This window comes from Thalia democratica, chromosome 5 (genome assembly GCF_965202585.1).
Source record: "Thalia democratica chromosome 5, ktThaDemo2.hap1.1, whole genome shotgun sequence".
In the NCBI taxonomy this organism is placed as follows: Eukaryota; Metazoa; Chordata; class Thaliacea; order Salpida; family Salpidae; genus Thalia; species Thalia democratica.
Window position 1 is genome coordinate 59,174,257 of NC_139169.1, and position 70,197 is coordinate 59,244,453.

Here is a 70,197-nt window from a genome sequence, read left to right on the forward strand (position 1 = left end):
CTAGTAAAATAACTAAATTGCAATTAAGACTTATTTTCCAGGCTTGCCTAGGAGATATCATGTGATAGTGGACAGAGTTTTTCTCCAATGCATCTAAGCAACTACTGAAAACCGCAGATGTTACACTTCGAATAGCCATTACTTACTATCCAAGATCAAATGACTGAGTATAAGTAGCTAACAAATAGGTGAAAATATTATTAACACTTAATCTTGATGCATCAGTAAGCCAGGACAGTTAAGATTTTGATGTTGATGCTACATTTAATAAATTTCCCTTATAGCTATTGTCAAGTATCCAAAGATTTATTGGCGCCAGCTGCTGCAAAATTGGTTCACGTTTTTAAACAAGCTTGACAAGTTTTCTAATCATGCTGTGCAGGCTGTATGTAAAACATCATAAAAATTAATAAAAAGGCATTACAAACAAGATCTGTAAGAACCATAAGTGCTTAACCTGAGAACAGATTTGCCTAAATGCTTATGTTGCTATGTCCAGTGTTTATTTGATTCAACTTGATTTGCTTTCAATTGATTAAAATTTGGCAAATACGCCTGAGTGTTGAGACCTTTCTCTACTGCAGAACCCTGTGCAAATGTGCAAGGAAAGAAGTGGTGATGAGGGTGCTTCCACAGTTTGTGGTAATAATTGATTATTCACAGAGACTGACTTTAAAAAACATAATTTTTCTAAGGGCGTTAAACCCAATGTCAACGTGCATTAAACAAAGGCATTGAATTGTTGTTGCAAAGTTCTACTCAACTTTCGTGAAGGCAGTGCAGATTGTGAATGTCCTGATTCTGTTGAAAATGTTACTAGGCATTTAAACAATGGGCTAATAATGGTAAATCAAGTGGGGTAGCCTTTGTCAGCTGAGAAATTTCAATGTGCCAGGAGAGCTTGAGAGTGAAAAACTCAGTAGCAGAAATTGTCACAGTGAAATTTGTACAAAGCTCTCTCAAGCTTGTTGATGATGAGCAAGATGTTTGTACTGATGAGCATAAATGCTTGCTGCTGGATCTTCAACTGCCCCTGTTGGTGATCATGACTGATGAGCTAGGAGGGATTCAGCTTGGTGTTTGGTAAACTTACATTATTTAGGATTAATTAAAATTGTGTTTTATTTTGTATCCGTTTTTCAAACCACTTGTTAATTTAAAGTTTTTCTTACCTTAAAGTGTGGTTTTATTGTGTTAAATGTTTTTTTAAACATTCTATGTTATTAGCTTATTTATTTAAATGCATAACAGTTATATAAAACACTCTCCCAAGTTTTTCTGTGATAGTTTAATACGTATTTCACTACTTTTCGTCAGAACCTAACAGTTGACCAAATTTAAAATTATGAATAGTTTTTAAACAAAAACACAAAAAGTTAAAACTAACAAAGTAATTAGCACAATAAATAATCAGTTTAAAGTAATAATTAAACTCAAATACTACTAACGGAAAAAATGGACAATCTAACTAAATAAAGACACTTTGTAATCGAATTCCTTTTGTTTGCACAATTCTGGTTTCTCTAAAAATATGGAGATATCCTCCAATTTCACAAGATCAATTACACTATTGCAATGATAGATTATTCTAAATCTAGATATGTCATATTTCTAAGCACAATCTATATTATTTATTAGATGTTCTGCAACTGAAGATATTTTTGCTGCATTTTTTGTTGCCGTTGTCTTAATTTTAGGTTCTATTTCAGTGAATTTCTCCACACAAGCAGGTATATGTTCTTTTATCCTGTTTTTAAGTGCCTTGAAGTCTGACTGATGTAGCTCTTTTCGCAAGAGCAGTTAAACTTGTACACTATAAAATTTTTGTCTTAGTCTGGCATCAGATTCTTTAACTGCACTAAAATAATACATACACTACTGGGCAATACTTACACTACCAATATTTTGTATAAAGAAATGAAAAGTAAACCTAATCAAAACCCTTACCAAAATCTGTTCTAAAAAATTACTTCACTTAGAGGTTAAGAGAATTTTAATCAAAAATGGATACCCACCAGATTTGATTTAGAGGGTTATAAAATCACATCACAGTAACCTAAATCAACCCTAAGATATACGGACCGGAGAAGTTCCCAGCAATTTTAAAACTGCCTTATGTTGGAAAAAAAATCACGTGTATTTGAGAGCAAAGTAAAAGATTTAACAAAAACATCTTACAATCAAGTGTGTCCAAGAGTTATATTTCTTTTAAAACTTTTATTAAAAGTGCAGTTGAAGGATCTGATACCAAACCAAGACAAAAGTTTTATAGTGTACAAGTTTAATTGCTCTTGTGAAAAGAGCTATATCAGTCAAACTGCGAGGCACTTAAAATCCAGGATAAAAGAACATATACCTGCTTGTGTGTCGAAATTCATTGAAAAAGAACCTAAAATTAAGACAACGGCAATAAAAAACGCAGCTAAAAGATTTTCAGTTGCAGTACATCTATTAAATAGTAGAGATTGTGCTAAGAAATATGACGTATCCAGATTTAGGATAATCCATTATTGTAATAGTGTATTTGATTTGTGAAGTTGGAGGCTATCTCCATATTTTTAGAGAAACCAGAATTGTGCAAACAAAAGGAATTCGATTACAAAGTGTCTTTATTTAGTTAGATTGTCCATTTTTTTCCGTTAGTAGTATTTGAGTTTAATTATTACTTTAAACTGATTATTTATTGCGCTAATTACTTTGTTAGTTTTAACTTTTTGTGTTTTTGTTTAAAAACTATTCATAATTTTTTGGTCAACTGTTAGGTTCTGACGAAAAGTAGCGAAATACGTATTAAACTATCACAGTAAGAATATTATAGTTTTAAGTATCTCAAAAGTAAGCCAGGCATTTTAAAACAAAGTTTACTTTGAAACTTTAAAACTTGATTTATAATTACGTAATAATATACTTTTTTAAAACTTTTTATATGCAAGAAAATTTTGAATTAATTCAGTTTTAATTGCCTACTGAAGACGAAAATTTGAAAGTACTTTAAGCAATATAACAAGTACTGATAAATTTGCAGATTTTTTTGTAAAATAAAAAAGATTTTTTAATTACAATGAAACTATCACAGAAAAACTTGGGAGAGTGTTTTATATATCTGTTATGCATCTAAATGTTTGTATAATTCAATTTTGTCTAAGTAATTATTTTTTACATTGTTTTTGCATTAAATGCGCTGTAAAATATGTAGAATTGTGTAACATGTAGCTTATTTCTGTGTATTTATTAATAAATTTGATTATGTTAAAGGTTGTTCATTGCTAATACAAAAAAAATGGTTAAGATGAAGTTGTTCTTTAATTATGATTGCAATGATAAAATAATAGATGTTTTATATTTAAAGATAAATTTATTGATAGCCTAGAATTATTATAATTTGTTTTGTCTAAATTTGGAATATGGTGCACCTTTTTTAATGATTTTGATAATTTATAACATAACTTCCTTAATAAAAAAACAATTAAACATTAAATAATTATAAGATGATCTTGAATTTTTAAATTTTTCTTGTTAATAATATATTTTGCACAAATTATAGAAGAATAGAAATCACTAAAATGTTTTCGTTATCAATGATAGTTCAATATTTAATGTTTTACTTCAAAAGTCTATTATAAGTAAATGCGAAATGGGGTGCACGACTACTTAAATTCGGACAATTGAAAGGGCCACAACTAAAAAAGTAATGTATATTTGTCAAATATGAAAAATACATATGTAGGTCCTATTAATATCTTCAAGCCATTTTTTTACTTTTGCAAAACATTGAATATTTTTCGATATATGGTTTAAATAAAGTAAAAAACATAGTTATTTTTAGTAGTTTTAAAATATCTTAAAAAGTATTTAAGATTTTGCAAAAAAGAAAAAGTGGCTTGTAGATATTAATAAGGTCTACATAATCATTTTATTTTTTGAGATATAGTCTTCTAATAATTTTTTTAAGAATTTGAGTTGTCGGAATTTGAATTGTCCGAATTTAAATTGTCATGTAACCGCAAAATGTTAGTAAATTTATACTTAAAAAGTTTGTTATTATATATTTTAGTGAGTTTTCTTCGCTAGGATCTCTATTAGCAAATGATTAACTTAAGATTTTGCATCAAAATCATGAATATTTTGAAACTATATTGTACTTTCATATTGCACTATCAGATAAAAGGACATCCATAAACAAAAGTAATGAAATCAACACTCAATGTCCACATTATTTAAACGAATTCTAATATGCTAACATTTGACAAATATGTTTACTGCTCTGAATATATGTTGTGTTGTAGCGACCTTCAAGATTTAAATGTTTTATTTCCATAATTTTTTTTAGGTTACTAGACAGATATTTTTGTATTTATATAAGTGGTAATTATACTGTATTTCTATTACAAAAAATTTCCTTTCCCATTTAATCTATTTTAACTATGTAATTTTAAATGTTTATGTTTAAAATAACACTCTAATTTATGAAATAAACCCTTTTCATTTTAAACCATTTTATACTACACATTGCTAAAAATTTTAATTTTCATCATAAAAACGTAACTTGGAAACAATATGTTACTAGTTTTTTTTTTGTATATGGTTTTCATTAATTTTGTACTTTATTTCTGCACAATGACTAAATTAACCATTATATAGTATTCAAATATAAACTACATGTACTTATTCAACTTGCTTTTTTAAAATAAATTACATTTTTTAAATTAATTTTTGAACAGTTTGTCATTTTAACGATTTTTTTATCGAGAATCACAATTTGAAAATCGTTAGGCGGTGAAACTGAGTTGCTGTAAACTTATTAATAAATTATATACAAAGAATATACAAACAACTATTCAATTTGAATTTATTTCTGTGCTAAACCTGTTTCAATCATATATTTAATTACTTTGAAACTCACCAAAAAATAGATACGATCTTTTTGGTGACCAATGGTACGTGAGCTCAACACTTGATCTTTACTTATGAAGGCTCCATGCTCGTATTGTTTTTTCTTTACTTTTGTTTTATTGTGGACCTTTAAAAAATATGTAATAGAGTACTAAATGTCAAACACACATTTAAAATATTTTTAAAATAATTTTTAAGTATTAAATTTCAGTGAGAGAAGCTAACTCTGTTTGTTAACATGAGCTATTTTTGCTGAAAGCAACCAACTTTCTTTTATTTCTTTAATATAATCCAATTAGTTTTCGATATGTACAAACTGGTTCATTAAAGTCTGTATCTTGATATAATATACCTTGAGATTAAAACTTAAAAGTGAAAAAAAAATTAAGGCACTTGATTAGTCTTTTATATTTTTTAATTAATTTGAGAAAATTTTTATATTAGTTAGAGTTTATTTGATAACTTTGATTATTATAACCACTGAACAATAAACATTTTGTTATTGTTTGGAATTTATAGCTTAATAAATTTAGGAAGAAACGACATCAACGTGATACAAAAAAGTAAAAACTTAAAATTCAAATCAAAAAAAAAAGTTAAAATATTTCTCTTTTTTGGCATTTGAATGTTTTTAAAGCATGAAAACTGATTTGAGAAAAAATACAATACTTTAAGTTTGTAGAATTATTTAACTTTATTATAGTTTTTTACATTAAATAAAAAAAAATATATATAATATTATTATTAAATATATATTATGTTAAATATATATAATATATTAACATTAGTATTATATATAATAGCTAAACAAACTAGGTTTTTGTTATAAAACACTATTGAAAAAAAAAAATTAAAAGTTACATTATGTCCAAAAAGAAAATTTATAAAAAAATTAATTTTATTTGAATTGTTTATTTTTATTATCTTAAAATAAAAATTTAGTTAGGCCTGAAGTTTTTACAAAAGATTTATAAAAATTTTTGATCAAAAAAAATTGAAGTTTTTAAAAAACCTTTAATAAATAATACAAACTACCTGAAAAAGTAAAAAGAAAAAAATCGATTAGCATGTTCCGGTTAGTTTAAGCTGATTTTAGATCAATTTAAATCAAAGTTATGTAAAATTTAGAAGAAACACCTACAAAAGTTTGTAAACCTTAACTTCTGTAGACTAACTAACTGTTAGTGTTTTTTTTTTTATTTTGCATGAAAATAAACAATTTTTAATACGGTTTTGATTTCGAAAAAAAAAAAAACAGAGTTACTATTATTTTTTATCTTTCAGCATATTATGTTAACAGGTTCAACTAAGTTTAATTTATTGCTACAACAGTTGAAGAACAGGTTAACATTGTTTATAAGATATTAACTAAGAAGAATTGTTTCAATTTTAAATTGACTAACAAACAACTTTTACAAACAACGAGTTTTTCAATAAAAAGTTAATTCAAATACAAAAATGCTAAATATGCTTCCACTAAAAACATAAACCAACAAGTTTGAAATAAAAAACCAACAGCTATTTGTTTATGTTTTTTTAAGCGTAATTTGCAGTAATTGATATGAATAAAATCTAGTTCAAAAGTTACAATATAAAATTCTTACCTTTTTCATGGTGCTGTTTTTTCCAGACAAAAGTTTTTAAACTTCTTATGTAACTATTATAATGCCTATAAGATTAAATATTTTTTGTTAATAGTCTTAATTTTGACACTTTCTTAGAATGTTTAGATACCTTAAATTCAAAACAATGATTCGCAAAGGTACTTTAAATTAATAAAACATTACTTCATCTTGAAAATAGTTTAATTGTTAGCAAAAAAATTTTGAAATCTCTATTGTCTATAAAAAGAGTCTTTCTGTGTGTGTTTCGGTAAAAACTAATGCTGTCATAAATATTTTAAATAGAATAGTTTGTAATGTTAAAAAAGCATCTTGGATTAGTTTTAATAAATAACTTATTTTTTTTTAAAAAGTGTTTTAAAAGGTTATATTTTTATATACTTGATCACACTTTATCAAACTGTATACATAGTTTATTAAACATAACAACCAATATCTGTTTAACAATTTTGATACATATTTATTTTTCATCAAATTTCAGGCTTAACTAAGAAATTTTTTTTAGGTAAAATAATATAAAGAACTAATAAAACTAGATTAAATGTTTAATTTTTTTAAAACTCCTATTTGCTGTTTCACAAAAAAAATAAAATAAATATATAAAACCAAAAATACTCTGTACAAGTAACTAAACAAAGCTCTTATTTATAAAAACTATAATAAGTCAAGTGAATAGAAAAAAAACTTTTTTGAGTTTTACTTTCTTTTTTATTCGCCAAAAGAAGTTTTGCTCGCTCTTATAATTATACTTTATTGTCTCTTCTATGAGTATATTTTTAGATACTTACAGTAGCTCTCAAGCAATAAAAAATTGTGCGGTTATTAATTAGTGAAACTAAAAAAACTGTTTTTAACATGCTCGTTAAAACACACTTAGCTACAGCCTTTATTTATACTTCAAACAGTTTTTTTTTCAAAAAAAAAAACGAACGTAGTAAATTTAAAAGAAAATTTAAGTTTAACGCAAAAATTAAGTTTTGTTTAATCATTAAAGCATTAAAGCATAAATTAACACTTCAGTAGCAGTTATTTTATGTAATTTTAAATAGTTTATTTTAAAATAAGCAAGTTCATTTATACGCGGATTTGTTATTATGCTGGTAACCAGGCTTCTTTACTAAAAAAAGTTCTGATCGAGCTGTATATTTAATGTTAAAACTATTATATTAACATAATAATAAAACTTAAGGTATACATGTATACACTTTTTATCTTGTAAAACAACTAAAACAGAAATTTTGTTCACAATTTTTTGTAAAATGATAAACAGCCTTTTTAAAAAGTAATCAAACAAAAGTTTTTAGATATAAAGCTATCAAAAGAGAAAAAAAAAGTATTCATCTCTAAGTTTCTCTTTTTTTTTTGTTTTGCTATACAATCATGTGATAGTTAACTGCTTCTTTAGTTTTTAATAGTAGAAAAACGGAGTTTTTAATGTTTTCAAACCAAATGTTGTCAATTATTTTTTGAACAATTCAACTTTTCTAAGGCTTATATTGCAAATCAGTTTTAAACTCCAATATTTTTAGCTAATTAGCACGACTGTTTTAGACAACTTTATACACAGTTTATTTACTAATTTCTGATTCTGTTTCTGCTTGAATTAGATTAGTATTAAAAAAAGTAAAAAATGCTTCGTTTTCTTAAAAGCTAGCTCAATATTTGTATAGTTGAATTTAAACTGAACTTTAATTATTTTCAGATAAACATTGAAACACTTCATATACAATAAAAACTTTGCTTGACTGTAACTATTATAGACACTATCAGTAACCTATTTTTATACTGCTTTATAAAATGCTTGCAATGCATAACATCTTTTTTAATTATACTGAAGATTGAAACAAGAATAAATATTAAAAATATACAATTTTATCAAAAATGTACTTAAGTCTATTGGAAAAGATATGGCTGTATATTAGTATTTAGTTGTTTTTGATTGTTTCATCTTCATTTGACCTCGTCTATAAGAAAACAAAAACAAGTTTCTGTTATGCTTTACCTTTATTTTCTCAGCTTTAGTCATGTGATAATTACTCTTCACCTTAATTTCTCAGTTTAAAAAACTTTTATCGTTCTAAATTGGCTTAATTTTTTGTTTTAATGCTGGATTCTTAGTTATTGCATTAATAATTAAAAAAATAATTTTGAATAACTAACAAAATCTTAAATTTCAAGCATTATTTGACAATTTTCAGGTTAGCTAAAAAGTTTAAATAGGTTTTCCTTAAAATTTTATTATTAAAAGTTTTACAACAGTTGTCTCCTAACTTATTCAAATTTTAAGTTTTACACTGTGTACTATTATGTATCGAAATTTTATAAAGTAAGTAAATTGTTTACTTGTTAAGCTAGTAGAACAGTTCGATATATTGATACATACTTATTTACACTTGTGAGCTTACGCGTTAGAAAACAGAAGCAATAATAACTGCTTTACTTTACAAAAATGTCTTTTAAACTTTTTTTTAAACTGAAACTCAAAGTCGTGAAGTTTTCGATAGCATATTACTACTTTAAAATATAAGCTTATAGCTGAATTTTTTGATGATAGTAAATAAAAAACTATTCATAATAAACTGAATCAATGATTTTTTTTTGATAAAGTTTAAGTAGTTTTTACAAAAAAGTGATTAGTTTTACACTTGAAAAACTATCTTACATTTAGAAACAAACTTTGTTTGAATTAACTTTTTGTTTACATTTATGAATCTTAGATGAAAATGAGAAGTTATTAAAAATAGCTCAGGATGTAGTTAGCATGTATAAATTTAAATCTGTTTGAAAAAATCTTTTTTTATTTATTTCTTAATAATTAAGAAATTTTCAAATCTTGAATTTAATTCAAGTTATGTCAATAGAATCTATAGTGTTAAAAAATTCCGAAAATTTAAATTACGACCATTTGAACTAGTTTTTTTTAAAGTGTGCACATGTGCACATATTTGAAAAAATGGGGACTCAGTGCACAGTATAGGTATTTGAAACACTTAATATAACTACATTAATTGAACAAAAGTTTAACTTACGAAATTTCAAATTAAGAAGTATAAAACGATAATTAAGCTACTAGTAAATAAATATATATGGTTACTATAAAGGGAGTTTTATTTTTATCAGTGTATATTAATTTAGTGTTTGATTTAGTGTCATCAAACACTGAAAAAAATTCTCATTTTGTAGTAAACAGTTTACAATAAAATAATATTCATTTCATCGGTTTTCTTTAACCTTAATCCGTGTCTTTGAAGTTAGTGACATTTCATTTATTTTAAAAGTTGATATAATTTACTTGTCAAAAGGTATAGTGTTTTTGTTTTGTCTCAAAAAATTAAATGTTTTTTTTTTACTAGTTGTTTAATTAAGATATAGTGGAGTTTTTCTTATATCGGTAAAAATAACAAAAGTATTTTAATAAAAACCGTTAAAAACAACTTTGATAAAACTAAAGGAATTAAGCTAAACTAGTAGTAAAAATCAAAATTGAAAAAGGCAATAAACTAAAATAGAAAGTATGTATAAACAAAAGTAGTCAAACATATGATAAATTTTAATTGAGAACAAATTTTACTTAAATTAAAGTGATTGGTGTAAAAAGGTAGTAGTGTATTCGTATATAATATTTTTAAAATTTAGTTAGTTTATATTTATGTATATATTTTGAGCGAAGTTTTCTATAAACTTGTTGAATACTTTAATCATAAATTGTTCAAGTTAAATAACACATACTAATCTATATTTTGATTCCTAATTAAAATTTAAAACTGATAGTGCCCAGTAATAAACGAATATTCATGATAGAAATATTCTAATTAATTGAAATTATAAAATAATCTATGTAATTTTTTGAAATGTGTTATCAAAAGCTAATACAAAAAATACTTTATTATTGAAAAAAAAATATAGAGTTACGCCACTGAAAAAAGGCTAGACACGTCCCTGTTGTGCTCGTGGAAACAAATCAGACTGCAATGTCCTATTCTATCAACTCAATCTTAATAATAGTCCAAAAAACAACCTTTATTTGCATAGCCAATTTTTTTTTTATGTTTACAAAATCTCTAATGAAAAAAGGAACCATAACTTTGTTTGACGTCAACAAACTAATAAGTTGTAAAAACAACCAAATAAAATAAAAACCATATTAATGGTAATTTTTTGCAAAACTAACGCGACAAAATTGATTATAATAGTAAAAATCTATCATTAATTACCATTTTTTCGATAAAAAAAAGCTTACCACTGTTATTTAAAACACTCAGATTAAAAAAAAAACGTTTACCGTATTTTAGATTGTTTTTTTTTTATTACTTTAAAACGTGTTTGTGATTCTTTTTTACTTTAAATAATCATTAAGCATATCTTTAAAACTGCCAGCTACATTAAACATTTTATTCTACATACTTTTCTTTTACTTACTTTCCTTTACAAACTAAATAGTTAGCAACTAAACATAAAATCATAACATTTAATGTTCTTAAGAAAAACAGGCTTAATTTTAGTTTTCTACTTTTTATAGTTAGAAATACATTACTTTGTTGAACAAAACAAAGTTTGAAGAGTTCAAATCAAGATTAAACTATCATTAGTAGACGAGCACACGTAAATTATAAATAATTATTATTTAAACAAGAGTTTTATATGAATTTAAGAACAAAAAATATTGTTAACTTCAAGAGAAACTTTATTTATTCTAATTATATTTATGTTGCAACTAAAGGGGCGACGCAGTTAGAAATTGAGTACTGCATAACTAAACAACACCTAAAAAATAAAAACAAGTAAAAACTTAAAAAAACCTAAAAAGTATTAACTTTATTCTTGAATTCTCCTTGGTTTAAAACTCTGATTTTGATTTTAGTAATTTTCTTTACAAACAAACAGAAAATTTTGAAATAAAGTATTGTTATTTAAATGTCTTACTTAAATTAAACAAATTAATAAGTATATATATTTTTTTTAATTTTGAATACGTGTTTGTTTTTTCTCTCAATATAAGTTATTACTTTTCAAATTGATACGTAGTGAACACTTCAATTTTATTTTCATGATACTAAATCGATTTCGTTGTAAATAAAGTGTTATAGTTTTATATGTAACCATTTCTTAAAATGTAAAACTTACATTTAAAACACTGTTACAAGGCTCTCAAAATTTAAAAAAATCTAAGTTTAAACTTTTGAAAGTTATAAAATATATTTTTAAAAAATCTTAGTCTCATTTTATATGAAAAGATCAGTACGTTTTGCTCATTTAGTGGATAAAAGCCAAAATATTTCGCTAGTTTTGGTATTTTACAAACTTGAAGCAAAACAAAGTTGTTGAAAAATACTTTTAAAACTAAATATTGTTTAAACTCGCGTCTTTGCTTATTTAAAATTAAACAAAGTTTAAGTTTTTATGAAATCTTTTAAACAAGTTGTTTCACACAAAAAATAAGTCGTGTATCGGAAATTTGTATTTTACCGTAGTTTATGACCATCTTTTAGGGATGGTAACATCTGTAAATTAAAGTGTGTTTATCAACTTGTGCGAATTTAATTCTTTATTATGATAATTAATATCAGTTTTATCATATGAATTTGTATTGCTTTTTTCATCAAAAAAGTAGTTTTAAAAAACCATAATATTTAAAAGTATAGTGATGTCATTCGAAAAGTTAACTTTTAAATAAAAAAAATATTTTTGAGTTCCCGTTATCTTTTTCACCAGAAAAAGTAGCTCGAATTCATAGTAAGCAGTTTACCTGTCAATTACTCAAGTAAAAGTTAAACAGTTAGTTTAAATTCAATTAAGTAAAATGGAATTCTTAAGAAAATCAAGTAAACCAAGAATGGCTGATGATGTTGCTAACGTGGTTAGAGTTATTCTATACAGTATTTTAAACAGTGTTTTCATAAAGTAGAGTACTAATAGTCCGTATCCACAAACCTAAAAAGAATAAAACCATTTTAAGCTATTAAATGTGTTTCAAATATTTGTTTTACATTTATGTTAGCCAAAATCATTAAAAAAATCAACAGCAACTTGATAGTCGTTCAAAAGCTCTAACAGTTATTCACAATCATCTCATCGCGCTACAAGTAAACTATCAACGCGACGCCGCTAGATTAGCGCAAGATTATAGTTCTATGTATTTCAGTCCTCTGCTGAAATTAAGAAGCTGCATTTTGAGTTCAGAAGAAAGTGAAAATCGCAAGTAAGTTGAGTGTAGTAAATAAACGAAAATAAATTAAATTGTGCTTTTGTTTTTATTTTAAGCAAAATGAACTTTTTGTGTTATTTTATGTTTCATTTTGTTTTTCAGTTTTCGTGGCATAAGTTTTGATGTCTGGGTCCATTGTATTGACAATACACTTGCAGTTATTATAATAATAATAAATAAACGAGTTTAAATTTTTTTAATTAAACTCGTTCAATAAAAGCTAATTGTAATTAAGTTGTTTATCTCATAATTATTAAGCTTTGTAATATAGTTTTTGTTTAAAAACTAATTTTGAACAAAAAAAATATCTGCTGACTTGTAACACAAATAAAATATAATAACATATAAACTAAAATGTAACTTTTTAAATAAAAAATAATTTATAGATCAGCCTAAACTATAATTGAATTAGTTTAGTATTTAAAGAACTTTTCAAAAACATACAAACAATAAAATTAAAAAAAAAACCTACATTTCACAGTGAACTAGTAAAAAACGCTTGTGAGTCGATTGATCATTCCAACTTACACGCGAATGAACGAGAATCTTTCAATCGACTTTCTAAATACTGCAAGAATCTTGCAATTAGTAAGTGATCTTTTCTTTATTTAATTTATATTTCAATAATGTAACTTTACTTTAAAATTAAAATTAGTTTATCAAAATAGTTTGTGAAATTTTCTTTACTAATGTATAATTATTTTAACGTTTGATCTTTGTTATGTAACTTTGATTTAACCAATCATAATTACTTTGTTTGAAATAAGTGTCTGTATGATTATGAACTAGTTTAATAGTTTTTCAATGTTTTTTATTAAGTAAGTCTAAAATTTTACTAAAAAAATGCTAATTTTTTAAAGCGATAAGTAATTTTTGTAGTGTTTCATTTAACACTTATTTTTTTAATACTTAAGTATCAAATATCTACCAAACCTGTTATATGTTATAACTGTTTTTTGCATTCAAATGTAAAAACTTTCAAAGCTAGCTTAGTTACAGATTAAATAAAAAAGACACATTTAGAAGTTTAAATTATAAAAACTTTCAAAAAACCACTTATTTCGAATAGCTTTTAAAACTTACAGTACTATAAATAAATTTGTTTTTGTTTAGAAATGTTTTTATGTTATTACTACTAAAGATTTAAAAAACAACACTTATGCTGTTTATATAAACCTTTAAACTATAATTGAACTTCTATAAATATTTTACGATGATTTTAAGGTTCGTGTGTTTAGCAGAATACTAATTATACTAAACAGTTAATTAAAAAAGTAGTATAACTACCAAAAAGTAGTTAACTTGGTAATATTGTTTCAAAAAAATAAGTTTAGCTAAACATAATTAAATGCTAACATTAGTTAGAAATTGTTAAAAGTTTGCATTAAAAAAAGTTTTTATTAACAATTGCAAAATTTAAATTAATTCATCAATTAAAAATAGCTCAAAATCAAAATAGTAGTAAAACATACTAGATTTTTATTGTATAATTTAGCTGTAGAATGTATAATAAAAAGTGAATTAAAACTAAACAAAAAATGCTAATGAAAATTATAAAACACTTAATATACAATAAAAAAGTTTTAATCTTTTTATTTGTTTATTGGATTTTTTTCTTACTAAAATAATGTTAAGTTCAAACAAACTTTAGTGTTTTACATATATAACAATTGGTGTAAAACTGCAATCAGTTTATTTAAATAAAACAACCAGCTTAAAGTTTAAACAAATTATTTTTTATTTAGAGAAATAAAATAGAAAATAGTTTTTGTACCGTACTCTGGAAAAAATTGCTAAAAACATACAAAAATTTAAGCAATACCTCAATTAACTTATCTAATCGTACCTTCTCAAAAATAAAAATTTTCTCGTTCACAGTCAACAGGCCTGAATTTGAAAATCAGCTGTCCCATGGAAACTTCTGGAAAGTTGTGTTTCAGAACTCTGATGAGATTTTGACTAACCTGATACAGAATGAGGAGCGCAACATGTTAAGTTATCTCGAAGACGTCAGTTACGAGCCAATCCGTTTTAATGAATCCTGTCAGTTTATAGAATATAGCTTAGATTTTTCCATAACTTCTTTAAGGGTTGATTTTTGATTTTTACACTAGTTAAAAGTATATCTGTTTACATATTTGTCTATGATTTAAACTTATGAACTAAATAAATCTTCAAAAAACAGTCGTACAATCTCTAAAATAGTTGTAAACACAAAATTAGAACAAATTATTAACAGGTGAAATGCACGGCTTCAGAATAATATTTACATTTTCAAGGGAAAATCCCTATTTTTCAAACAGAAAAGTCACTAAAGAATATTTTATAAATATACAATTAAAAGCAAAGACGCAATACCCTTCCAATATTCTTAGTAAGTTATAATATTTAATTTAACTGCTTGTATCTTTACAAGCTACTTGTTTAGTTGCAATACTTTTGCTGAGATAATAAAGTCAGGTTTTATTAAAAATAAATAATTTAAAACTTATAATGGTAAAATATTCTTGTTTCTGGTTTTAACTACAGTTTAAAGGTTTTAAAAAGGTATATCATTTTAATTGTCTTCTAACATTATGCTAAAAAATTAAACAACCAACACTGAAGTCTCACATTGAACAAAAAATACAACAGGAAAAGCTGGTAGCTGCAAATTGGAACGTTTTAGTACGTATAAGGGACCCCGCGTAACTAAAATAAAGGGAAGTAAAATTTATTGGGCTAACCAAGGTGAGATTAGTATCTGCAACTAAAACTTAATTAATCTAACCAGCTTGTGTTATCATGTTATATAATGTTTACTACTAACAAAAATAAAAATAAAAGTTTAAGAGAAACTGTGCAAAACAGTGTGGTATAATAAACATGTGTGTTACTGTAGTTTTAGTATTTAAATTTATAGTAAGACGTGAGTTTAAAACTTATCTAAAGAAAAACAAAAAAGTACGCAAATATTTTTTAAGTATAAAAAGTAATTACAAAATGAAAACCAGAACTGTGACTAAAAAAATATCTCAAATAATATGATAATAGCTTTTTTGTGAACATATTAGTAATTCAAAATACTAACTTTCAACAGAATACGAAAGAAAATTCGAAAACAGTGCTAATTTAAACAGCTTAATTTCATTCTTTGAGTTTAACTGGACCGATAAGGAGGGAGTTTGTAAGGACGTTAAAAGGTTAGTAAAGTTGTTGCAAGTTATTGCAAATAAAATAACTGAAAATGAATTAATCGTATCGTGTCAATTGATTAAGATATTTAAAAGTGCTATAAGTGCATTAAATATTCCAAACAAAATATATAAACTATGTTGATAATAAAAAAATATAAGTCAAGTTTTTATAAACAAAAGATAAGGCTCGAATATTAAACACTTAAATGTGTTTGATGTTTGCTTGCCTTGATTTTCTTCCTAGCTACTCGAAAAAAATCCAATTAATTTGTTTGCATCTATTTTCAGGGATTATGCAATCGGATCGAAACTGATGAACGAAATAATTCCAAATGCCTCCTTTGTGTACGCAAAAAATGTTCCAGGAAGTTAGTAAAACATTTCGATAGTAAATAACGAAAACTACCTTTAAATTTATATGGTGCTTAAATACTTTTGGTACCTCAAGGCTTAAGAAATGCTTTAAAGTAGTTTTGTTGTTATGTACTTTGTTTTAGTTATATAAAAAATAGCTAAAGACATGTTTATTTATGTTGATAATGCAAACTAACAATTATTGTTAATAGAAAGGAAATAACTTTAAAACTTATAGCGCTTCTGAACCAAGGCAACTCCTGCTTTTACCCGCTGAAGTACAACTTTAGAACTCCTAGTACTGGTAGAGCTTCAAAAACCTTGAGTGAGGAAACTAAAACTTGTTGGAGCTCTAACATAGATTACAAGTTTAGACCTCCTAAAGCAAACCAGTTGGTCCTGGTACCAAGCTTCAAAAACAACAGAGAAAATGAGCAATTATTAGAAGAAAAGGTTACCATGCCAAGATCGGGATGTACCGAGAGAAGCAATTTTGTTAAAAAAGAAGCAGAGCCGCTAAAACACAACTTGGCCAATTTTGGCAATAAAAATCATTCTGTGAAGCCTACATCGAACCTACGTCCAATATCGAACTTGTTGAAAAAAAATGTTCACGATGTTTGTTTATCTTTTAAAGTGGTTGATGTTGTTTCATTATTAATTGTTTTATTTATATTAGAAAAGAAGCCATTATCTCAGCAGTAGCAATCAACACCAAACCAGCAAAATCAGAAGCAGTCAACTGGAAGGAACCAGTAAAATATTACAGCGAAGCGAAGCTAGTGAAGCGAAGTCCTCAACGAACAACTTAGCCAACTTTGACAATAAAAAATCACCAAGAAAACGTCGAATGACTTGGTAAGCTTTGAAGCTAAGATAAATTATTGGTATGTAATAAAATCAACAAACTTTAACAACAAACTTACAGCGAACCAAGGCCTGCCAGGTCAACAAAAAGAAGGAAAAGGGGAAAAAATTGTTTGCCTTGTTTTTCAAAGAGAAGAAATGTAGTGTGAGTAGCGAACTTTTTAGCTTGCATTTGTTAATTTATGTACTAAACGTTAATTAATTATTTATATAAAACGTAAACACTTATAATTTTAACTTTATTACCTTAATCACTTAATTCAATTATTGATACAGTTTCAAAGACCTTATCACTATCAAAGAAAAAGACAACGTAAACAAAAGAAAAATAAAGTTAGTTTTTAAGAAAAAAACTGAACCAACAAATGTTATTATTTAAAGAAAGTATACTGTTTAAATTTTTCATTTTAATAAGAACTTTATTAATATTACGTGTACTGTTTCTTTTTACTACACTTTACTTACAACAAAACTAAAAGTTATTAGAAGTTAATAATATTTCATTGTAAAGTTATTAAGCTTTTACATAAACCATTTTTAACAGTATAAGCTTATTTTTAATTAAAATTTTGAATTTTTAACAGAGGACTTAGCCTAGAATTTTATGCAAAAGTACCAAAGCTTTGTAAGTTCAACAGTAATATCATTGTATATTTAAAACTAAACTTGGTAAAAAAAATATTATGTAGCAGGTGCAAATCATCTAAACAAAGCTTTGAAAGTTAAAAGAAAGCGATCTGGATTCTTTAAGGAAATCTTTATGATTTACAAGCATGGTAAGTATTTTTAACTTAGTAACTTAAGTTTTATAATTAAAAAATAGTAGTCATTTTGAAAAGTCATAAAACATAAAAGTACATATAAATCTAAAAATATCCTAAGAAGCAAGTTATTTTAAACTGTTACATTTACAAACATTAACAAAGTTTGTTTTTCGCAACCAGAGCAGCAAAGTGAAAAACTTTTCTATATTTGTACTAATATCTACATTTAATATAGTTTTTATTTCAATCTTTAAAGTCTTACATTGTTTTTTACATAACTTTATATATTTTTACTAAATACGAAATAACTAAAATTATACTATAAACAAAAAATAATAATTAAAGGTTTCAATGCAGCCTTCGGTTGGGTTTTTAGAAGAAACAAAGCTAAATGAAATATTTATAAGTGTTTTCTGTTTTGTGTGAAGATAGCCGCAAATAAAAAGATGAAATAAACATTTTGTTTTTCAAACGTTTATGCCTTACGCTGTTAATAAAAAGAACAAAAAAAATGTGTTGATTCTCTATAATTATAGCAATTTACTACCTCCTAAAGCTTAAAAGACGTTTTTATGACAAAATAAAAACTTAAGTATTTTACTTCGGTTTCAAAATTTCATAAAACTTTTAAAAAGATTAAAAATAGTTATAAGAATAATTTCTAAGTTAGAAAACAGTTTTAGTTCAAAAATAGCGCAAGTATATATTAAGATTTCGGCTTTCCATTAAACGTTTTTCTAATTGTTTAAATCTGATAAAAACAAGTATGTAATTAAAAAAGATTAGCTTGGATAATATTGTAACTTTGTAAATTAAATCGAACTTTTATAATTTTATTTTTTATATTTTGACGTTGTTATTTAGAAGGTGAAAAGAAATGTTTATAACAGCTTGTAAGTAATTGCACTGAAAAGTTTTAAAAATTGTTTTTTAAAGTTTAACAATGATTTTATTTTATTTTAAATAGTTTTAAACAAAAAAAAATAAACACTTTGTTTGTCTGCTTCAACATTTCTTAGATTAAAAAAAAACAGTATTTTTAAAAATAAACTGTTAAACAGTGAAAAATAAAGATTTGCAAACAACGTTTTGTTAAAAACAGTCTTTTTTTATAGTTTATTATTGCAAGTTTATTGTCAATATGATGGACCCAGGCATCAAAACCTAGGCCACTCAAACTGAAAGACACATAACGAAGAGATGAAAAAATAGGTATCTTAAAAAGTAATTTTGTTTAAAACAAAAACACAATTTACTTAGAAATTTATAGATTAACATAAAAAAATATTTTAACACACAAACTTATACTTATTAAGTAATTTACGCTTTGATGTAGAAGGATTTTGTAAATCTTGTCTTTTCTCGTCCTTCAAAGCAATTTCACCACTAGCACTTCCAATAATCTGTACTAATTTCTTTATACTCTCCATACTCTAGGCAAACTAGTTTCTCAGGTCCGTCAAAATAGTATCTTTCAGCACATATATAAGTTACATTGGATTTGTAGGATTTTATGTTTAAAACTAAGTTTGTTTATTATCGAAAAATGATCTAACTAAACAAAGTTAAGCTAATTTACTGTTGAAGTTTAATGTCAGGAAATGTTAAAATAGTATGAAGAAGAGTGAGTCGCTTTATTTAAAAGTACTGTCTTATCTATAACCAAACAAAAGTATTTATATTTCAAGCAAGTATAGAAACAAAAAACAATTTTTTATAAATAATATAAATGATGTCGGCTAACTTTTACATATAAAGTAGAAAACCTGCAGAGAATTGTAACACCAACCAAGATCTAATCGTGAACTATTTACAATAAGATTAGATCCTTGAAAAAGGTTTGTTTGTACAATACCTTTAAACTTAGTTGGTAATACATTTTTTTTGAATTCCTATTTTTAAAGAATATATTGGTTTGGCTGATAAACTTTGATGATATGTTTAAGATTTCAATTTTTATTATACTTCGATAGAAAATGATAGTTACACTCAGTTGTTAAAGTTAAACACAAAAATATTTGTTTAATTATAAAAGTTTACGAAAAAAAATAATAACGATTCCTTTTGAATAAGAATTTTTTCAATCTGATGATCTCTTACGTTTAAATGTAAGAGTGAAACAGTTTGTTTTTTGTAATTATCTGAAAAACAAAATCTAAATGTAAAACAAAATAAGTTGTAAATATATTGTTTCGGAATAAACATCTACTTTTTTATCGGTAAATGCAACAAATATCGGTTTTTATTAGTTATTTATCATTAAATTGTATAAAAGTTACTAAAGCACTTCTTGGTTATAGACTATTTTAGTTGTCTATCTTTAATAAAAAAAAGTTCTAGTCTGTAAAGATAAACTGATTTTTATTGAAATAGTTTCAGTTACTAATAAAACAATGTCTTAATTACGTAGATATCAGCAAAAAGTGTTTTGCATCTTGAAAAGTTTGTTTGACTGCTTTACTTATAAATGCTTAAAAAAGTTCAGTATTTTATGGTAACGGTGAAATTTTAAAAAGTTTTGTTTAAAATTAACTGTTTATTTCGATGAAAAAAAAAATTCAATTTTAAGTTTAATGCTAAAAACTTGATTTTAAAGTTATGTTTAACATTTTGACCTATCGCCTGTTAAAAGTTATGCACTCTCTATTATAAATATTATTTGAATAAACTTTTACTTTAATACTTATACAATACTACTTGAAATAATATTCAGACAAAGCATACCACAAAACTACGTCTCCTTTTATACAAAGTAAAGTTTAGATATGAATGTTATGTAAGTATTTTCTATTGGGATGGCAGGCTATGTATATATTTATAATTCTCTCGTCTATTTATTTGTCACTTTTCTCTACGACAGTGGTCTTAAAACTTTAAACAAACTTTGCACAGTGAATTACTTGAGAATAAACAGGTGCACACTTATATAACATATACATTATATAATAAACACTACTTTTTTGAGTAGTGGTCTACCGGATCCGGTTCTTTTTTTTTAATTTAAGATTCGGCTGGAATCGTATCTTACTTTTAAATTAGTATTCGAATCTATTCTTTCGAATTAAGATCCGGATCTATTTTTTAATTTAAGATCCGGATCTTAAACGTTTAAAATTTTATTTAGTTTCAAAAGAGAACAAACTTAAAAAATTTCGTTATGATATTTCCATTAATCAGTAAAAACTGTTCAATACAAATATTTTGTTAAAACAAAATACAATACTTTTGTCTAAATATTTTATTTGAAAACTAGGAAAAGGAACGTTAAAAAAAATCTACGTATACGAAATCTCAGTTTAAATGTTAAACTTCAAGCTACTTTTATGACTGAACTTGAATTTTTTGCCTTGTATCACTTAAAAGAAATTAAGTGTTACAACGCTTTAAAAAATAACGAACTTTATTTATTTTTTTCATGATAAAATTTACACTATACTTTTATTTACAAAAGTTCGAACTTTAACATGGAAAATAACTTCTTAAGCAACTGTTTACATAAATAAAAGTAAGTAATTTAGTAAATACCATTTACTCATATCAACGCTATTAAGCTACAAAGAAATTTATTCTAGTTTTTTAAGTTGTGATGAAGAAATAAAAGTTTTTCGCCGTTTTTTTGAAGCAATCGGTTTCGCTTTTGTTCGTACAACTTACCAGCTTCTGAAAATAACCTTTAGGAATGAAGAGAAGATGGTGGTGCCAAAAGATTTTTTTTTTGCAAACCTGGCAGGATGTGTGTATTTTTTATTGTTTGATTTCCACCAATACAAGACTTCAGCTTCTTCAGCAGATAAATTTTCTTCAGCCAATAAATAATAAATTTCTGTTTCAATCTCTTGATCAACTGAATTTTGTAGCTCACATTTGTGAGTGTTTGCATTTGTTTTCGATTTAAATGTAGAATAGAAGAACAAAAAGTTTTGGGAACATCATTTTTAGGTAGTTGAGCTTTAAGTTAATTAGATGGTACTAGAGGAACTTGACCACTTTGACCAGTCTCACGACAACTATGGTTTTTTACTTCTGGTTTCAGTTGCCTTACAACCTTTTGTTTGAGATTATCAGGGAAAAGTCAAGTCGATACCGTGGATCAACAGCTGTTGTGATTTAAGTCGTTATTAAGGAAGTTTTTTTTGTATGCTATTACTAGAACATAGTATAATACCTTTTCGAAAGCCTACTTTATATTTTTTGCCAAGGTTGTAAAACTATTAACTTTTAAATCTTAAAACTACCCAGAGTTAAAAAAAAATAGTTAGCACTAGTTTTTTTTAAATGTTTAACTAGCGCCTACTGCAAAGACAACTGCTCTAGATTACTTTATGAAAAACCTTCGTATTCACCTTGGGCTTTTCGCAAGCAACGCTAAGACTAATTTAGTTTTTCTAAAGTTTAAAAATTTTTAAACTATAACTAAATTTTTATGTAAAGCTAATTATTTTTTAAATAAATAGTTGTTTTTTGTTAAGTTGTTCTTAATATATAAAAGTTCTGTATTCGAAAAAAAAAACTTAACTTCACATTAGAAGCTTTAGATTTTTTTCTTTACAGTTAGCTTATAAGGTTTTAGCTGTCGAAAATAAAGTTGTTGCGAAGAGTTTGAAACTGCTTTATGTATTTCTTACTACTTCTCTAGGATATCTAACTATATAAGCCTTATTAATAAACAAGCTTTCTGCGAGCAACTTCTAAAGAAAGATTTTCTGAGCTCAACCTTAAATTTCTAGTTTTATATAAAAATTAAACTTATAAACTAGCATGTAACCTAATTGTTACGAAAGATAGCTTTATAAACTTTTAAAACGCTTATTATGAACGTATTATAGATATACAAAGGATCAAATAAGGTTAAAAAAATGTTAAGAAATTTAAATATGTTATAAAAACTATAACTGTAGTTGATTACTAAAAGTTTTAAAAAGTAGATAAATTCTTCTGAAGTTTTCTCAACATTAACAAAAAATTTTACTGAACTTTTGATGATAAAAGATTCTAACGCTTTGAACAAAAGCAAAAAGAGTTTATCATTTATACAAAAAAAAAAACGGTTTTTAGATATATAACAGCTGAGTTTCGGCGTTTTAAACTCTAAGCTAGTAGTTTCTTAATGCGAATATACATTTGACATAAAATATTTTTCAGATGAGACTTAATTAAGTGCTGTAAAATGTTTTAAGCTTTTTGACTAATTTAGTGAATGTCCAGTATGGCTTCATTAAAACTTTGATTATTTGAACAAGCACATGGCTAAAGTAAAGATTGCCCGCAAGCTTGTGAAAAGGTCATTTAATTTCAGCTCATTTTTTAAAAGTGTTATTAAAAATATAATATTCTTTTTTGTATAAAGATATAAAAAGAGGAAGAAATATTTAGGTTTGGGAATATGAAGCTATTTTATCCACAACAAAGTTGTTCAGGTTAGAAAAGGTATTTCACAAAGTTTCACTAAGTAAAACAAACGTAAACACAATTAAAAAATAAATTTTTTGGTAGGTGAAATACACGGCTTCAGAATAACATTCACATTTTCAAAGCAAATCCTTATTTTTCTAATAGAATATAATGTTTATTGAACGACAAAAAGCGCTCAAAAAATTTTTTCTAAGGACTTGGTGTACGAAAAAACCTTCCGGTTATCGGGTCATACACCAAGCATACATTTTAAAGTGTTGTACATGACAAAAGTAACCAAAGAGTATTGTATAAATATTCAAAAATCTCAATAGAAAACCAATACTGAAATCTTATTCAGTATGCTCATCAAGTTGTAATACATACTTCATTTAATTGATTGTATTATTACAACATAAGTACTTAGCTGCAATACTCTTGCTAATTCTGTATTATAAATCAAGAACAAAAGAGTTTTTACTTATTAAACTGATAAAAAAAAATCCTAGTTTATGTTTTTAGTCTAGAGTTTTAAAGTTTTAGAATAAAACATTATTGATTTTATTTTCGTATCAGGCTAAAAAATTCCAATAGCTTTATTTATCAAAACTAAAAACAAACAGACAAATCTGGTGATAGCACACTGGGAGGTTCAGTTTATACAAGGGACCCCGCCTAACTGAAATAAAGGGGAACAATTTTAATTGGGTTAACCGAGGTGAGAATTAGTAGTATCTTCTCAAAGTAATTAAAAATTCAGAATTTATTTCTCGTTTTCCAGAGCGAATCCAGAGTAATTTGTTTGTAACAGAGTTATTACCAAGGAATATTTTACAAACATAATTAATAAATTAAAGACAGAATATCCATCCAATTTGCTCAGTATGTTATAATATTTCATTTAATTGACTAAAAAAAAAAGTAAAATAAAAGAAAAAAGGATGAACTAAAAGCATCGATTTCGTAAGTTACCATATAACCTCCGATGCCGAGCTCAAAAATTAACGAATTTTATAATGAAAAACTTCTATCAAAATAAGCAGTTAACTTTTAGTTAAACCAAAAATTAAGTCAGTTTGTTTATTTAACTATTTGTAGAAATAAAATGCATGAAGAAGTTAAATTATTAGAAGAAAAAGAGTTCAGTGTGCCCATGCCATGTTGTGTAAAACATTGTGTTGTTGAATATGTAATAATAGAATATTATGGGTGAAGTTAAAAAAAGTCTTTTTAGTTCAGGTTCAGAGGCTTTTTAGTACTAGGTTAAAAGCTAGAAACAAAGATGAAGTTTTTAAATTCTAAAAGATTTTTTGTACTTTTACCACCAAATTAAGATAATCAACTTTTAAAGATAGAAATGATCAATAATAAATTTAAAATTTTATTAAACAAAACAATGTTTCACTCGTTTGAAGACGAGATCTTCAGTTGTTTAAAATGTTATTCAAATAGAATAATATATCCATAATATTCTATTTGAATAAGATTTTAAACATTATTATTAAAAATTATTGATCAATCTCCTTTCATTTTATTAGAGTTGAGAACTTTTATTGCCACCTTTAAAGTATAAAGTACGGAAAGATAGAAATGTTCAAAAATATGAAGCTTTCTAGTTGATAGAAAAAGTATTTCATGGTTGCCACTGATCAAGCTGAGTAAAATTTCCTGACTTTTCCTGACTTTTTCCTGACTTTTTACCAAAATTTTCCTGACTTTTTTAAATCAAAATCTTAAATTAAACTTATTCTAAAATACATAATCTAACACTTGGAACTATATAAAGCTGTTCAATATGTTAATAGAAAAATGTTTCAGTTTTAAAAGTATATTTTACTAATTTATACCAGATGAAGGCACTAAAAATTAAATCTAAAAGAATTGTAAATTTCTAGGAAAATTTTGGAACTTTTTTCTGACTTTAAAGGACTTTTAATTAATTTTAACCATTTGAAGGCTTTGGAAAACAAGGCATTTTGTAAATTTAAACTGACAAAATCTGACTTTTTTTCTTTTTTTTTTATCAAATTTCCTGACTTTTCCTGACTTTTTTTCAAAACCCCCCATTTTTTCCTGACTTTTCCTGACTTTTGTAATTTTTCTAAATTTTTCCTGACTTTTCCTGATTTCCTGACTTTTCCTGACCAAGTGGCAACCCTGGTATTTAGATATAATATTTCGATGCAAAAGTTGAAGAAAAAAATTAAGAAAAAAGACTGCATAAAGAAGTAATTTATTTAGAGAACTTTTAACAAAGTGTTTTCAGTAGAAATGTTTTTAAAAATGAAACACTACTAAATGATTTTACATTTAAAACATTTTAAATCTGCTTCTAAAATGACGTAATAAAGAAAATAAATATGTACTGTTTAAGTCTTTAAACTCGATTTTGATTTGGTTAAAACTGTTTCTTTATCTGAGAAACAAGCAACGATGTATGTAGATATAGAGTCGTTGTGGTAATGAGTTTGGAAATTAACAGCTTAATGATTCCACTACCGATCAACATGTGCTGATAATTAAAAAAAGACAATTATCAGAAAAAGCTACTAAAAATACTTTTCTTGTATTGGCAAACATCTAGTCAATAAATAGAAGTTAAACGAAATATACAAAAAAACTAACAATTTTTTATTTAAGCGAAGTATTAAAAATCTTTCAAACAAATTATGGATTTTTAAGTTTTATACTATTTAATTTATTTTAAAAGAGGTATTGTTTATGTATTTATAAAACTATATTTATAATAATTATTTATATATGGTTAAATTGAATACAAACTTTGAAAGTTATCGATAATAACTCTGTTGGAAATTTTTTCTGTTGAAAATAGTCTAGTTTACAAGTTTTTTCAAACATATTGTAACTTTACAAACCAAATAACGTCTTTACATTTCAAAACTTATCTGACAGCCTGATGAAAGCTTATGCTCTGATGATCTAATTGATATCATCGAAACTTGTTGCTAATAAAGTTTATAAAAACAACACAATCATTCTAAAGTTTAAAAGGTTTTTAATCCATCGAATTTTAAAACCTACACTTTGTATTAAAACAACACCAAACTTATCATTGGTAAATACTTTTAAACTTACTAAACTAATAACTTTATTTTCTTCTCTAAATTCTTGTAATGACAGTTTATGGATTATAGTCAAAACTTTATTGAGCTTAAAATCTTAGATTATTCAAAACGATTTTGCCTTTGATTATTAAAATTTCATATCATTAAAAATAGTAAGATAATATAATTCAAAAACTTCTCTAGTTTATGATATTTTTTTTTGCGAACCATGTACAGAAATGTTTTTTTCTCATAAAGAATTTTAAGATAAACATGCTAAAGAAAGCGTTTAAACTATATTATTTATTTTACTGCAAAATAATTAGAAAAATAATACTTTATACAGTGAACAAGTACAGGTTTAAGAACGAAAAAACTGTGGACACAAACTAAAACGAAGTGATAATTGTATATAATATATTTATATTACAGTGCAACTTTTTTCAAAAGAAACGAATGTTATATTAGACATAATTGTTTCCTTATTTTTTCCAGTATTTGCTGCTATAATGTTAAAGAAGTACTTTTGTATAGTGTCATTAATAAACAAAACGATCTTAAATTATTTTTTATGTATAACATGCATTTTTTTAAACTTTATAATAAAAATCTTAAAAAAAAAATTAATCACCTAATAAAAACTTAATTAATGATATGAAACTGAGTATATTTGATTTATCAAAAGATTCTAAAAATTTATAATAGTGATATTTTTTGTAGGATTCGCATTTTTTTATTGTAGCAAAATTAAAAAAGTTATAAACGTGTCTTTTTTAAAATGGACCGTAACTTATTTGTTTTTTACTTTTATGTGAATATGACACTTTCTGTAAAAGTGTTGTTTGGGAAAAAAACACACATTAAAACTAATTTTTACTTAAGCAAGTTGCTTTTAAATTTTTTATAACTGATTAGAAGTGATATTCAATCAAACCATTTGAAACTGATTTTTTTTGAACAGAAATTTAACAGTGTAGTTCGTTTATTTTAAATTAGTATAATAAACAGAATTTTTACTAAAACATTTAAAACTCTGATGTATCTTAAAGAGAATGTATAAGTTTGCAAGAATAAACTCTTGATAAATAAACAATACAGTGGTTTGAAATATGCAGTTGATTAAAAAAGGCATTATTCTGTTTTGAATAAAAACAAAGCAATAAATTAAAACAAAACACAAACAAAAGTTATGTCTTAAACAAATCCGAGATCCATAACTTTTAACGAGCTTTTTCCTTTTGAGTTTAATGTTGTTGCTGAAATTAACAAAAACAAATTACTACATCTAGTTTAACTTTCAAAGTTTATATTTTAGCATTAACTTAATTTCTTCAAACTATGTACACACATTCTAAAGATAAATTAATTTTAGTTAATAAAAAACTGTTTTTTTATCTTAAGTTGTATTACAATTAAAAAAAAAACTTTTAAAAAAATGTAAAACATAAAACAGTAGATAGGAAAAGATATATTTCAAAACTATTATAATTTTTTAAAAATCTAAAAATAGATGCATAATCTTCCAAATAGCCTCAAGTTTAGTAGCATAAATACAATTAAAAACTTACTAGAAGCTGAAAAGTTTTCATCTTTTAACTGTTTGCCCAACTCAATTTCGAGATAATCATTATCATCATCATCTTCTTGTATGTTCAAATTTTTCCACAATTCTTCATTATCATCATCTAAATTGCTTTCTTTTTCTACAATTTATTAACTTTTTATTCAAACAACTGAAAATACAACTTTATATGAATAAAAACAACTAGCTGCTATTTTTTTAAACAATTTTTCACTGCAGTTTGTAATTCAAAAACATATATATATTATATCCACTTTGAAAAGGTAGGTTAAAGTAAGATATTTTTTTTGTCGATCGACTTTTTAAGGTTTTTTGAGAGTAAACGGATAGCTAATTTTTAAACCTTATGTACTTGTTTATTAAGTTATAGTAAAGTTAAATCACAAAAATATTAAAACTTTAGAGTTTTAGAAATTCTACTATTAAATTTTTACTAAAAATGATAAAAAATTGAGAAAACATTGATTTTAAAAACGGACAAAAGAAAGTTTCGAAAACTACATGAGTATTAGGTTTTACTGAATGATTTAAATGTTTAGTCATACACTCTATGACAAAAGTTTTCACTTTTATAAGTGATTTTTTTTTTGAATAAAATTCTTAAGTAATAAAAAAAAAAGAAACTAACCTCTTAGTTCTTCCGATTTTGTTTTGGCGAATTGAGCAATTTGATCGTCTCCGCAATCGGTGGCAGCAAAATAAATATCGTTATACAACTCCCATGAACCAATGTCTTTGGCAAGTAGTAACGCTTTTTCAAGTCTGTTATGACGTAACAAATGGTGGAAGAAGCGCCTCAGATAGCTGAAACAAGATTGTTTTTTTATTTATTTGAGAATAAAGGAAACATATACAAAACTAGTTTTATCATTTCTTATCAAAAGCTAAGTTTTCATAAACGTAGGAAATATTCATTTAATTGAAGTTTAGTAAAATCATTATAAATTTGAATGGAAAATTTTATAAAATCTAGGAAACGTATATTAATATTACAAAAATGCATTTAAATTAAATCGCCTAATACTTGTAGAAACATATAATAACTGAAGTCTGCCAGTTGTAGTTTTAAACTTTAAACAATTTCGGTTATGGACATAAAACCAACGTTAAACAAACCAATTCAAATTGTAACGATGTTTTACCACAATCTCATCATTGATTGGTATCGAAGGGGAGTAAAAGCATGCAAATGTTTGTTCCAAATACTCTAAATTAAACATACATGTTAAATGTGTAAGTTTTTGACTTAAATAATTTATTGTGAGCAAAAACTTAAAGTAATAAATAAAAACCTTCGGTGTCAAAAGCCATAGGGACTTCCTTCAACAGTTCATCAGCAATCATTACTAATATGTGGCAGGCAACATTACCACTCAAGTTCCAGTTTAATGACTTTAAAACATCTATCGCTTCTTTAGCCTGAGTTTGCAAAAAAAAAACACTAAAGTTAAGTATTCTAAATTTTAACAGTTATAAAACTTTAAAGATCTATGAAGTTATAATAACACTTATTTTTTACAACTAAACTAAGTAACATTTACATACCATAGTTTTTTTTTTTAACATTTGCACACAAAACAAAACTTGATCTTATATATCAAAGTATTCTCCGAACCAATTGACACTAAAACGTGAAACCAACTTTAAATTGATCAAGGTACATGCGCACTAGTCTTTCATTGGTGAGTTTTCCATGAAGCCGCAGAGATGCGAGCGGGCCTCCGTTGAAATGCAGCAAGACCGTGCTATGAAGCGAACTCGAATTAATCAAGGTCATATCGGATAGCCCATTGCCGTTCGCTATATTCTCATACAACTGTTTGAAGTTGAAGTTATGTTGAACTAGTTACAAAGCATTCTCACTAAGAAGCTGTATTGAAATTAATTTTAACAGGATTTTTACAGTTTACTATCAAATAAGTAAAATCTTACAAAAATCATCAGGTATACGATACACTTAAATATATTAACCAAGTAATCAAATAATCATAAAGTAATCATCAGATTAATAAACGACAAAAGTAATTAGTAACAGTTAAAAACATTTAAATTTATTTACGTTATAATTGATCTACAGTAAAACTAAACATAAATAAAATGAAAACAATCCTTATAAAGTAGTACGAAAATAAAGAAACAGTATAGTCAAAATCTTTTTGCTTACATAAACAGGATTGCCACAGATCAAGCTGAGAAATATTTCCTGACTTTTTCCTGACTTGTTACTAAGATTTTCCTGACTTTTCTAAATATTTCTCTTTATTTAAACTTACTTTAAAATACATGATCAAACACTTAAAACTATATAGAACTTTAAATCTTATATTTAGAAAGGTTAAAACAACAGTTTTTTTTGCTGAATTCAATCATCTAACTTCCATTACATCAATTGAACTATCTACATACCTCTTTTATAACTTATTTTACAAATTTAAACAACTTTGGAAAAAATACAAAGAGGTAAAGTATACACATCAACTTGTTACATAAAAAACTAAGCTAACTGCTTAATTATAAAGAACTCAATTATTTACTTAAACAAAAAAAACTTTGTTACTAAAATTATGATGGATAAACTTTTGTGTTCATAGCACAGTATCACTATGGAAGTGTTCTTACTACAGATCATCAATACTAAAAAGCTTACAAAAACTGCTTGTTCAAGCAGGGTACTTGTTCAAATATAAAAGAAAAATTTTGCAGTATTATAATGGATATTTTATTAATTAATAGATGAAGGCAATTGGAAATTAAACATTGTAAATTGTAAATTTTTCGGAAACTTTTGCAATTTTTATCTGACTTTAAAGGACCTTAATAATTTTTTTACCATTTAAAGCAGGGTTTCCCAAACTCGTTTACTAAATCGCCCCCTTTTCAGAAATTTGAAAAACAATCGCCCCCTACGATTTTACAAAGTAGTTTTTTTTTTTGAGTACAAACTTTTGAGCCAAAAACTTATGTTTAAAATGTAATTTAGTCTGGTACTTTTTTTGCACGCAGATTATTAAGATAAAACAAAAAATAGTTGTATTAACAGTTTAAAATTCCTTAATATATAGATTTTTTAACAATAATAAAAAGTTAGAAAACAAAATTGAGTTTAAGAATCTTTTAAATGAAAAATTTGAAGTCATTACAAATAGAGACCTCAAATCTATACTCTTTTAAAACCAAAAAAAAATGTTTTGAAATAAAAAATTTATTAGCTATCAAGATTTTTTTAATTTATACAGATTAATCAAGTAATAAAAAAAATATGTCAAATAAATTTCAAACTAATAAATACTTTAATCACTATACTATAAAAACTTTTAGTGTAATGTAAAACGACAAATATAAACTACAAAACTAACCAAGTCAAAATAAAACTATTAACAGATTTAAAACATAAACCATTTAATAAATACAGTAGACTTCCGCTTGAGTTCGCACTTTGAACAAAATCAAAAAGGGCAAACTCAAAAATTATTACTTTTTTTTTTACAAAATGAAAAATTTAAATATGTTATATGCAATAACATTATGTATAAACATGAAATCAACTAAAAAATAAAACAAACATTCATTGAAAAAACTAAATCTATATAAGCAATTAATATTATGTATTTTTTTTTGTTTTATCGATACTTAGTTAGTAATAGACTTTATTTAAGTTTAATTAAAAAAATATAAACGTGCACTTTTTTTGGGTAAAAAGTGCAAACTTAAGAGGAAGTCTACCGTAATTAGTATTTATTAGGCATTATGCATACCTGTTGTAGAATAAATAACTTAAAAAAATGTTTTTTAGAAAAAGACTACTTAAATACAATACAAACCAGGTTAAAAAAGATGTGTTTTAAAAGGTCAAATAAAATAAATAAAACTTTCATAAAATAATGTCTGCTACTGAAGTCTAATATAATGTGAAGGATGAGGTTTATGACTGCTTGCAAGTTTTTCTAATCTAATTCTTAATTAGTAAAATAAAGCCTCCTTTACAAACATTTATATTAGATCTTTTGCTCAAGATTTTGATAACTGAACTGAAAGCTTTCTCAACAACATAGCTAAAAGGAAAAACTATAAACAACAATCTAATTTTTTCAAATGATTTGATACTTTTGCTTTAGTTTTTGTTGAGTCCAAAAGCATTCATATCGTTCTTTGGAAAAATTTACTTTTAGTTTAAGGTCAGTTTGTAAGTCTGAGAAGAATTATTGTAAGTCGTTTAGTCCAAAAAGATCTGCTTCGGAGGAGTCCATACTTTTATCTATATAATAGCTTTTTTGTGTCAAATCGAAACTTTACTAGTTAATATGTTCACACTGCTATAAATATTTGATTTTTTAGGTTTTTTTTTTGACTAAATTGTCAAAATCCAGGTTTTTCCAGGTTTCAAGGTAAATTGGCAACCCCGTAAAGATTTTTTCTTAGTCTGACTTTTCAAAAATAAGTTGGAAATATCTTGAAGTGATATTTAATAATAGATCACGTAGATTTTTACAAACCATTTATGATTTCAAATAACATACAAATATGTCAGGTTATAAAATGGTGAGAGGGATTCCGATTGTCTCTGATTTGTGTAATTGTTTAATAAGAAATATATTAATGAAAATATGTAACTTACTTAAAAGTAGGAGTCATAAGTACTTGATCTTTTTCTCTACATTTTACATAAACGAAATAAACTTTTTTGTTTAAGTTGTACCTTAGGGTCAAATATTTAAGCAAGTTAAAATTAGTAAAATAGCAAGCTAAAATTAGTAAAATAGCTAGACAAAAAGTAAAAATTTTATGACTGCCCAAAATTTTAAAATCGCCCCCTTTTCGCCCCCTTACTAATTATCGCCCACCCTTTCGCCCACTTACTAATTATCGCCCCCCGATTTATTAAAATCGCCCCCAGGGGGGCGATATCGCCCACTTTGGGAAACCCTGATTTAAAGGCTTTAGAAAATGAGGAATTTTGTAAATTTAAACTGACTAAATCTGACTTTTTTTTTTAATTTTGTCAAATTTCCTGACTTTTCCAGACTTTTGTCACTTTTTAAGTTTTTCCTGACTTTTCCTGATTTCCTGACTTTTCCTGACCTTGTGGCAACCCTGCATAAAACAGGTTTCCTTAACAAAATACAAATGGCTTCTAATTCAATTAAATCGAAAACATTACTACAAGTTTTAATAATTTTAAATCTATTTAGATTATAACTGTTTGCACAAGTTGAATTATTAACCAAATGTTCTGCAACCCTAGAATTGTCTTCACTTCTAAACCACTATTTACAACAGGTGGTAAGGATCCAGTATCAAACTTAAATAGAAGTATGGTAATCTACCAATACAGCTGCTGTTGTAAAGCACCTGTATTGGACTAACAATAAGACATCAAGGAAAACAATAAAAGAGCATGTACCAAAGAGTGTAGAGAATTTTAGCTTTTCAGATAAGAAAGACGATACACCGGTCAAAGTTTTAAATGCATCTAAACGTTCATCTATAGCAGAACATTTGGTTAATATTCAACTTGTGTTAATCTTGTAGTTATAATCTAAATATACTTAAAATTACTAAAACTTGTAGTAATGTTTTTAATTTAACGAAATTATAAGCCATTTTTATTTTGTTAAGGAAACCTGATTTATGTAAGCAAAACGATTTTGACTATACTGTTTCTTTATTTTCGTAATACTTTATAAGGATTGTTTTCATTTTATTTATGTTTAGTTTTATTGTAGATCAATCATAACGTAAGTAAACTTAAATAATTTTAACTGTTACTAATTGTTTTTGTCGTTTATTAATTAGTTGATTACTTGGTTACTATGCAAGTTTGTAAAATCTTATTACTTGTTACCTTTGTACTCTATTGATGAGAATTGCTCGAAATGTATTTAGTTTTATTGAAATTGTGTGTCTTTTATTTCTTGTTGTATAATTACTGGTCACTTTTGTTTCAATATTTGAATATAATATTAACACGAAATCATGATATAATTATTAATAATCATCAATTAAGAACTTATAAATACTTTTAAACTAAAACTTAATAGTACGAAATCAATACAATAGCTTTCTATATAATTTTGAAGCACCTATAAAAAAGTATTACAAAACTTTACGTAATAAATTAGAAACTGGCAATGCCTAAATTCATGTTGATTCATTTAGTAATTTATTGTTTATAGAAATCGTTTGATTTAAACTTATCAATCTTATTGTCTGAAGTTCAAGAACTTAATAGATAAAAATTAGCATCTACCATTTAAGTGAAGTTTGAAAAAGTTTGGTAATCATATAACAAACATTTATACTGTATTAAAACCTATCGAGATAAGTATATCATTATTAAAAGTACGTTTTACAAACTAGTAACAATGTTGATTTGTAAACACAAGTTAATCACAAACATTGATTTCTTCTGTACTGCTTCCATGAAAGTCAGTGAAATTAACTCTGTTCAAGGCAGCATCGAATATAGAAATTTCACCTTTTCCACTCGCCACCAATACACAGTCTTCCAACCACAAAAGCTGAAAGTACCTTGTTACTAATATTGTGTGTTGAGTAAATCAATTCTATTTAGGATTTTAAGATTTAAACATCAATTTCCCATTACTAAATTATCACAAAACAACTTGTAATTTCACAAAAGTATCATACAATATATTAGTTGATGTCAAACAAGTTTGTATCAATTACATATCTTTTGTTATTAACATTTAGGAATTCAAGTTATTTATAACTTACTAGAAAAAATATATACACATTTACTGGTACAAAGAACTATTTATTAGATCAGTTAAAACTTATATTAACTTTAAAAAAATTATGTTTGTCTTTATTTTTTATTTTTTCAATTCTTTTGAAGAACTGTGTTTTTTATGTGTGATGTTTAAACATAAATAGGGCTACAGCTTTAAAACAAAACAGCAAAAAGAAAACCTTGTTAGGAACTAGTGACTTAATTTTAGCACTAATCAAAGGTTGCACATCATCACAAACAATTGTTACGTCATATATCAATAACTTTCCATCACTGCAGCCGACTACCACCTTTGTATTATCTCTAGAAAAAATATTATTAGTGTAATTAATGGTTTTGACAAATTTAGTTTGTTTTAGTAGTTAAATAATTCTGCTTTTTAAAAGTCTATTTTATTTAGTTGCCAAATAATATTTAAGTAAAGTATATTTTATTTAAAAATAGTGAATAACTTATTAATGCAAGCAGATATTACTCCGGAATAAACTTCGCCATTTGGCAATTTCAATTTTTTCACGCTCAGTCTACTTATTTGCAAATTTGACGTTATCTCATACATAACGTAACTCAACAGATGTTCACAAGAACTTTTATTTCTTGGTCGTTCGAGTGTCAAAAACTGTTTAGTATTTAATTTCAGTTTGACAAAAAAAACTATGTTGTTTTTGATCAATTAAAAACTTATTCTGTAGTTAAAAATTATTATTATTATTATTCATCGAAGACAATATTTGTCTGTAAACAGAACAATTTGACTAAAACTTTTTTATTCAGTTTTTGACTGAACATTTTAATTTTGAATGAAACTCGATAAAACAAGTCCAAGAAGAAACTTAAATCAAAAATGTAGTTTAAAAAATCAATTTTAAGATTTTTTAAAGGTAACCCAAGCGAAAATTCATCAATACACTAATATTACAACCATGAATTTCAAAAAAAAAATTAAAACATATCAAATTATAAACTTTTAAATACAGTAATTAAAGTTTAAATACACAGAAGAAAAAACTTGATAAGGCTGTTTAAAAGTTAATTAGACAGGTATCCTAAATTAAAAAATATAATTGATTAGACTTTTATTGAATGTTATTTCAAAAGAAATAGTCAAAGAAGAAACTAATAAATAATTTTCTAAAACTATAATCATAAATTGTAAACATTTCATACATTTTTTTACCGTTCATTTAAAAAATATTTATAAAGAGAGAATTTTTTATGATTACTTATTTTACATTTTCCAGTTTTTTTAAAGTAAAATTTTCATACTTTTACTGTTTTTAATATTTCATTCTTGCATACAAAACATTTAAGTTAAAAATCAAACTTAAAATAAAGATGCGTTAAATCTAAAAAAACTGTGTTCACTTACTATATTTTTTTGAGAATCATCAAAATGCAGATAAAACAACTCTTCTGCAGTTAACAATGTAGACATTACGTCAAACCTAAAATTTATAAACATTTTTTTTATCTTCAAAAATAAAAATTGATCTTTCAATTACTTTTTCACAACAAAAATTTGGAGTAGAATAAAATAACACAAGATTTGGTATTAAAAAGATAAAGCAAACCTGAAGTTAGTGCAGTCTATCAGCACGACATTAACTTGATCTTGTTTTGATATATTCTGTAAAAGTCTGCCCAGCTTCCACCAGCAAATTAATAAATCATTTGTTTTGTTATAAACAAGTCTTCTGTTAAGCTCCTTTGAAACTGGACCTATTTGATTTGAAAGATTTACTAAAATATTACTTTAGTTTTTTTCTAACTAAGAGAATAGTTGATGGAAAGATTACAAGCAAGATGAAGATTAATTTAAGCTAAATAAAAAGTAAAATGTAATAATAATAATATAAACAAAATACTTCACTTAACTAGATAATTAATTTTTGTCAACATATTTTGGGTTAATTGTAAAAAATTAATTAAATCATTTATTTACCTTGATTTGTGATTAATTAACAATAATGTTTAATATTTTATTATAATTTTTTTTTGAAGACATCCAAATTTGTTTTATCGAAAAATTCTTCAATAGTAAATAGAAAAATCTTTGTAGTTAATATATTTTTTTTTGTTAAAATCTCTAAAATTTGGCTTTCCGGCAACAAACTTTCAAAAACAAAACTTTCGTTTATAGTACCTTTGATAAAAAAATTAAGCTTCAGTCTAACTTAAGTTGTATATATACGTTTAAGAAATTAGTTAAACGTATTGTAAGTGTATTGAAAATTAATAGAACTATACTACCCACCAGGAATGCTTTTAAAGATAGGTTTATTGTCAGGTTTTCCGAACATAAATGCAACTTGGCTTGACTGCAGAAAAGAAAAACTTGAATGATTTTCACTCAAACTAGCTGTAAAATTATATACTTTTAATTGCAAGAAATAAATATTTATACTTTATGCATAAAAGAAATGTGACTTGGTGCATGATTATAATCATTTTAAGTTATAAAGAAAGTTTAAAAAAACTAAAGCGTTTAAGTGTTACTAAATAGAAACGTTTTTTGAGCTAAAAATATACTTAATACCTGTTTATATTAGAACTAAATACTATGTACTTGAAGTACTTACTACTTATAGCAATATATACTAACTAAAAAAGACGTTTTAAACGCAAATGAGTTTTCAAACAATTTTCTTAAAAACATGCATTCAAATAAAATTTAAACGCATATTTTAAAAATATAATGTTTTTAAAAGATTACTGAAAAATATTTTTTATTAACAAACTTACCTTAAAAAATATAAATCGTAATTGATTATTAATATTTTTGAAACATCTATGTTTGAAACTATTAATACACAGCACAATATAAAGGTGATTTTTGATGAATAAATATAAACTTTGCATAAATAATTATTTGTAAAATTTCATTTATACCACTAGCAAAATAATAAAAATAGTTATTAAAAAACATTGCTGTTACTTAGTCAATAAAGTTTACTATACTTAGAATTCACATATATCAACATTTACTATAAACTGTCAATGTTTAAGCTTTAAAAAATTTTCAAATATTATTTTTAAAATGTACAGTTAACTTCAGTTTGGGTGAAAACTTTAAATCATAAATAAAGAAGTCAATATAAAATATGTCCACTGAGATTATGAAATAATTTAATTCTAAAATCTTATATCTTATTTTAAAAAGAAAACAACATACTTGAAGTTGTGGGTTTTTGAAATATTTCATTGTTTAAAACTTTTTTATAATATGACTAGTAGTTTTATGAGTTATCTCTTTACATTTATGTAGATATATTTATACCTCATAAAAATTTACATTATAAAACTGTACTGTTGTCTTTAAATAAAATTTAACATCCAGAATATATTTATAAATAAGTTTTTTTAAGTATACTTACTATTTTGCTACTTGACATAAAATTTGGTATTTCAAAGTATAAAGAAAATAAGCAGTTTGTATTTATTTACATATACTTATAGTAAATGATCTAATACATAAACACATTTTATACAAAACTTTTAATTTACACTGATATTTAAAGACTCTGTGGAGCTAAACATGTTTTATGTGCAGCAAAACTCTGTCAGTTTAATATAATGGTGAGCACAAAAACAAATGTTTTCATTTTTTCAACTGTTTTTGTTAACTTAATTGTATAAAACTATAAAATCTAAACTAAATTTAGTACTATCGGCGGAAGCAACACAATTAAAATTTCCACATTTAAATTAAAACAATTGTGACCAATTGTAAGTTATTTCTTTTAATACATTTTTTTACCTTCATTTTCACGTTTTATATTTTCAAACTTAAATTACTTTTTGACACAAAGGCAAAAAAACTTTAAATGTACAAAATATGGCTATTTTAGGTAAAAAATAATTCTCATTATTGTATTTCTTCATTATCATCATAGCATTATTAATTAGAACTTCAGCAACACTGTTTAATATTTTTTAATTTCAAGTTTCTCTTTGAGATGTGGCCTTACTCTTTTTATAGTGTCTAAGTTTTAAATTTCATGTAACCACTCTAGGTGGATCAATCAAAAAAGTTTACAAAACAAGACCTGAAGTGATAGATAAATTAGGAGGCAATCTACCACTTGAGCAAAGCAGTTTATTTAAGTCAATTTTTCTTATATCATCACCATCATTTGAAACTTGAATTGTTGCTATCAAGCCATTGCTAAAGACAATCTAGCAAAAATAGTTTGTCTATTAGAAAAAAAATATTACTAGTTTAAGTATCATTACTTTTGTCAGTATTTATCTCAATTTATACAATAAAAACTTATGTATAAAATATATTGAAGTATTAAAATAATTTTTATAGTTTGACGTAACCTTATAATGCATTAAATCCCAAAGATCCAGGAAAGCAAAGCTTGTGAGAAAATGTAATAACTATTTTATTACAGAGACATTAAAAGTTACAACAATGTTTTACAGCCTTTAAAATACTAACAACTCTATAGAGCTTTCAAGTCTGACAGTGTGCATAAAAATATATTTCAATACATAATTCTCCATTAGGTATTTTTTAAATTTACATTGATATTCATTTATGCCTTAATTAGTTTATATAACACCAGAGTTGCCACTATTTGAAGTGAAAAAACAACCTGGCACAGTAGGCTTGTAACTTTAAATAAGAAGAAAGATGTTTTGAAGTTATCTTTGAAAATTAATGGTCAGAAAGCCAAAACTCTAGCACATTTAAGGTCTAAATTTGAAATTTACCTACAAATAAGCTACGCCAGTTGGCTTGAGGCAATTCGAAGAGGTTTCTAAAAATCATATTTTGATGTCTTTGATGCTAAAATTATTTGTGAAAGATAAATCTCTTCAAAAACATGTTAAACTAAAGATATTTGGTTTTAGTTTTCATAATTTTATATATACATTTCAAAATTTCATTTTATGAGTTTAATTAGTAGTTTAATAAAAAAATCTCATTCAAAATAAAAAATGTATATGATTTTTTTTTTCATTATTTTGACCTTAACTTAGTAAACCTCAGATGATTGTAAAAAATCAGATAACAGAGATAATAAAAGTGCATATACAAAATTAACTCTCTGATTTTTCAAATTATAGTAACATAACAAAAACTGTTCCTATTTTACTTTTCATATACCATTTTAGCCTATGTGACTGTGTATAGATGTTGTTATTAAATTTCTAAATTACTGTACAATTTTTTTTTGCTTAAAATGTTGTTTCCTACAAAAACATCTTAAAAAAAAAACATTACTTAAAACTTTAAAAAAAATTTATACATTGTATTTTACAGTTTTCTATTTAATTTTACTTGAAGAGGTCGCTATTTTTTTGTCATCAAAACCTAGTTGTATAAAAAATATTTAATTTACACACCTCTATTTAAAGTGTTTATATAAAAAAGCTTAATTTTTTATTTTAAACAATTATTGTTGTCAACTAGTATCAATTACTTTTAATTTAATTTTAAATAGTAAATCAAATGCTTACATACTAACCTTGATAATTTTATTGTTGGTAGTATCAAAATGAGCAACATAATGTAATTGAAAAAACTGTTCTAAATTTTTTATTTGATCTCTGAGTTTATCAGGTCTGGTGTTTTTTGGTTTCCATACTTGTTGTCTACTTATATTAAACTCTTTCTTCTGCAGTTCTACTTCGGAACTTTTTGTTGACTCTTTCAAACTTTTATCATAGTATGAATTGTGTGATAAGTTTTTTTCTGTTTTATAATACAATACAACTTTTTTATAATAAAAACAGTTATTTCTTTTTAAGTTACAAAAATGTCTTATTTTTTATGTTGAAAACGCATTGGGTAAAGATACTAGTAGATTAGTTTTAATACTTATAAGCTTAAACTCAAAATAACTTATATTACTATTAGCATTGTAAAACTTAGTTTTCTAAAACCAATTTTTTAGAATTTTCAAGACTATAAATTAGATAATTGTCAGCATCAAAATTTACTCTATTTTATTAAGCTCGTGCTCAAAATAAAACATAGCTCTTAATAAGTTATTGCCTATTTAATATTTTTTAAAACAGTTAGACAAAATATAAAAATATATATACTATAACTTCTTTTAAAAACCTGGTTTCATTAAATATTATTGTCTTATAATTACATATTAAATGGGTTAAATCTTAACAGTTGTAGAAATACTAAAAAGAACTAAACTAGCAGTATGTAAAATAAAGCTGAAAGTTAAAAATATAAACATGAATATTCATACAAAATTTTACATTTATAAACAATATTGTTGTTCTTTTAACAAAAGCCAGCTAGAAAGCCTCATTAAAAAAATTGAGTACTTTATTGTTGCAATGTTTATACAGTCACAAAAATATAAAAACTAAGATTGAACCTAACTCTAAATTATTACTAAAAGCAACAAAAAACTAACTTTATATAATCAGAAACTTAATATCTTTATTTGTTTAATACTTATACATTTAGTTAAAACAGTAAAGTATAATTTTCTTTTTTCGTATACAAACTTATAAGTATCTGTAGTAGAATTTATAAATTTTACTGAAAGATAATTTCTGTAGATACTGTATACACTTAGCAAGGTTGCCACTCTTTTATACAAAAATATTTCCTGAGCTAATATAACATTTCAAATTTTTTCTGTTATAGTTGTTGTACTAGTTGCATTTTTATGTTTTTAATTTTATTTTTGTTAAGTAATAATAACTAGTGAATGAATTGATTGTTTTAAATTAGAAAGAGAATTTAAACACATTTTTAATAGTTTATATTTATTTCAAATTCCTAAATAACAGTATAAATTTTTGCTAGAAATTTGGTTCTGGTTTAAAACAGAAATATTATTTAAAATTAAAAGTATATTGTAAACCTTGATTAGTTGTTTAGTAGTCAAATTTAATAACAATAAAACAAAAATTAAATTAACTTTAAATGATCATAATAGGTAATTAAACCTACAACTTAAAAAAAAAAAGTTAATTTCTTAAAGTTATTACTTCATTATTAAGTGATTATGAAACATGAAAAAATAAACCTCCAATGGCAATATTTTAGTAACTATATAACTTTTACCTGGACATTTGTGATGAAGCAAACTCCATATTCTGTAACTAAATCCACAACTAGCCATAGTACTATTTCACATTCTTTAGTTCAGAAATTTTTAAAGTAGCATTTTCTGTTGTAGGGAATTATCGAAATCTTTTATGGTTTCTGTTGGTGATAAATTAAAAAAAGAAACAAATATTAGCATCTTTTAGTGTGTTCGACGGTCCACCACAAAGTAAAATGTCGAAGGAGATTTCTTTTCTATACCTTGTTGAGTTTTGGAAAAGTTATATTTGCTTTGTCTCGTCGTTTTTCAATAGTTGCTCAGCATACTAAACATAAAAAGTTGTTAGTCTAACACAAAGTTTGTATATGACTTCAAAATTGTTAGAACACTTACTTTGAGTATTGCTAATTGAACGTCGTTAACTTGTCCCATTCGCAAATATTTTTGATTATACGTTTTGTAGCCTATCTTTTCCATGCATGCTAGCTGTGCTATATATTTTATTTTTTCTTCGTCATGGTCTTCTTTTTTATAAGGAATCAGCACAGTAAAAAACGTCTTACTTTTGTTGACATACTGTAAAATTTTATTTAAAACTTAATTTATTTTCGAGATAGAGACATAATATTTAAAATGAAGTTTAATATATAATTCAAGATTCTGCTTGCAAAGTTTTAGAGTTATTTAAGCAAAATTGTAAAAGATAAGTGAAAAACAAGAACAACGATCATTTCTAAAACAGTAAAAGTTAAGAAAACTGTGTTTTAAGCTAATTTTTTTAGGTAATCAAAGTTACATTTGAAAACTCTGTAACTTAATTTATTTTCGAGATAGAGACATAATATTTAAAATGAAGTTTAATATATAATTCAAGGTTATGCTTGCAAAGTTTTATAGGTTTTCAAGCTTAATTGTAGAAGATAAGTGAAAAGCAAGAACAACGATTACTTCTAAAACAGTAACAAATACTTTATTTAATTACAGCAAACAATTTTAAAGAATATGAAAGCTAGATTGGCGGAAACTTATTATAATTTATACTTATTATTATAAATGAAACTTATCTTAAAATGATGTTTGATTTTTTTTATAACTTGTGTAAGATTCGAATAGCGTTTTTATGCTAAGCTTATAAAAAAGTTCGCTAAAGTTTATATTTTGTTTGTTTATTATTAATAGACTACATTTTTATTAATTTATACTTTTACCAACATTAGCCAAGTTTTACTTTGGCCAAGCTACTGTTATTGTAATTACTCATGCGGAAATTTTAGGACTTTTTTTACTTTAGCCAACTTTAGCCAGTTAAGATCACAATGAATATAAGTAGTGTAAGTAAAATTTGTAAGCTATTTACAATTTTTTTTTTTGATGTTTGGTCTTCTGAATGAATATTTTTATAAGTTTAAAACCCAGTACTTTACACAACCAGACAATAAATATCATTTTCACAGAAATATGCAGTATTAAAGTTACAACTGTTGCTGGTTACGAATGCATATTTCCAGCAAAGGAATTCGGTCATTCTTACAACTACTGCATAAATGATTGGCAGGAATATGGAGATAAAAAGTCATCACTCAACCCATGGTGCAGATATGACCCACAGACCGCGATTACGTTTATTTGCCGGACACACCTTATTGTTGGGACGAATGCTACGGTAGTTTTATTGAACTGATTTACTTTAAACTTTATAACTATGATAAGTAATATCTATTTTAGGAATTTTTTTAGTGAAGTTTTTTCTGCAGATCAATATACTTAAAATGCTTTAATAGACTGAAAGTACACTGTGCTTAATAAATGTTCCTTTTAAGACAAACAGTACAAAAAAAAAACTTTGCTATCATAAATTCTTGCTCTTTTATACTAAAACTAACACCACAAGCTCATGAATGGAAATTTGAGTTTGAAGAGAGCGTCATATCAGAAGTTACAGACGATCGCAGTGCGAGGCTGTACAAGTTTGTTCCAAACAACAACTTATTCCCCGAAAAGTTTCCCACCATGGGATGGAACGGTTTCGAAAACGTTGCAGACTTCAAAACAAACTTCACCGTCGTGGAAAGCAGCTCGGCTTTAACCGGATACAAGGTTTGTGACGCCATAGTTGTAAATTTTATTTTTTCATGGCGGCTGTTGGCAAGGTTGTGTGTTAGAGTTTGGGTCTACGCGTGGTATTTTTCAAGGGTTCGCGGAAATTTTGCAGCTACCTAAGAACTCTTTATTTAAGTTTTAAAAGAAAAACTATTTTAGCAAGACAAAACTAATACAACTATAACATATGTAAACAAAGGTTTATTTAGAAAAAAATACTTATAACAGTTTTATGATATTGTAATAGGTATTTATTTCAGTTGGAGCATCTGCTCTAATGCTCCACCCCACACGACGCCCCTGGGTCTAAGTAAACGGTAACTGTTATAATATAGCGGTAAAACAAGCCTTTCAGAAATATTCATGATTTTTAATCTCTTTAAACATAAAAAGTAGTAAATTTCTTGAAGTCCATCTTTAGTAATTTATCAAGTAACTTTGTTTTTTGAACAAAATAGACTTTTCTGAAGCATTTTAGGTATTTAATGTTAATTTTATACACTTAATTTTTATTTTTTGTAAGTTATATATCCACATAAATTGATAAAAAATGCTTATGGCTTGCCCAATTTGCTTTCGTATAAGTTTAGTCAGAACTGTACATAGAACGGCATTGTGTAGTTTTTAGACAACGAAAATATTTAAACAAGACATTGTTTAATTAGTACTTAAAAGCTCTTAAACATACTAAATATTGACTAATTTAACAGTAAATTGAAATTTATATAGTATTTCAATAGTTCCAAGTCTTTTTTGTAAAATACTTCCTAATTGCACAGATTCTTGTACCGACAAAAGGCTTTTTTGAAAGAAGGATTTACGACGAATCGTTGGAGAATCTCAGGTAAAACAAATTAAACAATAAAACAAAAGTCAAGCTAAATATAAAAAGCATTACAACCGGCTAATGATGATATATTATTATAGCCACTTTATGTAATTCGGTCAATACAGTTTAGAATTTAGTTATACACTAATAACAGCTGTTAGAATTTATGCAGGCAAATACTCGCGCCTTTAAAGGAAGAACTGATGCAAGGTATTGGTGGGTGAGAGATGTCAACGGTAACAACAAAGATTACTGCATCGCGTATGACGTCAACGACGACTACGTATATTTGGAGAAATGCAGCAAAGGCCCGTTGGCAATTGCAAGAGAAGAAAAGGTTTAAAATACAGTTCATGGTTGCTTTAGATCAGGGATCGGAAAATTGCGGCCCGCGGGCTACTTTTAAGCTGAAAAAATACTTTTATTAGAAAAATCGTAACAAAAACTTAGATAAAGGCTCTATATTTATAAATTACTAACCGATTGTGCTGTATCATTAGTTATTTATCTTTGATTTAAAATAGTATATTGAATTACTACATTTATTTAAATAACAGCTGCCCTCGAAAGACATTTTTCAAAATAATGCGGCCCGCCACTCCAGCATTAAAGTTAAATATTTTTAAATAAAAATAGTAAAAAAAGTTTAAAAAAAGTTAAAAAAATATAGTTTATGATAAACAGAATTTAAAACTTTCATTATAAACTTTCATTTTTACTAACATTTAGTATGGAAGTCTAAGTCTACTTTCTAAGACTAAATTTAACTTTATCATAAGTTAATTAAAACATGTATACTTCTTTCAATTTCTCTTTTATGAAATGTTCAAAAACTAGCGATAACTTGAGTAATGTATAAAATAAAACGACCTTTAAAACATATAATTTGGTTATATAGTCTATATTTTATTCCAAATGAAACAATTCCATAAAAAAACATGAAAAACTTATTATTTTTATTTAATTTTTTTAGATTGGAGTTCCACATTACAATCCTTCAAATGAAGAAATAAGTTTGTAAAACTTACATTTCTAGTTCTATTAAAACTATATGCTTTCAAAAAACAGAGGTCTCAAAGTTATATCCACTAAATATAGTCTTAAAAATGGTTGTCGTAAATACTAGAAATAAAAATTGTTAAGCTATCAGAATACTTATTTCAAACTACATAGTTATAGATCACAACTAACTGTTTTGTATGAAATATAAGCTTATTTTGTGCTTATCTGGTTTATGAAAAGTATCACGTTTTTTTTTTGAAAAACCGCGCCAATAACCAATTAAGAATATAATCGAACTTCAAACAAACCAACAACGTACTTTTAAAATTTCATGTTTTTTAACAAGATGTGTTACCACAGTCATTCGCGACCTTTCGATTCGCACGAGGCAAGGGTGAAAGTGCTCGTTCCGCATGAGAGAGCTCGACCACAACTACTACACGTGCATAAGCGACAAAAACGAGTACGGAGACAAGGGACACGGCTGGGAGCAGTGGTGCAGGATCGACACGCGGGACGACAGCTGCAGGAACATTAACTACAAGTTCGGAAACTGCCACAGTTGGTTGTTTAAATGTCGAATGACTTATAATTTATAGGTGAAAAAATTGATTACGAAATTTAACTATATTTTTCAAACTTTTCAAAAAACTGGTTCCGAGTTTTGTTTCCCATTCTCGCTCTTTCAAGTGCAAACGTTTCACACGCCAGGTTACAACTACACGGTGGAGTTTGCGCGCGACGTCAGCAACCACGTCCGCAACTGTGACGTCACATCGAGGTCCGTGATCTTTGACGTCACTTGCGACCACCGCAACAGGTTGCGACCACCGCAACGCTTAAGTAGTTGTGGAGCTAGTAATAAAGAGCATAAAAAAGATGCCTCAGGCGTATTTAAGGGTTGTTTTGAAACATACACTAGGCATTAATTTTTTTTTTTGAAACTTACACTAGGTATTCTGGAGTTAATGACGAGGTGCAAAAAATGATCCTAGGTGTTTCAAGGGTTTTTTTTTTGGATTTACACTAGACCAGGACTTTCTAAGTTAGGGCAATTTAGAAAGTTAGTGGGTCATAAGCTGCAAAAAGGGGAGGGGGGGAGCAAAAGTCATCATTAAAAACTTATACTTGATATTCTGGAGCTGGCGATGAAGAGCAAAAATAAAAGGTTTTATGATAATAAAAAGAAAATTAACTGAGGGGGCCATTGCTTTTTTTTATTTCTTTAAAGAGGGCCTTATGAAAAAATATTTTAGGAAACCCTGCCCTAGACATTCGGCTCGTCTGCAGCAGAGGCGTTAACAAAAGTTGCGAAAAAAATAGTAAAAAAAAGGTCTGGGAATCAGTTTGGTTTCAGGTAGTTCACTAAACTAAATTTAATCTTTGGATTAAGCCATCAACATCCGATGGTTTTAACAAAATTTAAAAAACTTTATGAGTTAAAGTTATATTCTTAGTTTTTAATTAACTACAACAACGAAAATTTAAAAGTGTTACCTATGAAAAAAAAACATTGAGGTAGAAATTATGCGGGAATCTGCTGAGTCTTGGTGTTTTTGCTTAGGTTGCGGTGTGAACGCTTCTGTGCAAAAGTAAATAACTATGTTTGGAGTCGACTGGTACAACAGCTCATCGTGACTATGACTGTCTGATGAGTCCTATCAAGGATGAAACCAGCTCTAAGACTCTCAGACAAAATGCGGGAAACTCTTTTAAAACTATTCAATGAACACTGAATCAATTAAAGTGAATTGTTTTTTTTTTGAAGCTAGAATTCAAGTATGTAGTTTAAAATTTTGTTGTATAAGTTCAGTGTTGGTCAGCCTCTATTATTAGTTACTCAAAGTTGCTTGAAATAATTTTTTGAGTGACCAAAGTATTGAAAAAAAAGTTATTATAAAGGGTCGAAGGTTTTAACACAGAAAATATTTTGAATATATGAGTAATTTAATTGTTTAATTTTTCTTTTCAAAAGTCAAAACATCTCTGTTTTTAATTTAAAGAAAGTCTTTACTAAAAAGTACTGTGAATAGTTTATAACATTTAACGTATAATGAATCCAAGTTATTGATATAAATTTCTTGAAATAAGACAATAAACTAAGTCTAGTTTTTTTTGCTGAGCTTTTTAAATGGACTAGTTTTGATAAAAACTTACTTGAATATTTTACAAATAACTCTAAGAATAAAAGCTAAAAAGTAATTTAAAATAAAACTATAATTATTAATTTTTAATACTTTCGCTATTTTAACGACAGAAATTTTTAGATTGTACAAATACCTTTAAATAAAGTGACAATGATAAAGATTTAAAAAAGTTAGATTTCGATTTTTTTAAATAAAAATATTTAAAACTGTTTTAAAGTGAATAAGCGAATACATAAAGTTAAGTGTTTAACTTTCTGTTGTTTTTATTGATTAGTGTGTTTAATTGAAACTGTATTTGAGTTTTATCTTTTACTATAATCTCTAACTGAGCGTTTCGAAGAGTCAATAGCAAAAACATTGCTTAAAAATTTAAAATTGTTGGTTTTTCTACGTTGTTAAAATAAATGCAAACTAAAACGGTTTAAAATTGATATTTTAATGTTTTATAACCAACTACACACAAAATGCAAATTAGTCAGACAACAACTTTAGTTGTTTAAAGGTAAAAGAAAAGTTTTAAAATATATTTTATTTATAGTTTTGTAAAAGCTTTATTACACTAAAGTTCTAGCAGTTTAATAATGCAGTAGCTTTAAAACATAATAATTAATTAAAAAGGAACATGTTATGCACACCAACAGGGAAGTGTAAACAGGGAAACAGTTAATTAAACAGTTTAAACACTTAGTATAAAATACACGCAAATTCGTTAATAAATATTGGTGTTAAAACTTCGAGGGATTTTGTTGACTATAACAAAATGAAAATATTTTTGTGTCTATCCATGGTCTGTTTTAAATAAAGTGTTTTGTTTTGTAAATTTTAAATTGCCATTGTACTGCTTGTATTTAATTTAGCAATTTTTCGATATTAACTAAAGTTTGTTTGGAAAGTCATACGTTGTATGCATTTTTTTATGGTTTCTAATATTTATGTGTAAACTAAATTTAAACAATAATGTAGGTTTTTATTTTCAACTGATTTTAGATAAATTAAGATTATGGTCTTTATTGTTTTATTTTTCTGGTATACGTTTTAAATATATTAAACATATGTTATATACCAGTGGCGTCGCGTGGTATTTTTTTTAGGTGGTGCAGAATTAAAAAAAAAATCAATTATTTTAATAAAAATATATTTTTACTGTCAAGTTTGAAAACAACTGAAATTTTGCTACACCTGAAGATAAGCTTTGCTTTTAGGGGCATAGGGGGGATAAAATACTTTTTTCACAATTTAATCTTATTTTATGTAGTTTTTACTAAGCTACAAGATGCTTTTTACAGATTTTAAAAATTCAGTACATGTTTTAAGATATAGCCGGTCAAAGTCAAAGGCAACAAAAGGTTCATAATGGGAGGCACAAACTAAAACAGTGTTTAAAAAATGTTTTAACCCCCCCTCCTCCCCTTTATGCCCTTAACATCTACTTTAGAATTATTTTACTGAAATTACTTTATACAGTTTTAATTTAACTACAAGTCATATTTTATCAATATTAAAAATTCATAAAAATTTTTGAGATATGGTAATTCACAGTCAGAGGTACAAATGAATCCTTATTTTTATAATATAAACTCAAACAACAAATAAATCAAATCACTAAAATCATATCTTTTTTTTATAATTTGGCCTCAAAATCTTTAGATGCTTCTTTTATAAAACAAAAAAATTGCTAAATTAGATATTTAAAACACCAAAAAAAAAAGTTATAACAAAAGTTTTTTTTTGTATATATAAAAATATATATTGATACTTAAAAATTTAAAACTTCTCTTCATCAAAAGTATAAAATTTTATAAAAATTAGGATGAAAAAGTTTAATTTAAAATTGTTTTAAAAATGATGGAGAATATAGGTTTTCAGTAAAATTGTATTTTTTGCTGTTTTGGTTTGCTCCTTGTATAATAAATCATTGTACTCTCTGGCTTTGACTGGTTGTAACTAAAAGTTTAATTAGAAATTTCAAGTTTATTAAAGAGTAACTACTAGCTTTCTGAATAAGTTAAAATAAGAACAACATGTAAAAAAGTGCCTATACACCCTCCCCCCTTACCCCTCACTAATTTGCACATTTTTTTTAAAAACATTAAATTTTTATAAACTTTTTTTCTAATTTTAATGTTTTTCGTTGAAGTTTTAAAATAGTTTTTTAAGGGTATCTTTTCTTTACATAATTTTAATTTGTTTTTCATTTTGATGACAGTATTTTTGTCAGGAGCTCAACTTTTTTAAGTTTAGTTGTGAGGCTGTTGAACTTTTCATGAATTTTAAAGATAACTTATAAATATGTAACCATTATAGAAGTAAAAATTTGGTTAGTTAGTTTTCATGTGGCCATAGGAGTAAAACACTTATTTTTTAATTTTAAATAAGCTTGTTATTTTCAGAGTAAAAATTAAAACTGCTTTAGTCAGCCTGAATATTTTTCTAATTTGGTCTGTTTTAATTTATCTTGGGTCATCTTGAGTTTTTAACATTTCTAAGTTATCCTGATTATGAGGCAAGGCAATCATGTTTCAACAATTTTATCTAAAATTTTTGCTTTGTTTATGAAAAAATTAAACCAAAAGTCATATAAAGTAGAGGTCGACTAAATTTTCCTAAAATGTTAAACTACTCTAAGTAATCAAAGTTTCTAAGTTAAGGCTATTTACTTTATTTAAATATGTGATTGTTTAAATAATACTATTTTTTATTTAATATAAACCTAAAATATTTTTTCTGTAAGAGTGAACTAGAAGTTTATAATAAACTTCTTAATTCTTTTTTTCAGAACTTAAATTTTATTATTTATTTTATTAACTTTATGATAACAACAATCAATTATAGTTAAGTTTATGTATGCAGATTAAAATAAAAAATCAAATTTTTAAGACTTTGGTGATTTAGGGTTTTTATCTTTTTTTCAAAATATGCAATTTATGACAAATCTTTTAATAGAAGTGATCTGTTAAATTTAAAAAATCATGTGGGTACATAAACTCAAGTTTAATCCTTTGCAGTAGCTTAGCTTTGTTTTTATTTTATGCTTACAATAGCTTGTAGATGATACTTAAGCAGTCCTGTTTTAGGGAATTTTCAACTTAGCTTACTTACCGCAAGATATTTATTTTGCGGTAATTCTTGAAGAAATTTTGCTTTTTTGAGTTCATTTGCGGCAGTCAGCTAAGAGTTTGCGGCAGTGAAGTGGGCAAAATGGTCGTTTTCAAAACTGAAGTTTTAAAAGAGATTTCGTTCAAAAAAATAACGAAAACGTTATAGATACTTTTTTTTTTCTTACAAAATTTCAAGGTGGTGCAGTTGCGGCAGTGCAACACCCCACGCGACGCCCCTGTTATATACTACAATTCAAGCTTTATAAATGATGCTTTCATAATAGAAACCAAACTCTTTTACTTTTATTGCATTTAAACTTTTAAACATTCTTTTCTCAAGAAACTTAAATAAGGTCAAACAACGTTTTTGTTAAAAGTTTTTTATTGATAAACACATTTGAAATAGTATTTTTTTAAGTTGTTTATTCCATACACTACAACTATTTAAACTGTGTCCATTTAGACCAGGGTTTCCCAAAGTGGGCCAAGTAGCCCCCTAGGGGACCATGACAGATACTCAGGGGGCCATGAGCAGCAAAGGGGGAAGAGGGGGGACCATGAGCAGTAAAGGAGCCACAGGGGGGCCATGAGGCCATAACTTGAAACTTACACTAGATATGCTTGAGTTGCAGATGAAGAGCAAAAAGAAAAAAAAAGGTCTTATGTGTATTTTATGGCAGTTTAGAAACTTACACTAGATATTCTTGAGTTGCAGATGAAGAGCAAAAAAAAAAAGGTCTTATGTGTGTTTTATCGTAGTTTATGAGTAACCTATATGTTAAAAGGGCCATTGCTTTTTCAAACTCTTTTAAGGGGGCCATTTGCAAAAAAGTTTGGGAAACTCTGATCTAAAGTGTTACTTGGTAGAATTTAATTAAGTTTAAATAACATAGTAGTTTATCAAAAACAACTACAAAACTCTAACATCGTTTACAAGCGTTGAAAAAACTTTAATACTACAAGTACACTAACAAAATTGTATTATAAAACACAATAAGAATTTTGACCTGCACATCAATTTCAAAAATCTAAATATTATCGATATTTCTTAAAATAAACTATATAAATTTCCAAGTTTTAAATTGTATCAAAACAGAAAATACTAACATGTTTTTATCAATAGTTAACAACAATTGTTGAACTTTAAATTAATTCTAACTAAATTCAAGATAGTCGCACCAATACGTTTATTAAAATTATGATGATGTTATAAAATACATTAGTACAAATTCAGCTTAGGAATTACAGTAAACATGTTTACCCTGTTTGCTGTTGCCGTACAAGACTCAGTTGTCCATTCCTCCCTGTCCACTTTGTAGCACGAATAATATGAACGATCTTTGTAAAAAACAAGAACTTTGTTTTCCACAGATACAACTCCATATACGCATCCACGTCGGGAATATTTAACACTTACAAATTTTTTGCAAGTCGAATCGTAAACCTCGAAACTACGATCGCATATTCCTATTGCAAACAGTTTGTTCTTTACAGCAACTGAAAAATGATAAGACATTGCTTTTGTCATACTTGGCATGCAAGACCATTCATCAGCTATGTGGTCGTATGACTCAACAGTATTTAATTTACCATTATTAAAACCCCCACACACAACAATTCTTCCTTCAAATGCAGTGCAGGCCGCACATGATCTCGCTTCCTTCATGCTTGCTGCATCTCCCCACGTGCAGTTAACTGTATCAAAGTACCTACATATTGCTGTTTCGCGTTGCACGGAGCCACCAATGAAATAAATTTTATCGATGAAGCCACAGACACAAAAAAGTTGACGATCTTCGAGCAAGTCTCCTATAGTTTCTAGGGAATCCGCAGCAACTGAGTATTTTTTAATATTTGTATAATTAACATTTGACCAGTAAACATGTCCTTTTAAATAAACAGGTGGTAGACCTATAGTTGGAAAGTTACGATATTTTATAAAATGATGTACTTTTGTATTTCTCATCAAATTTCTACCATCAATTCTGTTTATAAATCTTTTGTAACCATCCTTAAAATCTTAAATTTTGCTAAACTGTAAAATATCATGACTGTTTTCGCTACAATATCTAGCAAAATTATTTCCATTTATTGATTCAATATTCTCCGTATTTATATTACTTACTTTTATGGCTTCATTTATTATAGCTTGACATTCTTTATCGTTTTTAAATGATGAATCCAAGTCTAAAATATGTTTTAAAGCATGTATAGACAACAAAGATAGACGAACTGTCATTAAAAGATCTCTTGCATGTTTTTTTCTTTCAATAAGCTTGTATCTTATCCATGCATCTGCAAAATTAAAAACTTCGATTTCTGAAAATATTAGAACATCAGAGCTCGAAAGAACTTTCTTGACTGAATCAAGATCTAAATCTAAGAAATTGTTAGTTTCAGCAACTGTTGTGAACCAACAATGAATGTAAGCATTTGTTTCTTTTAAAAGATCATTTAAACTGAAAAGCAATGACAGCTTATAGTACGTAGCAGCATTCTTAGGAGTTATTAAGGTCTTGATGTGATTGTACGCTTTTGTATCCACATCTTTATTCAGTTTTATTTTATTTAACTTCATAACTACAACTAGTTTGTTGAATTCATCAGGGAAATTACCTAAAAAACAAAGTTAATTATTTTAAAGGTAGCGGTTGTACGTTGTAAACTAATTAAAATAATTTAAATTTATTACTAGTCAGTTAAAAATAGACTAATTTCATATTGGAAAAGTTTTTATTATAAACTGCAACAGTTATCACAGTGTATAAACATATACTTTAAAAAAAGTGTTTGCAGTTACAAATTTTAAAACTATTTCTTATTTAGTCTTCCGAAAGGAATTAAAACTTAAATTAAATTACCAGACTGTGCAATTTGGTTGAAAGTTTTCAAATCATCATCTGCATTATTTTTTAAAGCATTATTTTGGCAAGCATCTAAGAAAGTCTTTTTGCAAGTGCGAGTCGCATGTAAATCGTTTAGTTTTACTGGAAACTTTTCATTCTTTCTCTCACTTTTGTTTTTATAGAACTTATCCATAGAATTTGTATTATTTTATATAATAAACTGAAATCTGAAGTCATTAAAAAATAAAAGTCTAATTTATTATAAAAACAGTATATAGACACAAAAAGCTTATTATTTTTCTTAGTGTATTTGTTTCATTTTAAATTTTTTAGATTGCTTTATTATATTAGTTTTATTGGACAATCAGCTTACGCTCTAGCACAGGGTTTCCGTTTTTTTTTTTTTCAAATTGCCCTCTTCAAAGAAGCTAAAAAAGTTATTGTCAACTAAACTACTCAAAAAACTACCATCAAAAACTATTAACATTTTTTTTTTACTCTTCATCAGCTACTCCACTATAAAAGCGTAAGTTTCAAATTATAATCTCATGGTCCCCTACGCTCCGAGCCCCCTAGTGGCCTAGAATCTGTCATGGACCCAAATTTAGAAAACCTGCTATAGTAGGTCAATCTTTATTTAAGAAGACAATATGTAGTAAGTCAGTCAAATAAGAAAGGTAGTAACAAAACTCTTACACCAGATAATGTGGAGTTTGTGATGAGCATAAAAAGTAATCGGAGCAATACAAAAACTTGAGGACATTATCTACTAAGGCTTAAAAATCTAACCGACACTAGATACTTTAGGCCTTTATGTTTTGTATTAAACAGTAACAAGACTTATTACAGGGTTGCAAAAGGTAGAAAAGCTTATTACAGGGAGTAAAATTTCCTTAATCTTTTTAAAGGTGCACATGTTTGGGTCTTTTTTTAGTATAAAGTCAAGTTTAAGGACAAAATTGTTTTAAAATAGTATAAAAACATTGAAAAACTACTGTAAAGATACTTTAAATATGATTTTTGATTAAAAAATTTGATGATGACAAAACGAAATATATTGGAAAGAAAATGTTTGAGTGTTCATTTATTCATTAAAAATTATAAAATAAAGTCTGATGTTTTAGTTACTAAAAATTAAGTATGCTCAGTATGAATGTTGTTGCTCAGTCAACTACACAATTATGCAGTATTCTAATTTGTACTCAAAGCAAAATTTGCAAAAAAGTACTACTGGTAGAGTTTTTAAAGGAATGTTCATCTAAAATGGTATGCCTAAAATTTTTAACAGAAAGAATCTTCAAGTCGAAATTGAGTCATAACTATAAAGTTGAAATTATTTTTATCAGAAGTTAAATTTATACAAATGAAGAAAGTATTAAAAGGTTGAAAGTCATTGTTTATTCTGATATTAATTTAGTAAAAAATAGGTTAGAAAAGGAGCATTGTGATCAATTTTTGAAATATGTTAATGAAATTATGAAGAAAGTAGCATCAAAGTACAAACCTAAAAGCACAGTAAATTTGAAAAAGTTAGTCCATTATAATTTTAGTTTAGTTGCAAAACAGAACGTAATCAATCTTTTTAATTACAAGCTAGAGGAAAAGGAGCTGTACGCTTTAAGTTTTGGATTCAATTTTACGCTTCCATAGAAAATTGAAAAGCATATCACTTATTTAGGGTTTGAAAACTTTATAAAACAAATAATACAGCATAAACCGATTAGTAAAGAAGCTGAATCTTATTTTAAGGCTAATATGTTGCTGAAGCACACAATTTTTGTGAAATGAAAACCAACCATAATAGTAAAATTGATGGAAAACAAATTAAGGAAGCGTTACAAAGTATTAAATCAAAACAGGAAATTATAACAAATAAAGCCGATAAAGGTTCAAAGGTAGTTATTCTGAACAAAAGTGAATATATATCAAAAATATCGACAATAATAAAAGACAATTCTAAGCTCAAATACTTGGTCCAGTTAAGGAATTTGATAAAACATTAAAAATTGAAAAAAAAAATGCTTTGTTATAAAGTATTTACTAAACAAAAGGGAAATATCTCCTGTGATTTTTGATTCAGTAAAACCAATTGGTTCAGTCAGACCGAGGTTATACGGAATTCCCAAAATACATAAACCTGACGTTCCTCTGAGACCAATATTATCAATGATCAAGTCTCCCCAACACAAAATTGCAAAACTCTTAAACTCCCTATTGGAACCTGTTCTACAGTATTTATCCCGTTACACTGTGAAGGACTCTTTTACCTTTGTAGAGGAGATTCGAAAGCTAAATGCTGAAAATACCTTTATGTCATTTTTTGACTTTAAAAGTTTGTTTACTAATGTGCCTGTAAATGAGATAATTGAAATCAGTGTGGAAAAGTTGAAAAATTATATGAAGTTGATAAACCTTTAAATAGAAAAGAAGGTTTCATTCAGCTTATGAAAATTGCCACGAATGAAGTCGAGTTCAGTTTCAATAACATAATGTTCTGTCAAATTGATGGAGTTGCAATGGGATCCCCTCTAGGACCGACATTAGCAAATATCCTATTGGGATATATTGAGTATAAAGTGATACCCAAATTCATAAAAAATCACCCAAACCCCAAATATATGAGGTATGTTTATGACTGTTTCATAATAACAACTAGTGAAGAAGAAAAAAATCTCATGTTCTTAGAACTAAACAAAGCACATCAATCCATTTAGTTTACCAAAGAATCTGAAACAAGTAACCAATTAGCTTTTCTCGATGTTCTGATTGTTAAAAAAGATGGAAAATTCACAAGAAAAGTATGCAGAAAGCCTACCTTCAACAACAATTACTTAAACTTCCAATCATTTTGTAGTAAACTTAGAAAAGTTGGTTTGATTAAGACTCTATACAGTAAAGAACAAAAAATCTGCTCACCAGAATACTTAGCTGATGAAGTTAACAAATTAAAGTCAATTCTTAAGCTCAATGGGTATCCCGAAATGCTAGTAAACCGAGTAATAAAGTCACAATCTACCAATTCAAGTATAGCTAAAACTTATGGACCAGATAAATACCCAATATTATTGAAACTTCCATATATTGGTGCTGAATCGAAATTAATTGAGAATAAAATAGTGGATATAACAAGTAAAACATATCATGCGGTGAATCCTAGGGTTCTATTCATGTCCAAACCAATACTTCAACGTTCGGGAAAAGACCTAATGACACCTGAAGAAAAAAGTCTTTTAGTTTACAAGTTTAAATGCTGCTGTGACAGTAGTTACATTGGTCAAACTTCACGACAACTCACAGCTAGAAATAAAGGAACATGTTCCCAAGTGTATCACTTCATATATTAAAGACAAAAAAGACGAAAAGAGTGTTGCTGTCAAAAATGCAATAAAAAATTTTGCGATAGCAGAACACCTTGTGAATAATCCAAGTTGTGAAAAAAAGTTTGCATTATCTAATTTCAGTTTAGGGCGACAATGTTCAAATACATTGAAATTAATTAGACTTAAAGCCATTTTAATACATTTAAATAAACCAAATTTAGTAAAAAGAAAGAATTTGACTACACCTTAGCCTTATTTAGTTAAGAACATTTATGTTGATTTTTAAAGTTTTTGTTGGTTACATTTACGTTAACTTAATCGATTTGTTAATTAATTTGTAAAACTTTTGTATATATACGTGTTTGCTGAATTCAATCATCTAACTTCCATTACATCAGTTGAACCTTCTGTGTTTGATTGATGTACTTTCAATAAACAGCTCTATCAGCAACATATAGTCAGACTTAGCATAAAAGTTGTAAGACAACCTGGAAGGTAGTAATATCTAATGACAAAAATTATTTATCTGAAACAGCAATACTTAGAGCTTAATTATAAATAACTTAATTATATAATTATATTTATTTACTTCAAGAAACACTTAGGTTCTAAAATTCTGCAAGATAAACTTTGTGTATTTATACGAGTTTCACTATGTAAGTGTCTTGCCGCAGATCATCAATACTCAAAATAATACAAAAACTGCTTGTTTAAGTAGAACAGTTGTTCATGTTGTATATTTCAATTTTTTTTCTTGCTTTTTTAAAGGATATTTTATTGATTTATATCACATGAAAGCAGTTTATATCACAGGAAGTTAAGTAGTTTTGTAAATTTCTAAGAAAATTTGGCTATTTTAGTCTGACAAAGAATTTTAGTTGATTTTTACCATTTAGTTTTTAGAAAATAATTAATTTTGTAAGTTTAACCTGGTTATATCTGAAGATTTTTCAAGTTTAGACAAATTTTCTGACCTCTTTTCAATGACCCCATTTTTTTTCCTCACTTTTGTCATATTTTTAGTTTATCCTGACTTTTCCTGATTTTCCTCTCGTGGCATCTTAAAAAAATATAAATACTATACTTAAAAAGAAAAAATATTCGGGGTTGCCACTTTACCTGGTAACCCGGAAAAACCTGGAATTTGAAAATTTAGACAAAAAACCTGGAATTTTAAAAACTAAAAAAAAATATACTAAGAAAAACCTGGAAATTTGAAAAAAATAACTATAAAAACCTAGAATTTTAACAATTTTGTAGAAAAATTTTGAATTGATTATAAAAATTGTTGTATGTACAAAAAAATTTTGTCATCACCAAAATTTTATTTTTAACATATTCAAGGTAGCTTTACATTATCTTTTTAACGTTTTTATACTATTTAATATAGTTTTTTACTTTAAACTTAACTTTAAACTAAAAATAGACCTAAAAATTTTTACTTTTAAAAACCTGGAAGAAATTTGAAAAATCTGAAAATATTTTTGAAAAAGTAGTTGCAACCCTAAATATACATATACAGTACAATTAAAAAGTGTTTAAGCTTTTAAGTCAGGCTAATTATACTTATCTCTATCAAACATATTTTTTACTAAATACTTTACTTAATATAATTTTAACTTATATTTATTCTTTCAAAAATTTATTTTGCAAACTAAGTTTCGGTCAAAGACCTCGTCAGTGCTTAAATAAATCTAAAAAAAGATATGTGACAGTCATGGAAAATAGCATTTAAACAATTAAATTCAAATAAAAACAAATTATAACTGAAAATTTTTACTTAAATGCTATTTCCATGACTGTCACATATTTTTAGAGTTATTTAAGCACTGACGAGGTCTTTGACCGAAACTTAGTTTGCAAAATAAATTTTTGAAAGAAGAAATATATTACTTCTCCTCCAGCAGTTGAGATCTCTCTATTTGTTTTCTTAAAACCAAAACATATAATAATTTTAACTTAATGTACTTTACCCATTTCAATTTTTTATAGTTTTCTATGGTTACTTTTTCATAAGCTTAAAAAACATATTTGTAAAAATAATCATTGCTATATTAAGTTCTGAAGTAGGGTAAAACAAAAAAATTATAAAGAATGTAAGTTTTTATTTCATTATTTACTTCTTATTAATAAAAATCAATATAAATCTAAAACGTAAAAGTAGTGGCAAAGTTAAAATGTTATATTTAAGTTTTTTTTATTAGTGTACTTGAAACACTTATACAGGGTTTTGAATTTTTCTTTTAGATTTTTTAATTTTTTACACGTTTTGGAAGTACAATTTTATGTCTGTTTTTAGTATGAAATTCAATTTATTGTAACCAATAGTATAAAAGATTTGAGAAAATAATTTCATGCTACTTTAAATGTATTCTGTAAAAAATCAAAATCAAAGTTTTACAAAAAAAAACATTTTATATGATAATTCTTTATGTCTAAAATAAGTTTTTTTATTTTCATTTAAAAATTGTTTCAAATTACAGGTTATTCAAGATTTTTTAGTGGTTTATGTTTAAAATTCCAGGTTTTAAAAGATTTTTTTAACAAAACTTCTCAAACACGTTTTTTTAAATAAACTTTGACTAAATTAAAAAAATTCTAGATATCTAGTATTTGTTTCTTTCCAGTTTTTTGGAAATCTTGCTATAATAGCAAAATATATATTGAACTTAAGTAAATTCACAGAATAAAATTTAAGAATAATAATCAAAACAAAAGGTAGTTTGAGAAGTAAAGCTAAAAATTTGGGCATAAATTTAAAACTAATGTTTTCTATATAAGTAGTTTAAAGAAATAATTAACTTAAGTACTAACGTTTTAATGTACTTAAAGTAAAAAAAACTAACTTAACAGTATTATAATGCTTCTAAGCTAACTTTTTTAAACAAATACATATTTTTAAAATTTGCTTAATAAAGTTTGTATGCAAGAATTACAACTATTGAACTTTCTGTGTTAAACAATAAACTAAAGAACAACACAAAACTTAACTTATTTTATTAAGAAAACATTTTACAACTCTTATTTATTAAGTAAGAAACATGACTAAAAACATATTCAAAGTTTGACTAAATTACTTGCAGTTAAAATGCTTGTGATCTTTTATATGCAGTTTTACGAAGTTTTAAATTTCTGCTCCAATAGTCTAACTCTTAGTTAAATTGTTAGAGCACAGATTAGAGTCTAACACTTTAGTTTGACATTCTCTGTGTTTTGTGTTTTCACACGAATTTTTATTTAAGTTTTGTAGATATTCAATTATAAAAACGTGTCCTAAAATTTATAGAACTAGTGTTTTATATTGTACTATCATTAAACAAGTTTTCTAAAAACTTTCTGCTTAAACATTATGAAGTTTAAATGCTAATTGATTTTGTTGCAAAAATAAATTGAAAAAATTATTAGAGTCAAAAAATTAAAAAAAAAAAATTTTTTTTATTTGTTTTACATTTGCCAAAATATAACATTTAAACCAAATAAATTCATTACAAAAATTATATAAAATCTTTAAGGATCTGTAAAATATGTCAAATTGTTTATTAAGTATGTTGCACTATTATTTTTTGAGGTCTGAATTTTTTAACGTATTCAAACATGCATTTTTTAATTACTAAAGGATATGACTACCATATTTCTATCTGCAAGTAGCCACATAATTACTCATGCGTTATAATTTAATCAGAAACAAGCAGTATTAAGAATACATGATTTTTTTTTAATTTTAAAACTATGCTAAAGGGCGCAAGTTTTATACAACGTATTTTTTAAATAATTTTATTAAGTTATACTCTTCGTATTTGTTTTTAAATATATGTTTATTAGTAAAATAGTATACAACAACTTAATACTTTTTAAACTAAACAACTATCTTTATAAAATTTATTAATTTACTCTCTTCTTTATACTAGTTTTACTTTATGAAAAGTCTCCCAATTCTTGTAACTATTATTTGTACCCAACCTTATTTAATGAGATTGTTGTTTTTGTAGTTTGTTAACTGTTTGTGATAGTATTTTTTAACAATTAATTATTAAATCCTTAACAAGACAAAACAAAATTATGGTTTACTTTTTTAAAGTAAATATTTTTTCTGTTTATCATTTAGTTGTATATTTTTTTTATTGTTTAAGTACATTATAATTTTAACTTATTTCACTTTCCTTTCCAACTTTACATTACGTACTGACTAATACTCTTGACTAGACGTAGTTTATATATATATATATATATATATATACATATATAAAAGAGTTTTTTAAAAGCAATTTAATTTACTTAAAATATATATTATAATTGTTCTATACTATGACAAAATTTGAAGCAACATTCCAATATTTTTTTCCTATCGTTCCTAATTTGCGGACATGGTTTTAACGCTACTATTTAGTATTATAGTTATAAGCAGTGGCGTCGCGTGGTATTTTTTTTAGGTGGTGCAGAATTTAAAAAAAAATCAATTATTTTAATAAAAATATATTTTTACTGTCAAGTTTGAAAACAACTGAACTTTTGCTACACCTGAAGATAAGCTTTGCTTTTAAGGGCATAGGGGGGATAAAACACTTTTTCCACAATTTGATCTTATTTTATGTAGTTTTTACTAAGCTACAAGATGTTTTTTACAGATTTTAAAAATTCAGTACATTCAAAGTCAAAGGCAACAGAGGTTCATAATGGGAGGCACAAACTAAAACAGTGTTTAAAAAAACATCTACTTTTATGTTTACTAGTTATGCCCTTAACATCTACTTTAGAATTATTTTACTGAAATTACTTTATACAGTTTTAATTTAACTACAAGTCATTTTTTATCAATATTAAAAATTCATTAAAATTTTTGAGATAAGGTAGTTCACAGTCAGAGGTACAAATGAATCCTTATTTTTATAATATAAACTCAAACAACAAATAAATCAAATCACTAAAATCATATCTTTTTTTTATAAGTTGGCCTCAAAATCTTTTGATGTTTCTTTTATAAAACAAAAAAAAATTGCTAAATTAGATATTTAAAACACCAAAAAAAAAAGTTATAACAAAAGTTTTTTTTTTGTATATATAAAAATATATATTGATACTTTAAAATTTAAAACTTCTCTTCAACAAAAGTATAAAATTTTATAAAAGTTAGGATGAAAAAGTTTAATTAAAAATTGGTTTAAAAATGATGGAGAATATAGGTTTTCAGTAAAATTGTATTTTTTGCTGTTTTGGTTTGCTCCTTGTATAATAAATCATTGTACTCTCTGGCTTTGACTGGTTGTAACTAAAAGTTTAATTGGAAATTTCAAATTTATTAAAGAGTATTTATAAGCTTTCTGAAAAAGTTAAAATAAGAACAACATGTAAAAAAGTGCCTATACACCTTCCCCCTTACCCCATTGCACATTTTTTTTACAAACATTAAAATTTTTATAAACTTTTTTTCTAATTTTAATGTTTTTTGTTGGAGTTTTAAAATTCAATAGTTTTTTAAGGGTATCTTTTCTTTACATAATTTTAATTTGTTTTTTATTTTGATAACAGTATTTTTGTCAGGAGCTCAACTTTTTTAAGTTTAGTTGTGAGGCTGTTGAACTTTTCATGAATTTTAAAGATAACTTACAAATATGTAACCATTATAGAAGTAAAAATTTGGTTAGTTAGTTTTCATGTGGCCATAGGAGTAAAACACTTATTTTTTAATTTTAAATAAGCTTGTTATTTTTAGAGTAAAATTTAAAACTGCTTTAGTCAACCTGAATATTTTTCTAATTTGGTCTGTGTTAATTTATCTTGGGTCATCTTGAGTTTTTAACATTTCTAAGTTATCCTGATTATGAGGCAAGGCAACCATGTTTCAACAATTTTATCTAAATTTTTGCTTTGTTTATGAAAAAATTAAACCAAAAGTCATACAAAGTAGAGGTAGACTAAATTTTCCTAAAATGTTAAACTACTCTAAGTAATCAAAGTTTCTAAGTTAAGGCTATTTACTTTATTTAAATATGTGATTGTTTAAATAATACTATTTTTTATTTAATATAAATTTAAAATATTTTTCTGTAAGAGTGAACTAGAAGTTTATAATAAACTTTTTAATTCTTTTTTTAAGAACTTAAATTTTATTATTTATTTTATTAACTTTATGATAACAATAATCAGTTATAGTTAAGTTTATGTATGCAGATTAAAATAAAAAATCAAATTTTTAAGACTTTGGTGATTTAGGGTTTTTATCTTTTTTTCAAAATATGCAATTTATGACAAATCTTTTAATAGAAGTGATCTGTTAAATTTAAAAAATCATGTGGGTACATAAACTCAAGTTTAATCCTTTGCAGTAGCTTAGCTTTGTTTTTATTTTATGTTTACAATAGCTTGTAGATGATACTTAAGCAGTCCTGTTTTAGGGAATTTTCAACTTAGCTTACTTACCGCAAGATATAGATTTTGCGGTAATTCTTGAAGAAATTTTGCTTTTTTGAGTTCATTTGCGGCAGTCAGCTAAGAGTTTGCGGCAGTGAAGTGGGCAAAATGGTCGTTTTCAAAACTGAAGTTTTAAAAGAGATTTCGTTCAAAAAAATAACGAAAACGTTATAGATACTTTTTTTTTCTTACAAAATTTCAAGGTGGTGCAGTTGCGGCAGTGCAACACCCCACGCGACGCCCCTGGTTATAAGTATATAGAAAAAAAAGATTTTTTTTTGTAGTCTATAGGATATGTTTAATAAAAGAAAATAATAAATTTAAACAAATTTTCACCGATATTTTAACAAAGTATATTTAGAATAAAAGTAGTATAATCAATACAAAGTTAAACTAAAAAACACTGTGAAAACTATAGACCAAAAAATATTATTAAGTACAATATTTCCTTAGACGTTTTTACTTATTTACTTGCTATTTTCCAGACTAACAGTTTATTAGCTTTTCAGATGAAAAGAGCTCAGGAAAATATAATATCAAATTCATTCCAATACTGTATTTTAAAATGCAAAAAAGACTATACATTAAAAGTGCACGAGTGTGAGCTTTGCTTGAGTTGCTTTTTTTGTACTTTTTTAGTAACCAAATTTTAAACCATTTATTTTTAAATTCTTTAATGCTAACTTGAAACATGTTTTTTAATGCAAAGAACGTTCTTTTGCTTTGCTTTTCACATTAATTTCCATCAAATTAGGGTTTGACTTTTGTAGTGGTGCCCTTTAAAAATGCTGAGTTTTATTCTATTTTTTTAATTTTACAAGTTTTTCTCCGAAAATAATAAAAAAATTTCAAAATTTTTATTTTAACATACCTGAAAAATCTAAAATGAAAATTTAAAAATTAGGTAATAAAAATAAATTAAAATTAAGTTAGCTTAACACTAAAATTAAAATTTAACTAAAAATGTTTTTTACGTAACACATCAAAATGTTATATAATTGTGTAACGCATTATGTTTTATAGTTATTAAAAATTTAAATTTATTTATTATTTTAAATAACTTTTTTAAGACTAGTTTGTCTTGCAAGAAATAAAGATTAAAAAACAAAATTAAAACAAACAAGTAAAATGGCTAAAAGTGATCGGATTAGAAATGATTGGGTAAGAAGTTATCCGGTTAGAAATGATCGGGTTAGAAGTGAACGGGTTAGAAATGATCTTGTTAGAAATGGTCGGATTGGAAGTGATCGGGTTAGAAATGATCGGTTTAGAAATGATCGGGTTAGAAGTGATCGGACTAGAAGTGAACGGGTTACAACTTGTAACCCGTTCACTTCTAACCTGATCACTTATAACCCGATCACTTGTAACTTACAAGTGATCGGGTTATAAGTGATCAGGTTAGAAGTGATCGGGCTACAAGTGATCGGGTTAGAAACGATAGCAGGTTAGAAATGATCGACTCCCAAATAAAGATAAAACTGATTAAAAACGACAATAAACATTATAGTGTATAGTTTACTATTATGTGTAAACATTTTAGACAAAATAGTTGTTAGAAAAGAATTTAATCATTTAACTTTAGTTTGTTAACAAAAAGTAATGAGTTTTATATTTTAGCAAACAATTTGATAAAAAAATAATGTTTAATTTTTTAAAATTTCCTTATATCTTATTATATAAGAAATTTCAACCAACAGTGTTTAAATGAATAAAATATAAATAAAAGGTTGACAAGAAATTGCTACGTGATAATAAAAACATAAAAATGAAAGTAAACAGAATTTAAGTAACACTTTTCTATTAAATATGTAAAAACTATAACCTATTAATAATATTTTTTCAATCTTCTTGACGGTTCTTTTTATTATTTTAATTATTAATTTTAATAAAAATCATAAAATATAAAACTACGAAAATTATTTTACCGAAAATATAAATGAGGAATATATAAAAAATTCATAACTATATTAAAATAAGTTTTAAGTTTTTTTTAATCAATTTCGGTTTTTAATATTTTTACTTATGTATTAAAGTTTGTAGAGTTTTTTTTTTGGCTGCTATATTTTTATATTTTAATATTACTTTTTTTTTTTTAAATTATCTATTTTTTGAAAAACTGAAAATTATTATGTCTAAAGCAACTAAAATTAGAAGTTTTCTTTTACATAAATATAAATCTATTCGCTAGTAATTAAATAATAGTACACATAAAAAAGCTTGACATTTTCTTATCAATTCTTCAGTCTTTTACATAAAAAACATCGTCTCTAAAACTAATTGAATTCGCTCTATTATTTTGTAAATTGCACCTAAAAAGTTAGTAATTAGACCTTAATTAAATAGTAATTACTTAAATTAAGTAGTAGTAGTAAAAACATAAGTTAAGATTTGTTAAATATTACAATTTGATTTTAAGAAAATACTACAAAAAAACTGTATAATTTTTCAATAATTTTTAAAATGTCTTATTTGTTTATATGTTGATTAAATAAAGTATTTACTACAGACTATAGAGTTTAAATTTTGAATTTAAGTTGTTTTCATAAAAATTTTGTACTAGACTAAATAAACTTAGATAAATTACTTTATTAGTAGATTAAATCCAGTTTTAAAACTGATTATTTAAGTGATATTACAAAAATTAATCTCTATCATTTAACGTTTAAAAATTCATTTCACATTTTTAACAACACAAGTTTTTCTTTTAAATACTTTAATAATCTATTTAAAGTTTTCTTGGTTGCAACTTTTTGAAATAAAAAAAATACAATCTGTTACATCAAACCAGTCAGTGTTTTTAAACGTTAAAAAATGTAAAAAAGCCAAGATCGAAAATCTTTGCCATTTAAACAAAATAATTTACAAAATGGAAGAAAAATTATTTCAGATTTAGTAAAAAGTTTTTGATTTCTCTTAAATGTTTCTTTGCAAATTTCAATTTAGTGATAAAACTATTATAAAAAATAAACATTTTTTATAATCACATGTCAAATTATAAAGAATTGGCAGGTTATTAAAACACTGTAATGTTTACACAGTGTCTATAAACATAAAAACCTTTATACTAAATAAAATTACTTATTGCATTGTCAATTTACTGAATCTAAGATACACTCCAATCCGAGTACGTAAGATTTTGTATACACTCCAAGATGTTGTTGTTTAAAAGGAAAAGCAACATCTAAACTTTAAAGAAAAACTGCTAGAACTACTATTTGTCTTTCACATATTTAAGCTTAAGCAGTGAAGATAACAAATCATTTAAAATGATGTCAAAGAACTTAAAAACTAAACTAATAAAAATACTGATTTTTTCGAAAAAATTATTAAAATAAAGTTTTGTTTAGCCTGCCAAATATACATGCTCGAGGTCCACATTTACATTTAGATTGCCAGCCGCAGCTTTTTTTTCGTGGGCCTAATTCCATTTAAATAAAAAACATTCTTGCGGGCCGCAGATTTACAATTCGAGGGCCGCAGTTGGCCCGCGGGCTGCAGTTTGTCGACCTCTGGATTAAATGGTATAAATTGTATTAGAAATAGTAGTTTTCACCTTTAAAATTTTATCGTGTGACGTATTTATTTATAAATTACTTTAAAAGAATTCTAAATTCTAAAATTTTATAAATAAAAAACAGTAAGATTTAATTGATTGTCAAGTGACTGTGATTGAGATTGTATAAAAATATTTTTCATTGGACATCCATTAGTTACTTAAAAGTTTTAATATAAGCATATTTGGATAATAAAATTTATTTTAAATAACCTGACGTTGTTTAATTTTTATTAACTCTCGTAATTATATTTATATTAAAAATTAAACTTCTTTAAAAAAGCTGCTTGTCGGCTGTAGTTGTTCAAAAAATTATTCAGTTATCTAAAAAAAGAAAAAGTTTGTCAAAATTTCTATATAACAAGCAAGAATACTAAATAACAACTCCAAAAACATCACACAATAAGTTTAATCTGTAGTTCAATTCTTTATTTTAAAGTAGTTTTATAAAGGAGAGAAAATAAGAATATAGTCAGTGCCAGTTGTTCCTACAAATGAGGTTTGTATGAGTTTGATAATTAGGGGTGGAAGCAATTTTTAAAATAGTATTTGATTCAAAAAGAAATAAATAAATCGAGGTGTTTGTTTTGACTCGGGTTCATATTGATCAGGTGGATTTCGATCGGGTTGATTAATCGATCGGTTTTTGGCCGCGTGGATTTTGAACGCGGGTGGATTTTTAGTATACCATTAACAGTAGTGTTCTATGGTTTCTAAATATTTGTGTTAATACTTTATTTAATGTTATGACGAACTAAAACAAATAGTATTTCCGTTTTAAGTAAAATAGTTATGTTTTTCTTTGTTATGTAAATGTTATACATTTTGTTAAACTGTTTTAAAGTTCAATGTTTTGTTAAGTTTGCCTAAACTTAAATTTATTACTGCTTATTCTTATAATAAGGAGTAGATTGAAAAAACAATTAACAAATACTAAATCGATTAGTTTTTATTTATTATTTGTTAGTATTTATAAAGGGCATAAGGGGGGTCCACCTTAAGTTTAAAATGTTTTTCTTTCTTAAAGTTTTGTCTTAGCTTAATATTTTGTTTAAAAGTTAACTTACAATAAAAACAAGCTTAAATTGGAAGTTATTTGTTGCTTAAATCCTTTTTTTTTTTGATAAATATACTTGTATATTTTATCACAAAAAGTGATCGATTGTTTTATGAATAAATTCGTTTAATATGATATCAGGTAAAAATTAAAAAATAGATGGTAATACATACTAACGTTTAGCAATACATTTATTTTCAAATAGATTAATTAGAATCTTTTTAAAGTTTTTTACGTTTAACTTTACGAGAAATTATAGTTATTGCAATTTTTATATCAAATATTATACAATATATCATTTTTATGATTTTTCCAAAATTTACTACATTTAAACAGTTTTACAGAAGAAACAAGTAAAGAGTTTGAAAATAAAATTTTTACTTATTTTTATTTTTAATACATTAGTATTTTAAATTTCACCTTTATAAATAAAGTAGAGTATTGGATAATGTAATGTACTTTTACATATAATGTGTAAGAGACATATTAGAGTTTATACTAGTTGTTTTGAAAGTTATTATAAAAGTTTTATAAACAAAACATATTTTTAGATAATGAAGTTTTTTTCATTCTACATAAAAAGTGTAAATAGTGAAAATGAAGTATTGTACAAAGTATATATTGTTAACAACTTGTTTCATTGAACATGATTTCATTTAAAGTTATATATATGTGTAGATACTTAAACCTGGCTTTAGAAAATAAAAATATAAAGTAAAAAACAAGTTAGTTAACAGTTAGTGTAATATGATAACAATAAAAAAAAACAGAGTTTTTATCTCCCCTGCTGCTGTGAATCAAAAAGACTTTGTACTTAAAACTACAGACGTTATGTATGTGCTATTTTGTTTTATTATTTTGCTAAACTAATATAAATTTTAGTTTTAAGAAATACAACTACTTTTTTTTTGAAAAAAAAGTAGTTGTTTGTAGGCGTAACAGAAACAAAAAATTTAAGAAGCTGAGACAATTAGAAAATACTGTACTACCACATTTACTACTCGTTCTTACTACATACTTGTACTTACTACTTGTACCACATTTACTTTTTTTAACTAACAGATAACAATAAAAATGTTAATTTCTACATACTAAAAATACACATGAACTTGTTTTTCAATTTAGTTTTTTGTGCTGCAAAATACAACATGACATTTAGGCTTACCTGCACCATTAATAGTTAAATTTAATTCATTAAAAGCAAGAGTTAAAATTTTATTTTATTTTGAAAATCTAAATGACAAACCATTTAGCAAACTCTTGTGAGATTTAAATGTCAACAAAAAAAGCAACATACCGCGTGAAAACGATGAAACCAAAAATGAGCAGTACTTTAAGCGAAAAACACATATAATCTAGCTATTGGTAGTTGAATTAATGTCAACTCGTTAAAAAATTATTTTTCATTGTCTAACGCTGGACTAAGGCATCAAATTATGTGCCACTTAAACTGAGAACCACTCGAGTAGAGACGGAGAAATGAAAAATAACTAAGAAAGTTCGCTTTATAAACAAATTTTGCTACTTAAGTTAAAGCTTAGGGTTAAACATGAAAAAAAATCATAAAACTGTACCGATAACTTATACTTTAAAAAACACCTACTCGGTTTTGTAAAATATTTAAACGTGAGTCAATAAAATTAGAAAATAATGTCAAAAATGCAAAAAACATTTTTTACGGTTATGCCATCGTGTATAATTGTAGGTAGCAAAATTTCAAGTTACAAAAATAAAACAACTACATTATTTTGAACAAAGTAGTTGTGATTGTCACAAAAGGTGATGTTTGAAAAAATTATAAACTTTTGTATTGTAACTTCGATTTATTTTTAAAAATAGATTATTTTCCAAACAGTTAACTGTAATTCTAGAATTTACTTAATAGCAAAAAATTGAAGCTAAGAGAGCTTTTTTGGTCTTCAAAAATTCCCCACCACAAAAATACCACGCGTCGCTGATGGTAGCCAGTATCTGTATAACGAAATAATTATTCCAAAAAAAAATCCAAAAAAAGCGGAAGTTTGCTTCAAATTAACCTAAAGCAATACTACGTCCTCGAGACTGACGGAAAAAGGTTAATTGTGCTTATAGTTGTCGAAAAATTGTTTCACTTATCAAATTAGTGCATATTTG

General features: G+C 25.7%; 1 protein-coding gene across 1 annotated transcript; it reads right to left on the reverse strand.

The window, feature by feature from the left end:
- Positions 1-27,004: 27,004 nt before the first annotated feature.
- LOC145836103 (WD repeat-containing and planar cell polarity effector protein fritz homolog) lies at positions 27,005-41,767 on the reverse strand. The gene is made up of 15 exons (XM_082943909.1): positions 41,719-41,767; positions 40,148-40,374; positions 38,717-38,846; positions 36,925-37,029; positions 36,242-36,389; positions 36,040-36,115; positions 35,123-35,289; positions 34,850-34,973; positions 34,315-34,437; positions 29,562-29,735; positions 29,212-29,338; positions 29,036-29,126; positions 28,548-28,723; positions 27,906-28,040; positions 27,005-27,593 (listed from the first exon to the last, which is right to left on the reverse strand). Exons 4-15 carry the CDS (start codon positions 36,968-36,970, stop codon positions 27,532-27,534), a joined length of 1,449 nt encoding a protein of 482 aa, XP_082800035.1. The 5' UTR covers positions 36,971-37,029; positions 38,717-38,846; positions 40,148-40,374; positions 41,719-41,767; the 3' UTR covers positions 27,005-27,531.
- Between the last annotated feature and the right edge of the window lie 28,430 nt (positions 41,768-70,197).

Coding starts and splice junctions, on each gene's coding strand:
- LOC145836103 (XM_082943909.1), bottom strand. CDS start 36,970: ATGTTCGGAAAACCTGACAATAAACCTATCTTTAAAAGCATTCCTG. Junction 34,438..34,849: donor AGTCACTAGTTCCTAACAAG/GTTTTCTTTTTG, acceptor AGGTACTTTCAG/CTTTTGTGGTTGGAAGACTG. Junction 29,127..29,211: donor TATGGCTTTTGACACCGAAG/GTTTTTATTTAT, acceptor TGTTTAATTTAG/AGTATTTGGAACAAACATTT.